The sequence below is a fragment of the Drosophila montana genome, unplaced genomic scaffold (genome assembly GCF_035044405.1).
Source record: "Drosophila montana isolate Dmon_TW-CO22-7 unplaced genomic scaffold, ASM3504440v1 contig_2491_1, whole genome shotgun sequence".
Lineage (NCBI taxonomy): Eukaryota > Metazoa > Arthropoda > Insecta > Diptera > Drosophilidae > Drosophila > Drosophila montana.
Genome location: NW_026997361.1, coordinates 6,866 through 78,954, shown reverse-complemented (window position 1 = coordinate 78,954; position 72,089 = coordinate 6,866). Strand labels below are relative to the sequence as shown.

At 39.0% G+C, this 72,089-nt stretch overlaps 2 protein-coding genes and 1 long non-coding RNA gene across 3 annotated transcripts; 2 read left to right on the top strand and 1 right to left on the bottom strand.

The window, feature by feature from the left end:
* Nucleotides 1–22,083: 22,083 nt before the first annotated feature.
* Nucleotides 22,084–22,985, bottom strand: LOC135428647 (uncharacterized). Its single transcript, XM_064682723.1, has 2 exons — nucleotides 22,512–22,985; nucleotides 22,084–22,254 (listed from the first exon to the last, which is right to left on the bottom strand). The coding sequence occupies exons 1-2, from the start codon at nucleotides 22,983–22,985 to the stop codon at nucleotides 22,084–22,086; spliced, it is 645 nt and encodes a 214-aa protein (XP_064538793.1).
* A 22,122-nt stretch (nucleotides 22,986–45,107) lies between these two features.
* Nucleotides 45,108–68,626, top strand: LOC135428644 (ubiquitin-conjugating enzyme E2 G1). The gene is made up of 3 exons (XM_064682721.1): nucleotides 45,108–45,282; nucleotides 56,704–56,806; nucleotides 68,186–68,626. The coding sequence occupies exons 1-3, from the start codon at nucleotides 45,237–45,239 to the stop codon at nucleotides 68,541–68,543; spliced, it is 507 nt and encodes a 168-aa protein (XP_064538791.1). The 5' UTR covers nucleotides 45,108–45,236; the 3' UTR covers nucleotides 68,544–68,626.
* Nucleotides 56,851–58,117, top strand: LOC135428646 (uncharacterized). Its single transcript, XR_010436287.1, has 3 exons — nucleotides 56,851–57,454; nucleotides 57,518–57,626; nucleotides 57,686–58,117. It is a non-coding gene; the product is annotated as an uncharacterized LOC135428646 (long non-coding RNA).
* Nucleotides 68,627–72,089: the final 3,463 nt, after the last annotated feature.

Here is a 72,089-nt window from a genome sequence, read left to right as displayed (position 1 = left end):
TTTAATATATGTGCATATATCCTTTTTTCCCAATTGGATAAAGAATGTATTATAAAATAAAATTTTGGTAACGATAGTTTTTTTTTTTTTTTTTAATATATTTTTGCAATTATATATTAATAGTTATTTTGTGGCTGATAAGGCCTAAAAATTTAAAATGTTCTATGCTTGAGCTAAGTTAAGTTTTGAATAATTTTAACCTGTTCTTATTTACTACTTGGGGTTTCTTTTTTCCTACATCTACTTTTATGTTGTTTCTATCTTCTATGCTTATAACTTTATAAGGGCCTAAATATTTACTTTCTAACTTATGCCACTAACCAAATAACTTATGGACTGGTCAAACCGTACTTTTGTTGGTGACATTCGTTTTTTTTGCGGCTGGTCCAAACTCGCCTTCGTTTTTGTTCGGGTTCGAGACATGCCCGCATGCTCTCACAGCAAGAGAGTAAGAATACATATGGCCTGTGTCGTGGAACAGCAACGCTGTCTTTTTACTCGCTCACTCTACAGGAAACTGCTTTGGCTTACTCTCATCCATATGATTTGTGCGATAGAACGGCATCGCTGTTTTTTATCTCGCTCCCACTACAGGAAACTGCTTTGGCTTACTCTCAGTGCTCTTTCAATTTGTCTATGTACCGTTTAAATGTTTGTGTGTGTATGTGCCCGCACAAGCAAAAATGCCAACTAATTCAATTGTTCTCAAAAGTCGGTGGCATTTCTTCCCTTTTGGGGGACGAGTAATATTAAATAATGAAAGGGTTTGCCCCGTCGATGCGAAATTCTTTCATTTAAGCTCGTTCTTCTTCGAAAGGGTACCTAAGCGTTGGCATGTGTGCATTTAAAAGTTTTTGGACTTGCTATTCACGCATACTTGCGTATTTTGTATATGAATAGAAGCATTTATGCGCATGTGTGCCTGTTGGTCCCTGCCTGCCTGTCCCAATGCAAATTTGACAATATTTTGTGATTTCTGAATTTCGAGCTCTACACACGAACGCACAGAGACACAAATGTGTGTGAATGGGCTGATCATGGGCGAAAAATGTAAAAATATTATTATTGGCACGCGTCTCACGCGCGCCCTTCTTTTTATGATTTAGGGTTTGAATTGAATAGCTTGAATATGATAAGTCAATAAAATCAATAATACAATAAATATATACATAATTGAAGATTTTAATTGTTGCACAAATATCCGCTGGTCATAAAATTATTTAAGTGATCAGTCACTTGACCTATGTACATATGCAAGTGCAGGTGCTTGCCAAAAGTTTACCCTTTCGGCCCAACGGCCTGCTGTAGGTAAAAAGGGGTCAACATTCATTCATCAATTCAAACCCTAAATCATAAAAAGAAGGGCGCGCGTCAGACGCGTGCTAATAATAACACAACATAATACATTGCGCCCATGATCACCCCATTCACACACATTTGTGTCTCTGTGTGTGTGTGTAGAGCTCGAAATTCAGAAATCACAGAATATTGTCAAATTTGCATCGGGACAGGCAGGCAGGGACCAACTCTATTCATACCAACTTCTATTCATATACAAAATACGCAAGTATGCGTGAATAGCAAGTCCAAAAACTTTTAAATGCACACATGCCAACGCGTAGGTACCCTTTCGAAGAAGAACGAGCTTAAATGAAAGAATTTCGCATCGACGGGGCAAACCCTTTCATTATTTAATATTACTCGTCCCCCAAAAGGGAAGAAATGCCACCGACTTTTGAGAACAATTGAATTAGTTGGCATTTTTGCTTGTGCGGGCACATACACACACAAACATTTAAACGGTACATAGACAAATTGAAAGAGCACTGAGAGTAAGCCAAAGCAGTTTCCTGTAGAGTGAGCGAGTAAAAAGACAGCGTTGCCGTTCCACGACACAGGCCATATGTATTCTTATTCTTTTGCTATGAGAGTATGCGGGCATGTCTCGAACCCGAACAAAAACGAAGGCGAGTTTGGACCAGCCGCAAAAAAAAACGAATGTCACCAACAAAAGTACGGTTTGACCAGTCTATATGTTATTTGGTTAGTGCTTAAGCGCTGTATCGTTCTTTAGTAAAACTAACTTTCCTATTTCTAGTTCTATGTCATTTAGTTTTTTATCGTATTCTATCTTTCGTTTTTCTTTTTCTAAATCTACTAGTGTTTTTACTTTATTATAAGCTATTTCTTACCTAAACTTAAGTTCTTTTGCGTAGTCGTCTATGTTATATGTATATAGGGTCAATTCTAGTTTGGTTATTAAATTCTATGAACTGTCTTGGTAATCTACCATAAACAAGTTCGTATGGACAGTTTTCATGTACTGTCGATGGTGTAGTGTTGAAACAATGTGTGAAATAATTCAACCATATGTCCCAATCGTCTTTGTCAATCGAAATATATGAACGAATAAATTCGTTAAATGTTCGATGACTTCTTTCTACTGTTCCTAATGTCTGGTGATGATGTGCTGTTGATTGTACATTACTTATATTCATATACTTGCACAGGTCATTTATTAGCGAATTTTTGTATTCAGTACCCATGTCCGTTCTGAACGTCTTCATAGGACCGTACTTTAGTACAAAAGATTCAAATATTGCTTTACCTACTGTTTTTGCACTTTTATCTGTTACTGGTATTGTAGCTAGATATTTAGTGAGATCGCATATTATAGTAATTACGTACTCGTTGCCATTCTCTGTACGAGGTAATGGACCGATTGTGTCTATTAAAACAGTATCAAATGCAGTATTTGGAGTATTCGTTTATATCATTGAAGCTTAAGTATGTGTTGTGGTTTTTGCTAATTGGCATTTCACACAAGTTTTCACATACTTTGTGATGGTCTTAGTCATTTGGGGCCAGTAATAGTATTTCTTAATTTTTAACAAGGTAAGCGTAATCCCTGTATTGCCTCGCTCTATAGGATCATCATAATATTTCGACAGTATTGCTTTTATTTGAATTTCGTCATTTTTGTCTAATTGTGTCACTTTTGTTAGTAGCTCTACTTTTAATGTATTTAAATATTTATTGCGCATATTTTTAAATTCATTTAATGATACAAATTCGAAAATTTGTTTATTTGGTAACAACTGTAAGTTAACAATTTAATGTATCCCGGCTTCTGAAAAAATTGACCAAGTCGAATTTTCCATTGGAGTAAAAATCATTAACTGAAAATTGTGAAATGATTCGTTTTCCTCTTTTAAGTAAACAATTTATTTTACCGAATTTTAGTTTCACAAATTTCTTTACGTCGTTATTACTATCGACTTCATAGACATTGGGCTCTTTTAGATGTTTTTGATCTTTTTGCAATTTTATTTTCTCATCTGCGCAAATGTTTTTCTGTCTTTTTGATGATCTTGTTTGAGCCATTAATATTTTCCTAATCATGTCAATTAGTGTCTCTATGTTTATGCGGGATAATGCATCCGCTACAAAGTTATCTTTCGCCGCAGCTATTTCCTGCTCTGTAGTTGATTTATTGCTTTCTCCCTGTGTGAAAGCTCGGGATGCGTATGCATCCAATGGCAATTGCACACCGTTGTACTCTTGGGATAGTTCAGCACCACATGCATGTTTGCTTCCATCTGTGGTTATGCAAAATTCTTTGCTGAAGTCAGGGTATTGCCATAATGTTGGTTCATTAATGCCTTTTTTAAATATTTAAATGCATCTTCGCATTCTTTTGCGATCTTCTTTCTTCGAATTGGAAATTCTTTCTGAACAATCTAGTCAAATGACGTGAGAGTTGCGCAAAGTTGTGTATAAATCTTCTGTAGTAATTACAGAACGCGACGAAACGTCGTGCACTATCCGCATCAGTAGGGGTTGGATAGTTTTTTATAACATCGTACTTTTTGTCATCTGGAAGGATGCCATGGTCTGTGCACTTATGCCCAAGGAATGTTACCTCGTGCATGAAAAACGCACATTTCTCTGGGTTTAATTTTAAATTATGTTTTCGACAAAGGTCAAAAATGCTTGTCAATTTTTTTAACATGTGCTGCTCTGGGAGAGATTTCTTGGGTACCAAGAGAAGTGGGCTATTGTATTCTGAGATAGATGGTTCTAATATACCATCTTTTATTAGTTTTTCGACCTGCCTGTTAATTTTTGTAGTTTTTAATATATACGGGTGTTTTATCTGCTAATCTTAATTTTTGTTTATAAAAATGATTCCTTGAAATTGCTTCTGTTTCTAGACCAAATATATCACTGAATTTGGTACATAATTCAGTAATCTTGTTTTTAAATTGGTCAGGGAATTTTAATTTATTTATGACTTCATCTGTTCTATTGCCGGTATTCATGTTATTTATTTTGATTTCATATTCTTGTAGTGACTCAAATTTTACTTTGGGATTTTGAATTTTTATATGTTTACTAGTTGTATTTAAAATACGGACTATTGCGCTATTACTTTTTACGATACTGTTTGCTATTATTACCTCAGGGTGTATTTCCTGGTTTGGTATATAATTTTTCCCATTGTGTATTTTGATGAGACTAATAAGACTTAGATTTATATGCAAAATTTTTATTATTCGTTGCTCAAGGGGGTTTGTTGGTTTTCCGAGTTGCCTTGTGTATCCCAGATCTGGTTTCGCTGTCTGGGTCCTCTGTTTGAGCCGCCTCTATATGAGCCGCCTCGAGGATTGCCTCTGTTATCGTTGTTTCTATTACCATTATTGTTGTTATTTCAGTAGCCGCCTTTGTTGTATATTTATAATTACCTCTCTCTATAATTACCTCTGCCGCGGTTTCCACCACGAGGAGAGTAATTTTGGTAATAAAGTACAGTATTAGTTTGTCCGGTTGTTTCTGTGCAACTATCGACAAATTTGGATATGGCATCATTCATGTTATTGAATGTGCCTGCCTGCATGATAAGTTTTAACTTATCTATAGCGCAGTTCTTGGTCATGGCCTTTACTGCTTGGGCTGTACTGTATTTATGGGCTAATTCTGGCGGTAAGCCATCGTTTATAAAAGCTCCTTCTAAAGCTTTTGTAAACTGCTCAATCTCTTGAGTGTAATGGTTGGCAGTTTTGCTTTTTTGTTGCAAGTTAAGTATTTTGGCTGACAATACTTCGACTGGTTCGCCTATTACTGTGCTTGATAATTTTGCAATGATTTGAGCGATAGTTTGCTCATTGCTTATCAAGTTTCTTGCATGGCCTTTTAGTTTTGTCTTTATAAGAATGACTTTTAGTGAGTCTATAAGACTCAAAGCATCTTTGAAGCTTTGTAAGTTTTCTGCCTTTCCATCAAACTCTGGTAAGAGCGATGAGGTTAATTTGAGAAAACTTATAGCTGTTTGGGCCATTGTATTGTCAATTGATTGGGTATTTACTTCAGAATCTGATGGCTTAGTATCAGCTGGCAATGAAAGTAATTTCTCGTCGAATGACGAGATGCTTAAAGCATCAACTGTCTGTGTTAAATGCAAATAATTTAGTTTTGTTGCATTGTCACATATAAGTTAACGGCTGATATTGTAGGAATCTACAAGAGTTTTAACGTGTTTTAACTTTGTCTCGTTTGAAACAGGTGCGTTCTTGTTAAGGCACTTGAAAGATTTGTTAAACTCACGTTGTTCCCTAAGAATGGTAACGATTTGCGTCCATTCCATTTATAGACATTTTTAATTTATCTGTGCAAACGCACAATAATAATGTCTGTAGGTCCTAAAATAGGGTGTTCTAATTGTTGTGTGTTTTTATACCCTTGCAGAGGGTATTATAATTTTGTCGTGAAATGTGTAACGCATAGAAGGAGACATCTCCGACCCCATAAAGTATATATATTCTTGATCAGTATCAACAGCCGAGTTGATATAGCCATGTCCGTCTGTCCGTCTGTCTGTTTCTATGCGAACTAGTCTCTCAGTTTTAAAGCTATCTTTATGAAACTTTGCAGAAGTCCCTCTTTCTGTTGCACGCAGCTCATATGTCAAATTCAGCTGGATCGGACCACTATATCATATAGCTGCCATAGGAACGATCGGTCGAAAAGTAGGTTCTTGTATGAAAAACATTTTTGTTTATAAAGTTATCTTTACTAAACTTGGTATTTATTAGTTTTACTACGTTCCCCATATATATGCAAAATTCTATTAAGATCGGACAACTATATCATATAGCTGCCATAGGAACGATCGGTCGAAAATTAAGTTTTTGTATGGAACATTTTTATGTTTTTCAAGATATCTTGACCAAACTCGGTACTTATTAGTTTTACTAAACTCCCCATATATATGCAAAATTCTATTCAGATCGGACAACTATATCATATAGCTGCCATAGGAACAATCGGTCGAAAATTAAGTTTTTGTATGGAAAATTTTTATGTTTTTCAAGATATCTTGACCAAACTCGGTATTTATTAGTTTTACTACGCTCCCCATATATATGCAAAATCCTATTAAGATCGGACAACTATATCATATAGCTGCCATAGGAACGATCGGTCGAAAATTATGCTGTTGTATGGAATTTTTTTTTGTTTTTCAAGATATCTTGACCAAACTCGGCGTTTAGTAGTTTTACTATGCTCCCTCCACTTATGCAAAATCTTATTCACATCGGGCTACTATATCATATAGCTGCCATAGGAACGATCGGTCGAAAATTAAGTTGTTGTACGGAAACATGTTTTGTTTTTCATGGTATATTAACCATACTCGGCATTAACTATTTTCCCTGTGCTTCTTAGATACGGGCAAAGCACTATAAGCATTTTGAAAAGGTTGGGTCTGCAAGGGTATTAAATCTTCGGTGTGCCGAAGATAGCACTTCTTTCTCGTTTTTTTTTGAATGCTACAAAATCTAACGTTCTGCCTAATATTGGGCGTTCTTTAATTACTGATTTCACTTGTATACCAGGAATACTACTTAATACTATTCCTTTTTGCGTTTTTGAGCAATGTATCAGAGGTGAGTGATCGAGATTGCAAGTATCCATATATAGAAACATAAGTTCGTGTATACTTATTGGAGTTGCAGTTACTAATTGCTGAACTCATTCCCTAAAATATGGGTCTCGTAAATATACTTCAGGAGAGATCAAAAGTAAAAAGAAAATATCGTTTTTTTTTTTTTTAATATTTTATCTAAGTCGTTTGCACGACCCATATATTTTTTCTTTAAACACCTATTGTGCACTTTGTATAATTTGAAGAAAAGGTTAATGCACATTAGCACTACGATAATTACAAAGAGAACGGTTATTATTCTTAAATCTGGTGTTTCCACCTCAACTTTATTAATAACGTTGGCGGTGGAATCCACCGTCTTTGTGTCTATTAATCCCATGGTGGACCAAGGAGTGTGAACAATACCTCCGTTTTAAAGGGTTGAAATATAGAAATTTGAATAATTGACTTGGTATTTAAAAAATTTGAATAATTAAACTTTATCTTTTTTTATTTTTAAATTAATTTTAATAAAATTATTTTTTTTGAGGGCGATGGGATTTTTGTTAGTTTCTCGATTTTCCTACTTCGATCAATGCAGTGATCTCCTCTCTAATGTTTCGTTTAACTTATTAGGTTGTACTCTGCCTGGACGCACACAACATAGTAGGCTGTCATTACATTTATATAAAAGTTTTATAATAACTTAATTAATTCTTGTTGTTTTCTGCCTCTTCTTTATCTTTAGCTACCTTGGTGCGGTTAGCGGTGCCAGTGCAGGTCATCGCACAGGCCGGCGTGAAAAGTGGTCCAGCGCAGTCAGCAGGACATCTCTTAGTCAATTTTGGCAGCGCCTTCTTTTCTGATTGAGGAGGGTTGAATTTTCGTTACATATTGAGTGGAAGGTGTTTTCGTTTGTGTTTTGTCTCTTTTTGATTCTTCTTCAAGAAAGTCTAGCTCATCGGCTGGCCTCTTGGCATCGTTCCAAATCGGGGGCTTGCAGCTGTTATATAATAACTAGCATATTTCAGCTTCGCGTTTCTTTATACGCAGCTGAATACCACCTCGATTTCTCTTTTTTTTTGTTTCTTTATTTTCAGCCTGTTCACTGGCTGCTTTTTGTTTTGCCCTATACTCATCAAGCGTGATGCGTATGGACATTTAGACAATTTTCACATACGAAATACACCTTTCTCACTCAGAACTTTTAATCCGTTGTTGTTGCTGATAGATGCAGCCTTCCCTGTCCCGCGCCGCTCAGGTTTTCCCTCATCATGGCTGCTGTAGTCGGGTCTTCCCGCGGCGTTGTAGAATCAATATTGCTGTTGCTGCCGCCGCTCTTGTTTTTTATATATTGTTGATGTTGTCGCTATGTTTTATTTTATTTAGTATTTCCCACGTTGCGTGAAACTTGTCACGGTCGCCATGTAGACAAAAAGTTCAAGCTGCACGTCAGTGCTGGTTTATAGTCATTTTTGGAATGTTCTTTATTCTGGACTCTGTCCGTTTCAATACCTAAGATATAGGTATTATTATATGTAAAGCTCTGTCGCAGCAGAAAATAATTGAAAGAGAGACCATTTTAGTGTGCCCAGACCGCGTAAGGCACAAATGTGTGAACAGGCAACGAAAACAGGTGAACCGCACTTGCCGTTCGTTTGCACTTTGATATGGAAAAAATGCAAGTGATCTTTTAATGTATTTTTCGACATTGTTAACATTTTGGGTTAAAGGATGTTATGGCAGGCAATAAACGATCAGAACGTCCAGCATGCGTCTGCATCCATTTGTCCATTTGTTCCCACATTTGTGCCTTACGCGGCCGCAAGCCCACCGTCGCCCAAATTTACGCACCCATTGATGAAAATACTATCTCTGTCTCACGACAAACCCTTGATCGGCTCATTCGCACACATTTTTGTGTGTGTGTGTGTCTGTGTGTAGAGCTCGAAATTCAGATATGCCAAAAACTTCAAATTTGGTCAAATTTGCATCGGGCAGGCAGGCAGGCAACCTACACGCACACAAACGCATAAATGCTTCTATCCATATAGAAAAGTGTGTAAGTGTGTGTGCTTGGCAGGCCCAAAGAGCTATCATGCACACATGCCAACGTTCAGGTACCCTTACCCTTACAACATGCATGGAAAATAGGAGTTTTGCACATGAACAGGCCAAACCCTTTAATAATGTCACCCAACTGCTTACTCGAAAGAATGTGCGTGTGCACAAGTAGCAAGTCAAAAAAATTGAAAATTTTCAATTTTTGGTCTTTTCTTAAATTATTCGACAAGCCGACGAAGAATTACCCTTGCAGAAATACGACTTAGTTTTTTTTTAATTTTAAGCAAAATTGGTCCCCACAGTAAACAAAAAAATTAAAATATAATATATAAATATATCATTTAGCTCATTTAAGTTTTTAATAAATATAAATATATCAGATTCTTCTCATTATGCCTGACTGGACGAAGAAATACATGATAGAGCATTTGAATATGTGTGCCACAGTCACAAAGGGCACACAATTGCAGAAAAAATCTCTGGCTCGCGACTAACGCCGCGATCTACTTGTGCGCACATCCACACAACACAAACATATGTGTGCTTTCAGATCTAGGGGTTTTTGAGAAGCTATGCAGGGAGAAGGAGATGCACACAAGTGCGCAAATCAATAAGTGTGAGCGAGGCACACTCTGCACACGCATATACACATATGTATGTATTTGGGCTGAATAGATTTAATACTAACATACATATATTACGAAACAGCATCAGCCGCAGCAACGTTGTGCGCTGAGCGAGATGCGGCTTCATACTGAACGTTCGGCTTTCGAGGCCGGTGTTCGGCTGCCGCTCTCAGCAGTCTTACTTTGTCTGGGCACACTAAAATGATCGCGGACACCCATGGGGCTCAGTCGTTGACGATTTATCGGTATCCGATTATTCCGCTGTTTGACAAGTCTATGCATTGTATGGTTAGTGCCTGAACCCATTAAAAATGGGTCCGTCTGTCTGTCCGTATGTATGAACGCAAAAATCTCAAAACCTATAAGAGTTACAGACTTAAAATTTTAGCTGTAGGTCCTCCTAGTGCCCGCGCAGATCGAGTTTGTTTCCGATATTCAACAACTTTTTCCGTTTCCAAATAATCGATAAAAATCTATATCGAAATACAGTTTTCTGAACAAGTTGTGTAAATAATAAGAGCTAGAGTCACCAAGCTTTATATGTTGCTTCCAGAATAGTATATATATATCAGTATCTTTCATTTCATACCCATCACCAACTCCCCGCTACCACCAAAAGCTATAAATCAAGTAAATAAACCAATTTACATATGCTGCCCACCAATATAAGCCACAATTTAAATGCAATTGTGAGCATACACGAATATTTTAAAGTACAATAAGATCTACTGATGAAAATTACATCAAGATCGGGTGAGAAACACAAAAGAAAATATGTTTTGGCTGCCCACCTGTTTGCGGCAGCTAGCGCAAATTGCAAGAATTTCTGCATACACACATTCATGCGAGTCTTCTTCGAATTCTATCAACAGCATTGCAATTGCGATTGTATTGTTTTCTGTGCTGCTATTTTAATTTGTTTTATTTTCATTAAGACTTAAGTATTGCTGTGGTTGTTGGGCCGAGGCGGCGGAAGGCAGTGCGGTTAGTTGCGAGTTCGAACCCTGCCAAGAAAACGTTTATACCATGAACCCATTAAAAATGGGTAAAAAGGATATAACGTATTTGTGCAAATGTATGTAACAGACAGAAGGAAGGATCTCCGACCCCATACAGTATATATATTCTTGATCAGCATCAATAGCCGAGTCAATCTAGTCATGTCCGTCTGTCCATCCGTCGGTCTGTCCGTCCATCCGTCCGTATGTATGAACTAAAGGAGCTCAGAAGCTTTAAGAGCTAGAGACTTAAATTAAAAAATTTAGCTGTAGGCCCTCTCCTAGTGCCCGCACAGATGGAATTTGTTTCCCATATTCGATAGCTCGCCCCGTTTCCAAGTAATCGATAAATATAGATATCGAAATCCAGAGCTAGAGTCACCAAACTTGGCATGTAGCTTCTAGCTTCTAGTGTATATATATCAAGTATCTTTCATTTTATAGTAACCACCACCTCGCCGCTTCTACCTCATAGCTATAAATCTAGTAAAAATACCAATTTATGCTGCCGACCAATATAAGCCACAATTAAAATGCAATTTACTTTTTGAGAACACACAAATATTCTATGGTACAATAAGATGTAGAAAATTTAATCAAGGTCGGTTAAGAAACACAGAAGTTATTAAATAATGCATTGTTGGCCTCGAGTTTAGGGCAGCAAGCGCAAATTCCAAGAATTTGTGTATACATGTACACACACACATTCATGCGCGTCTTCTTTGAATTTTAGCAACATCATTTCAATTGCGATTGTATTGTGTTCTGTGCTGCTATTTTAATACGTTTTTTTCTCATTAAGACTTAATTATTGGTGTGGCTGTTGAGTAGAGGCGGCGGAAAGTAGCGCAGTCCGTTACGAGTTCGAACCCTACCGAATAAACTATTATTTTTTTTTTGGCTGGTGTGGCTGCATTTGGTGTATATAAGAATTAGAGGGTTCAGGGTCTCCCCTAGCCGGGAGCTCCCGACTAGAACCTCTTACTTGTTTTTTCCATTATAACTGATTATAAAACTCTAATTGGGAGTTATTTAGTATACGCATTATTCGGACCTCGGCTGTAGTTTTATTCTTTTATTTATTATTTATTAAACCCATTCGGGCAGTAACCAAAAACAAATTAGGTGGGTTTACATGAAATATATCACTTACAGTTTTTTTGTCTCCATCGGCGAAAGATCTTTATCCGAGATTCTGCGGCTAAATTAGAGATTCTATAATCATATTAGGATTAAATTTTTGATAATAAAAATTCTCATTTCGTTTGCTTTGCTCTAAATCTTTTTATACCCTGAACTCATTGAAAACGGAAAAAGGGTATAATGTTTTTGTGCAAATGTATGTAACAGGCAGAAGGAAGCAGCTCCGACCTAATAAAGTATATATATTCTTGATCAGCATCAATAGCCGATCTAGCCATGTCCGTCTGTCTGTCTGTCCGTCCGTATGTATGAACGCCAGGATCTCAGAACCTATAGGAGCTAGAGACTTGGAATTTTAGCTGTAGGTCCTCCTGCGCCTGCGCAGATTGAGTTTGTTTCGAAATCCTGTTTTTTTTTTTAGCAATTTCGGTAAATAATAAGAGCTAGAGTCACCAAACTTGACATTTAGCTTCTAGAATAGTATATATATATCAAGTATCTTTTATTTTATAAATCAAGTGAAAACACCATCTATTATTATTATTTATTAATTTTTTATTTTTATTATTTATGCTGCCCACTAATATAAGCCACAATTTAAATGCAATTGTCATTTTGAGAATACACGAATATTTTATGGTATAATAAGATCTTCTGAAAATTTCATTAAGATCGGTTAAGAAACACAAAAGCTATGTGTTTCGGCTGCCCACGTGTTTGCGGCAGCTAGCGCAAATTGCAAGAATTTCTGCATACAAACATTCATGCTAGTCTACTTTGAATTCTACCAACAGCATGGAAATTGCGATTGTATTTTTTTCTGTGCTGCTATTTTAATTCGCTTTTTTCTCATCAAACCTCAATTATTGGTGTGGCTATTGAGTTGGGGAAGTGGCCAGTAGTCCGGTAAGTTACGAGTTCCCACACAATCGAGGAAACTCTTTTTTTTTTTGTTGGCTGGTGTGACTATTGAGGAGAAGCGGCAGAAATTAATGCGGTCAGTTGTGAGTTCGAAACCTACCGGGGAAATTGGTTTTTTTTTGGGGTGATGTGGCTGTTGGGTAGAGGCGACGACAAGTAGTGCGGTTAGTTGCGAGTTAGAACCCTGCCAAGGGAACTTTTTTTTTTGGTTTTAATTATCTTTATAACTACTAAAGCAAACGAGCGCGTAACCTGAGCTGCATTTAGTGCTGGAATAAGAGGGTTCAGGGTATCCCCTAGTCGCGAGGTCCCGACAGGAACCTCTAACTCAAACTCTGCGCATGGACTAGGACCACCTACAGCTAAAATTTCAATTCTCTAGCTCTTAAAGGTTCTGAGATCCTTGCGTTCATACATACGGACAAACGGACGGACGGACGGACAGACACACGGTCATGGCTAAATCGACTCGGCTGTTGATGCTGATCAAAAATATATATACTTAATGGGGTCGGAGATGCTTCCCTCTGCATGTTACAAACATTTGCACACATACATTATACCCTTTTTACCCATTTCAATGGGTTCAGGGTATAAAAAAAAAGTAATTTAAGAATACGGGCGATTGGGTCGCTTAGGTCGTAGCAGGTATTTTTGGGCCATTGTTCACCAAAATAAATTTATAACATTATTTGTTTTTCACTTTGGAAAATAATTAGTTTTTTATATTAATTTTTTTTGTGAGTAACTATAGCATTTAAGGCATCTGTAGCCAATTTTATTTATTAAGTTTGGTAAATTATTATTTATTTTTTTTTCTTGGTTGTGAGACCATTTTCGGAGACTATCGTGGGTTTGTTTGGTGGACGATTGAATTCGTGGATACTACTAATGTAGTTGACTTGCTTAACACGTAGACTTATTAGTACATGGTAATTTTAGTTGACACTCAGCAGTTGCTAGGCCCTCACTCCTGGGTGCACGTGGTGGACGCGTTAATGTGGGTACTGCGCTAGGCACCGTCAGGTGGGTGCACAGGCACTCAAATCTACACAATACTTGGTGCCAGATCTACATGAGTAGCAATGAGGAGGTAAGCAATAAATATTTGGCTCAACCATCATTTTTCCGTAGTCTTATTGTGACTCTGGAATTTTTTTTATCTAACTTTGTTGAGATAAAAATAATTGTTTTTCTAGCACTGACTAGAAACACTTCTAGCGACCAAATAACTTGTGTTCTCATTAGCTGGCACGTCTGTTCGATTCTAAGGTGACTTCAGAAAAGAACGTTGTCAGCCTTTGAATCTATTAAACAGCAGGTGCGTGGCAGATAGGCTTATATTTCTTATTGGATCGAATATATGAGGCCACTTTAATTTATTCTTGAATGCTAGAGGGCTACTGCTACAGTAAATACAACCATGTAAGACTGAAATTAATACAAACATAACCTTTTATGTTAGCTTTATCCGGGTCTTTTCCCTAGTTTGTTTTATTTTATTTCTTTGGTGTTTTAAGTTTAATAAAAAATAATTAAATAAAATAATACATGATTATACGCTTATTGATTCGATGGGGTGAATTCTACTAGTAAAAGGGTCGATCTACTACTAAAACTAAAACGAAGGGTTGACGAAAGTCATGACCTACTTTTAGGCATAGCGGAAATTCAAGTGACAAGCACCACTACAAGTCCCCCCGGCCTAAATCACGCTTCTAGTAACAACAAGCGGGATCAACGCATGGAACTAAAGTTATCTATTGTTTTATATCCTTTGCGTGATATTTTCCTACTAGTTTGCCCTGAAGGTCGTCTACTGTTTCCTAACTTACGCCTGATTTGGACTTTCACAAAAGTGGGCGCTAAATTAGCAATAAATCCTTTAGCAAAACTGCTGTGCTGGAAATCTCGGCGGAATACTTCCTGATTTACTGCAAAGGTCACCTGTCGACTTCGTACATTATACACTTTTTCGTTGTGCGCATGCGGATGTCGCATGCTTTTGACGGCCCGATTTCTCATAAGGTCAAAAGAGTCGCCCCTGCTAAAACAAACAGAACGGTCTTCTAACAAATTCAAGGCTAGTAGCAGATATCATTAGATATCATATTCTGACCAAAAGCAAATCGATAAGGGGTATTGTTGACGGCGGTGGAAAAACTGGATCGTAACGAACAGAATATCTTGCTGAAATTCTCATCCCAGATTGACTGACTATCACTAATATATGCTTTAATCGCAGAAATCACCGACCGATTCACACGCTCTGAGGCATTTGCTTGTAGAGCATACACCGCTGTATATGTGTGATGTAACTTTAACAACAAGTTGGTAAACGTATGTGACTTGAACTGTACACCATGATCGGATACTATGGTTTCTGGTACCCCAAGAACTGCATGATTGCGTCAACACTGAACTTTTTAACTGCTTCAAAAAATGGAAGCTTTGTAAAAAGGTCAACTAATATAAATATACCGATGTGTCCGGACTTGGACCTTGGGTAGGGGCCCAAATAATCAATGTATAGTTTCTGAAAGAAACGGTAACTTTCGCCGGTTTTCGCCAACGGTGGTCCAATCACTTTATTGGGACTTTTGGTGCTTTTGCAAATCGCGCATTGGTTGACATATTCTCGTCCATCAGTCAATCAATAAAAATAGCGGCGAATTCTTTTAAGTGTTTTGTTAATACCGCCATGCGAGGAGGTCGTTATGGGACATTTTTGATGTTTTTGGAACTAGTTCTCATGGAAGCCACAATTTCCAAACACAATCATCTGCTATTTTGTCTATGGTTGCATGTTCGGCTCGTCGGTAGACAAACCCATCAAGAACTTTGACATCGGGCATTCGAGCTTAGTTGTCTTCAACGTTAGCCTTCAAATCTTGATAAGCCAAGGTTTGAAAGTGAGGCGACTGTAGATCCACTACTTGATACATTTCTAGTCCTGACAAGTCGTCAGTATGGGTTCTGGAAAGTGCATGTGGAACAATGTTTTTATTGCCTTTGCGATGCTGGGTGGGAAATGTGTAACCCTGCAACTTTAAGGCCCATCTGGCTAATCGGCTACTGAGGTCAGTCTGCGCCGTGAGGTCAGTCTGCGCCGTGCTTCCTTAACACAAAACTTTAGTTAAGCTTAAGGCGATCTCGCACCCATACTTGGCGTTCAAAGGAGTCGGATATTATCAAAAGGTCATCTAAATAAATAAAGACTTCGTTTTTTTAAACAACAGTAATTATTCAGTCCATCAACTTGGACATTGTTGAGGGAGCATATGTAAGACCAAACGGCATTACCGTAAACTGATAGAGTGCTCTACCTGGGACAGTAAAGGTGGTCTTACCACGTGAGCTTGGCTCAAGTGGTATTTGCCAATTGGCATCTTTCAAGTCTATACTGGTAATATAAGGATGCCATCTATTAATGGCATTAGATAAGCGTCCTTTCGAGTGAGCTCGTTAACTTTTCGGCTATCTAAACAAAGCCGCACCTTGCCAGGCTTTTGCACAAGCACCACCGGTGTTGACCAGGCGCTTTCCGATTCTTCAATCACTCCGAGCGACAGCATGCGATCGAGTTCCTCAAACATAATTTTCTCGATCGCGGGTGACACTGGGGAATGACGTTGGCTTATAGGCTTCGAATTACCAACGTCAATCAAATGCGCAAGTAGGGTAGTCTTGCCTAAGACTTTTTTGGTGCAAGAGGGGAAGCATTGGATGGTTTCATCCAGCTGAAAGCGTAGGGTATTCGACAATGGTCAGTAGTCATCAGTGTCTATATCTGCAACTCGGACCACCTGATCTTGCCAGGGCAAGAGTTGAAATTCTATCCAAAAATCAATGCCTAAATACAGAGACTAGTTCAATGAAGGGACAATATAAAACATTATGGAATTCTTTTTTCCATTGTACTGCACTTCAGTCAGTATTTTTTAACAATACTTTGTGCATCTTATTACTTCTTTGGCGAAATGGCCACCTATACAACTTATAGATGCACCTGTATCTAGTAAGCCCGAAATTGATCGGCCTAAGATCATTACATCTTCATATGGTCGAATATCAGACGCGACGATCGCAGATATTAATGTCTTTTGCTCGAGTTGGCGGCTCTTGTAATACTGTTTTAATCGCAATGCAGAACGTTCTTTTGTCATTCATGCATTCGATTGAATATGGCTTGGATATGGTAGGCATTCTTGCAAGAGTAAGTCAGGTACACGTGAAGCGTCTGGTATATGTGACGAATCTGGTAAAGTTAAAGCGTCTGGTACATTAGAGGGCAGATTTCTTTCTAATCGGTATTGGTCGCTTTGGAAGCAACTCGTTTCCGTGCACATTGTGGTGCGCGGGCTAAAACTTTTTATGGCTTTTCGTAGCAACGAGAATAGGATGGCTTGTATGTATTCGCTTGCCCACAACCGTAGCATAACACACGTCGTTTGGCCTCGCATTTTGATACACATGACCGCTTTTATTGCAATTCCAACATGTCAAGTTGACCGCTGAAATATCATTTTCGCTATCTGCTATTTCGCATTCTGGTTCGACATCTATTGCCTGAACTAACGACGAGGTGCCGGCCGTGGTTTTGTGCCCGGTGTACACTCTTGTGGTACCGCCAATACCAATCACTGTTTATACGTGGAAGGACTGGCATTGTATTTAAATATATTTCCGTAGTCTTATTGTGACTCGGGAATTTCTTAATCTAACTTTGTTGAGATAAAAATAATTGTTTTTCTAGCACTGACTAGAAACACTTCTAGCGACCAAATAACTTGTATTTTCATTAGCTGGCACGTCTGTTCGACTTTAAGGTGACTTCAGAAAAGAAGGTGGTCAGATATCGAATCTATTAAACCGCAGGCAGTTAGGCTTGCATTTTTTATTGGATTGAATATATGAGGCCACTGATGCCCTTTAATATATTCTAGAACGCTAGAGGGATACTGTTAGAGTAAATACAACCATGTAAGACTGAAATTAATACAAACATTACCTTTTATGTTAGCTTTATCAGGGTCTTTTCCTTAGTTTGTTTTATTTTATTTCTTTGGTGTCTTAAGTTTAATATAATAAAATATAATAAAACATGATCATACGCTTATTGATTCGATGGGGTGAATTCTACTAGTAAAAGGGTCGATCTACTACTAAAACTAAAACGAAGGGTTGACGAAAGTCATGACCTACTTTTAGGCATAGCGGAAATTCAAGTGACAAGCGCCATTACAGCCCTTTGGACTGACAAATGCACAATTTACTTTTCAAAAATTCATAAATAAAGTATATAAACTAAAGTAAAAATTTATCTAGACGATATAAAGATTGCAAACGAAGGTTATGATGAACATATGCTGATATTGGAAAATGTATTTAATCGACTGGTGGAAAATAAGCTAGAGTTAAGACTTAATAAATGTAGTTTCCTACAAAGCGAAGTTAAGTACTTGGGATATGTTATTTCAGAAGAAGACTTTCGTGGCGGGGAAAAAGGTATTGAAGCAATAAAAGATTTCCCAGTGCTACGTTAAGAACATGCCCTTCGAAATTTTCTGGGAATGTGCTCGCACTTTCGAAGGTTTATTAAAGATTTCTTAATTATATCAAAACCACTCCATGACTTAACAAAGGTTGACAAGAATTTTGATTAATTTGGCAATGAACAGCTACAAAGCATTTAATAAGTTTAAAAAAAATTCAAGTTACTGGAAACGCCGACGTTAGCTACATACAAGCCAAAGGATGAAACTGAACTGCATTGTGACAATGAAAGTGCGATAGTATTTGGGGCAATACTGTTACAACGGAAGAGCGATGGTTTGTTTAACCCCTTTTTTTATTTGTCAAATCGAACAACGGAAGCTAGAAACGTTAGCTGTTGTATGCGCATTAAAAAGATTCAGGATATACTTATAACGAATTTCATTCAAAATTGTGACGGATAAATACTCATTGCCGTTAACATTACATAAAATAGATCTTAACACCGAAAAGAATGTATGTTAGAAAATTGGTCAGTTACAAAGGGCGGAGTATGAATTCTTTAAGCAGATGTAATAATATACTAGTTATAAAGGAATACATTCAAAGATAAATTATGCTTTTTTCTAAAATAAAGCCGAAAAAATAAAGAAGATAAAAGGGTTTATTAGTTTACTAAGTAAACTGGAACATGTTTTATATAAGGTACGGAATGCTGTAGCATAAAACAATTAGGGAAATTTAACGGTTTGATGTTCCAAAATTGATGGAATATTATGTTCTTTTTAGATACCACAACAACATGGATACTGTTATGATCTGTCTTGATCCTTCACATTCCTTTTATCGATTTGCCGGCTAGACATAGATCAACCAGGGGTGAGCAAGACCTGTATAAATGGAAGAGTCAGTTAACAAAATAATTTATATTTAAAATCGGACTTACGAATTTAGGTTGCTTTTCGAGCACACAATCGGACAACCTGAAGACATGCATATGGTGAAAAGATGTTAAGGTCCACCCTTACGGAGCCCTCCCCACCATGCCAACTCCCTAAGCCTGACGTGCACCCGCCTTATACCCTCATCTCACACTCCATTAAATTCCTACTCGGTCATGTTATGTGTAACATACACAAATACATTAAAAAAAAAAAAAATTACACTTAATATTATTAACAACTTTCATAAAACATTTGTTGCAGGGCGAACGCGAAAACGGCTTGACGGAAATGATATAGACGACAAATAAATAAATTAAGTTTGATTCCAAATAATAAATTCAAGAAAAAAATATGTTTAAATCATCGCTTGCGCGTAGCCGTTACTTATAAATAATGCAACTAATTATATTTAGTATTAAATAGAAAAAATAATTAGAATAATAATATTATATTATATACTAGCGGGTATAACCCGGCCTTCCCGTGGCACGTATGTTATAAAATCAATGTTCTCAAAAAAATTTGAAATGATTTTGAAACTGATCGGACGGTAAACAAATAACTTTCATACAAACGTTTTCCGCCAATTTACCACTGTTGCGAGTGGAATTTCCCAAATCGCTGAAAGACGCATTCATTACATTCTTATGCAGCGCTTTGAAAATATGTTTGAAGCAAATCGGACACAATTTAAAACTTCGCACAAAAAATCTTTGAGTCGCATTCCACCCGAAAAAGTTTGGATTCTGCGAAAAGTGTGAAACACGTCTCAAATGATTTTTCTTATAGATCTCTGGAAATTAATTTGAGCGCGAAACGTCACCCACCAAATCTTTGACCTCCATTTCCACCAAGGAGGAACGTATTTTTCGAAAAGTGTAAAGCACCCCTCAAATGAATTTGAACAAAGATCTTTGAAAATAAGTTTGGGGCCGATCGGATGATAAACAAAAAACTTTCATACAACCGTTTTCCGCCAATTTACCACTGTTGCGGGTGGAATTTCCCAAATCGCTGAAATACGTATCTATTAAGTTCTTATGTAGAGCTTTGAAAATAAGTTTGAAGCAAATCGGACACAACTTAAAACTTCGCCCAAAAAATCTTTAAATCGCATTCCCCCCGAAGCAGTTTGAATTCTGCGAAAAGTGTGAAACACATATCAAATGATTTTTCTTATAGATCTCTGGAAATGAATTTGAGCGCGAAACGTCACCCACAAAATCTTTGACCTCCATTTCCACCAAGGAGGAATTGATTTTCCTAAAAGTTTGAAACACCCCTCAAATGAATTTGAACAAAGATCTTTGAAAATAAGCTTGGGGCCGATCGGATGGTAAACAGAAAACTTTCATACAACCGTTTTCCGCCAATTTACCACTGTTGCGGGTGGAATTTCCCAAATCGCTGAAATACGTATTCATTACATTCTTATGTAGAGCTTTGAAAATAAGTTTGAAGCAAATCGGACACAATTTAAAACTTCGCACAAAAAATCTTTGAGTCGCAATCCACCCGAAAAAGCTTGGATTCTCAAATGATTTTTCTTTTAGATCTCTGGAAATGAATTTGAGCGCGAAACGTCACCCACCAAATCTTTGACCTCCATTTCCACCAAGGAGGAACGTATTTTTCGAAAAGTGTGAAACACCCCTCAAATGAATTTGAACAAAGATCTTTGAAAATAAGTTTAAGGCCGATCGGATGGTAAACAAAAAAGTTACATACAAACGTTTTTCGCGATTTTGCCACACTTGCGGGTGGAATTTCCCGAAACCCCGTCTTAACGTGTACCTACATCACATAAGGTAGCTACAGTAAAAATTTCAGCTTCCTAGCTCTTACGGTTTGGGCTGTGCGTTGATCACCAATCAGTCAGTCAGTCAGTCAGTCAGTCAGTCAGTCAGTCAGTCAGTTAGTCAGGACAAACAGTTTTATATATAGAGATTGTATTATAGTATTTGTTTAATTGTTTAATTCTATGTAAAACCTGAGACCACCCAGAGGTGGCGGCCAATCCACTCCTCTGGTGACCTGATTTTCGCATGTCTTCTCTGCAGCACTTCCCGTATAGTGGCACTACGGTTTCGGCAAAAAATTAAATTTAATCGATTGTATATATTTTTATACCCTTGCAGAGGGTATTTTAATGATGTGAAATGTGAAATGTGTACCGCATAGAGGGAGACATCTCCGACCCCATAAAGTATATATTGTAAAGTTGTTTCTCATCCTGGGTAATAAACTCAGTCTTACCAAGTCCACTCTACAAGAAATTTTTTAGTGTGCCGAGGGATAGCTCCGCCACAGAGTGATTGATAATTTTAGTAAGGAGAGGGAGCCGCTGGGATCGCTCCGCCGCGTTTGGGTTATGGTAGGTCAGCGTGATGGGTGCTGCTGGGATCGCTCCGCCGCAGAACGAAAGGCCTAAAAACGCACAATCTCTATTCGGCATATACCGCCGAATCGTGATAGGAAGCAATATGTAAACACTGATGCACTTTATGTATAATCGTTGCTGTTTTATTTTGCTAAACTTCCCTGGCCCTGCTTCACCGTCAATTCTTGACTTCTATTCTTTAAACTCTTAGCTAACTCGCGGCCCCTCTAAGTCTCCTTTTTGTCGTTACGTTCATACGTCCGATACTCACTCTCGCTGATTCCAAAGTGAAGCTGCTGATCAGCTTCAGCAGCTCACGACCCTTTTTCGCCCTTTTTCGTTCTGCGGCGAATACTCTCTCTCTCTAACAGTTGCATGTGATTCGATTTCATTTGCAATTGGCCTCTCTTAACTTAATAAATGTTTGCTTAAATGATAATGCCCTTATCCTATGATTGTTTATATATTATAATTTTGCGAGTTTATTTTGACTCCGCGTCACACCCTCCCCCTTTCTTGACGGCGTGTGATCGTCACCTTGCGGCCATCGGTGATGGTCATCTTGAAAAATGCAAACTCGATCCCCTCAAATGGATCCTCCAGTTCCTCCCAGAACGGGTAAGGCTTGGTAGACGGGTCCCGCCTTATGTCCGGGATAACCCCTGCGATTGACGGTGTTCTCGGTATCAGTGGTCTTAGCTCGAGTAGCTGCTCCGCTCCCACTCCATCTCGAAACTATAATCTCGTTCCATTTTACCTGTGGAGATACCAATAGTTATAAATAATTTATTAAACTCCTCTACCATTCCGTTCTCTTCGGCCTGTCTATTGTTCTAATATGTTTCTATGGTGCAGCTTGCAACGACTTTTCTTATAAATAGTTAAACATATTGGTTATTACAAATTGTTCTGAGTCTATTGTTCGTCTGGCCGGTCGTCTCTCGGCCCTCTGCTCCCAGTGGGGTCTTCTTCGTGTGGTCCGTGGGAGATCTTTAGTTGGGTAATGTTAGCTACCCGCCTTTTCCATTCGCCATCGCGCGCCAAGCGCACGATATTGAGCAACACGAATTTCACGACCCAGTAGAGGCCGTCGAACTTCGGCGCTATCTTTGCCGCGAATCTGTCGGCGGTCTTTGACAGCTGATGCTGGTGCAGCCACACCTGCTCGTTCACTCTTAGCCGCCACTCTCTTCGACACAAGTTGTAGTGCCTCCCCTGGTCCTGGGAAGCACGCTGCAGGTTGTGACGGACGATGTCAAACACCTCCCTCAGACGCCCGGCCTTTTCCCCTGGCGTTTGCTGAACAGTGGCGGACCCAGGCGTAACATCGTCGTATAAGGCAGCGGGAAGACGAGGCTCGCGACCTTGCACCAAGAAGGCGGGCGAGAATCCGGTCGTGTCGGCCACGCTCGTGTTCACCGCTAACGCTATTTCGTGGAGCATCTCGTCCCACGGGCTCTGATGTTCTTCGATGAACTGGGCGATCATCGTCTTGACCGTCCGGTTCGTCCGCTCGGTGGGGTTTTCTTGAAGGCAATACGGCGCAGTGTATTGTACCTCTATGCCAATGGAAGTCAAGAAAGCCTTGAATGTCCGGCTTGTGAACTGCACTCCGATGTCGCATACAAACTTCCGAGGGACTCCGAATCGACAGAGTATCCGTTCTCAGAACGCCCTCTGTAAGTGTTCTGCCGGCGCCCTTCTCAAGGGGACTAGTTCCATCCACTTGCTAAACGCATCGTGAAATACCAGCAACATAGTGTTCCCGTGCTTCCCGGGCCCACGAAGTCGGCGCGTAGGATGAACAACGGTCCTGCCGGCCTCACCTGTTCCACTTTAAACTTTTGAAACACCTCGCAGCACTTCACATATCGTGCGGCATCCCGGAATATTCCTGGTCAATAATAACTCTGCGCTAGTCGAGATGTTGTCTTCCTCACCATTTGATGCCCGCCGTCGGGGCATTGTGACACTCCCGCAGGACTCTCTGCCTCTGATTGCCAGCGACGCACAATTTCCACGGTACGTAGTCCTCGTCGTCGGCTCTGAGTCCGAGGTGGCGGTAGATTTGGCCGTTCTCGACAACGTAGTCCGGGTACTCCTCTGTCTCCTTAGTGAGTTTTTCCAGCATGCATGCGGTCCATCCGCATGGCCTGACGGCATGCCTCTAATAGCTGTCGGGATACCACGTTCAACTTCAAAACTGGAACTGCTGTAAGTCTAAGGCCCATCGAGCGATCCTTCCAGATGGACTCTCTATTGAGTTGAGCCATTTGAGTGCTATGTGGTCGGTATTGACGTCGAACCTGTAACCCTCCAAATAGCACCTCAACTTGCGGATTGACCAAAATATATCCAGACATTCTTTCTCCGTGGCTGAATAGTTGATCTCCGCGTTCAGGAGCTTTCTACTGGCGTACGCAATGACTCGCTCCTCCTCGTCGATGGTTTGTGTAAGGACGGCGCCGAGGCCATGATCGCTAAGGTCCGTTTGCAGCACGAACTTCTTGCTGAAATCTGTCCTTGTGCTGTTCCAACGCATCCTGCTGCTCTACGCCCCACGACCATGCCTTCCCCTTTTTCAGGAGAGCGTTCATCGGCTGCACCACGTCGATACCGTGAGGCAATCCCCAGGCATTGCCGTAGCTGCTTGCAATTCGTTGAGGCCGTCGGCCTTTGAATCGCGAGCAGCTTTGAGGGATCCGTGCGGATTCCTCGGCTACTGAGCCGGTCGTCTACAACATTCCTGGCTGCTCACCCCTCTAGTACCGCATTGCGCACAAAAAACTACCTGATGGTTGGGACACTCCCTCCTAAAATGCCCCTCTTGCCCACACCGAAAACATATCGGGCGTCGCCTAGCTGTTCCTCCAGACTCTTGACCAATCATCCTGTTGTCGGCCTCTTCCCTTGGTACCGGTAGTGCCCCTGGGACTACTCCACCGAGAGCCATCCCGCCGACTGGCGATGAAGCTACCCTGAACCGGTTGCTTAGGCCAGTTGTTATCTGCGCTTGCCCATCGCCGAGATACGTGCTCATGCTACCCCCTAATCGAGATCGCGAACCAGGCGGGTACTGCAGACCCTGCTGTTTTACACCCTCGTACTCAACGGCTAACTGTATGAGCTTCGGCAGCGACGAGAAATCTTGTCTCCGCACATACAATTTGTACTCTGGGGCTGCGTTGTCATATATTCTAGTTAGTTATCTCTCAGGGCTATAGCCAGCATGGTGCATTAACGCCCTTTTGTCCACCACATACTGTTTGAATCCTTCCCCATCTCGTTGACGGCGAACCCGGATTTCGTCTTCCAACAATTCGAAGTATCGCGGGTGCAAAAAGAAATCTAAGAACTCATTCCATGACACATCTCTTAGCCCACTTGCCATGAACCAATGAGCGGCTTCGCCGATCATGACCTCGTTCATTTCCCTAGGAACCTAGGTAACCTATGTGTCGACATAGGACAGGGCCCGATCCTCGATGGCTTCCACGAAGGACAGTGGATCCGCCTGACCATCAAATCGTATACCCCACTTCCTGACTTGTTCAGGTACGATGCAGTGTCCCCTCAACTCCATTGCTAGGCGCGCCGGTGTTAATGGGACGCCCTCAGCAACACGAGGCGTCCCAGAATCCTTTATCCTATCGCATCGCAGGCTTTATAGCTCGGGATCATCGGAACCTCGAGTAAGGGTGTTCGACCGTGGACCCGCCCTAGCTCGCTCAGCCCGAACTCGCGAGTAATCGCCTCCAGCTCCTCCCTTTGTCGCAAGTGGATCCACCGTATGCCCATCCCTGGATTCTGACACTCACCCGTATCCATCCGTACGTCACCTCTTGATATCCTCGTTTCATTGCCTTCTTCTTGGGTTGCGCTTTTATTACCGTCGACTCGATTGCTCGCCTTGTTTTAATTACTTTATTTTGGATTTAATTTTAATTATTTTATTTTTAGTTATTTTATTTACAATTGTTTTATTTTGGTTTTAATTTTAATTATTTTATTTTTAGTAATTATATTTATAATTATTTTATTTTGATTTTTATTTTATTTATTTTATTTATAATAATTTTATTTTGATTTTAATTTATTCCGTTTTTAATTCTTTTAATGTTAATTTTGTTGTGCGACTAATTTTTGTGTTGTGTCGGTTGTCGGTGAAAATAATTAAAATTATAATAACTAAAAGCGAATTAAATTAAAATATTTTTAAATTTAATATTGCTACCGGCCTCACACTACGGTACATTTTGCTGCACCCGTCTACTCTTTGACCGTGGTACTATGTTCACGCTGGTAAGCCACTCTCACTTAGATATTAGTTAGTTATTGCCCTTAATTACTAAAACGTCTAGGTCCTTCTCTTTTTGTATTGCACGAGTGATCACAAAAAATATATTAAATAAACTTTCAACGTAATCGTCTGGTTGTTGCTCACTTTTGTATAAATATTCACCTTTTTTTTACAGTTTTATTTGTTTAATAAAAAAATTATTCGCCACAATAACCCCAGTGGAACTTTCGATGTTTTCCCTTTTTCCTTTGCCGCGGGCAGCTAACTCTGCCTTTTTAGCCCTAAGCTCTTTTTGGTAGCACTTTCATGGGCTTTTAGGCCACGTTAATGCCAAGCTTCTTCACACCTAGGGTCCCTGCTCGAGCGCCATTTGTAAAGTAGTTTCTCAGCCAGGATAATAAACTCAATCTTACCAAGTCCACTCTACAAGAAATTTGTAGTTTGCGGAGGGATAGCTCCGCCACAGAGTGATTGATAATTTTAGTAAGGAGAGGGAGCCGCTGGGATCGCTCCGCCGCGTTTGGGTTATGGTAGGTCAGCGTGATGGGTGCTGCTGGGATCGCTCCGCCGCAGAACGAAAGGCCTAAAAACGCACAATCTCTATTCGGCATATACCGCCGAATCGTGATAGGAAGCAATATGTAAACACTGATGCACTTTATGTATAATCGTTGCTGTTTTATTTTGCTAAACTTCCCTGGCCCTGCTTCACCGTCAATTCTTGACTTCTATTCTTTAAACTCTTAGCTAACTCGCGGCCCCTCTAAGTCTCCTTTTTGTCGTTACGTTCATACGTCCGATACTCACTCTCGCTGATTCCAAAGTGAAGCTGCTGATCAGCTTCAGCAGCTCACGACCCTTTTTCGCCCTTTTTCGTTCTGCGGCGAAAACTCTCTCTCTAACATTTGCTCTCTTCTACTCCTACTTTTAACGTCGTTAGGAGTCAGAGTTGCATTTGATTCGATTTCATTTGTAATCGGCCTCTCTTAACTTAATAAATGTTCTCTAAAATGATAAGTATTTTTATTTTCATGTTTCATTTTACTCCATTTGTTTGCCCTTGTCCTATAATTATTTATATATTATAATTTTGTGAGTTTATTGTGACTCCGCGTCACAATATATTCATGATCAGTAACAACAGCCGCGTCGATATAGCCATGTCCGTCTGTCTGTTTCTATGCGAACTAGTCTCTAAATTTTAAAGCTATCTTTATGAAACTTTGCAGAAGTCCCTCTTTCTGCCGCACGCAGTACATACCTCGGAACCAGATGGATCGGACCATTATAACATATAGCTGCCATAGGAACGATCTGTTGAAATGTAGGTTCTTGTATGAAAAACATTTTTGTTTATCAAGATATCTTGACCAAACTCGGCATTTTTTAGTTTTACCATGCTCCTCATATATGTGCAAAGTTCTATCAACGTCGGACCACTATATCATATAGCTACCATAGGAACGATCGATCAAAAATTAAGTTGTACGGAAAATTGTTTTGTTTTTCACGATATCTTGGCCAAACCGGCATTTATTAGATTTATTACGCTCCTCATATATAGGCAAAATCATATAGCTGCCATAGGAACGATTGGTCTAAAATTAAGTTGTTGTATGAAAATTATTTTGTTTTTTCAAGATATCTTGACCAAGCTCGGCATTTCTTAGTTTTACTATGCTGCCTACATTTATGCAAAATCTTATTTACATCGGCCTACTATCACTTACTATACAATGCATAGATATGTCAAACAGCACCCATTTTAGTGTGCCCAGATAGAGTAAGACTGCTGAGAGTGGCATCCGAACGCTGGCCTCAAAAGCCGAACGTTCAGTATGAAGCCGCATCTCGCTCAGCGCACGACGTCGCTGTGGCTGATAACTATTCTTAATATTTGTATGTAAGTTTTAAATCCGTACAGCCCCAAAACATATGTGTGTATGCATGTGCAGAGTTTGCCTCGCTCTCACTAATTGCTTTGCGCGCTTATGTGCATCTCTTTCTCCCTGCATAGCTTCTCAAAAGCCCCGAGATCTACAAACATACATACATATGTTTGTGTTGTGTGGATGTGCGCACAAGTAGATCAAGGCGTTTGTTGCGAGCCAGATATTTTCTTCAATTGTATGCCCTTTGTACCTGTGTTAGCAAAGACACACACATTCGAATGCTCTATCTTGTATTTCTTCGTCCAGTAAGGCATAATGAGAAGAATATGATTTATTTTTATTTACTAAAAAACGTAAATGATCCAAATGAAATATTTATATTTTATATCCTAATATTTTTGTTTACAGTGGGGACCTATTTTGCTTAAAATAAAAAAAAAAACTAATTCGTATTTCTGCAAGGGTAATTCATCGTCGGCTTGTCGAAGAATTCTAAAAAAGGACAAAAATTGAAAATGTTTAATTTTTGCGTCGTGCTACTTGTGCACACGCACACTCTTTCAAGGGAGCAGTTGCGTGATATTATTTAAGGGGATTGACCTGTTCATGGGGAAAACTCCTATTCTCCATGCTTGTTGTAAGAGTAAGGGTACCTGAACGTTGGCATAAGTGCATGATAACTTTTTGGGCCTGCCAAGCACACACGAATGAGAAGATGAAGGCGCGCACGCACCCAGGGGGCTCACTCGTTGCGATTGGTCGTGTTTCGCCATACTCGGCATTAACTATTTTCCTTGTGCTTCTTAGATATTGGCAAAGCACTATGAGCATTATGAAAATGTTGGATCTGCAAGGGTATTAAATCTTCGGCGTGCTGAAGATAGCCCTTCTTTCCCTTTTTGTGCTCTCTTTTTTGCACTTTTATTTAATATTATTGTATTTTTCAAATTACCAAAAATCAAATCAAAATACCAAAAAATAATTTTAATATATTTTTGCATGTGGCCGACTAGATTTTTTCTTTTTAGGCTTAAGGCTACTCCCAACAACAATAACCGCTCTCCCTTTCAAAAATTCACTCTTTTTATCCATTGATATATAAGCCTATCCATCGATTTCCATCTTTAATTTTGTTTAAAAAAACATGAAATTGTTTTGTTGTTATTTTTTTATACCCTGAACCTATCAAAAATGGGTAAAAAGGGTATAATGTATCTGTGCAAATGAATGTCCGTCTGTCTTTCCATCCGTCCGATGTACTGTAAAAAATGTCATCAAGATCGGTTAAGAATCACAGAAATGATTAAAGAAAACGTGTTTTGACTTTTCTCCTATCAGGGGCAATAAGCGCAAATTCTAAGAATTTTTGTAAACATGTACATACACACATTCACGCGCGTCTTCTTTGAATTCTATCAACAACATTGCAATTGCGATTGTATTGTGTTCTGTGCTGCTATTTGAATTCGTTTTTTCTCATTCAGACTCAATTATTGGTTTGGCCGGGGAGCCTGATACAACGCCGATGCCACCAAGACACATCGTGCCGGGACCGCCAACAGGCACCATCCCAAAAGAGCAAGAAGGTATCCAGCGCGAGGCATTTCCACCACCGGTGCCACCGAAGCCACACAGACTCCGCTCGCGAGGAGCGGAGTATTCATTCAGCAGGCCAGTATTCGTTGCAGATACTCAAGCGAGGAACTTGCGTCATCCGAATAATCGCCACTTCCGAGTAGAGGACCGGAAAAGGGATGACTTTCATCCGGAGGAAGCATATGCCAACGTGCGAGAAACGGCGAACCTGTAGGTCGAGAGTGGAACGTCAAGTTCGACGGTAAGGACGTCATGAATTATGTCGAGGACTTCGTGTTCCGTCTGGAGCTCCTGCAGAGGCAGTATCAATGCGGCATGCTCTCTTGGACAGGTTCCGGGGCTATCAGACGGAGCATGATATAATGCGTCAGTGGTGAAGATTATAAAGCGTGGTTTCAAGGAGAGTCTAGCAAAATATATCTATGCTATGGATGTACTCATCGTGGATGAGCTGCGCCAAGAGTGCATGGAAATGGAGAAGCACATTAGTCGCAGAAGCCGAACTAGGTACGTGCAGCCGTCGCGATACTCGCAAGGAATAAAGCCGACAGTTCATGAGGTTGCAGTACCACCACATCGTGCGGAAACCCCGCCTTGAGAACTGGGGGAGGCCTTCGTGCGAGGCAGGACGTCCTCCCGGCTAGTGTGCTGGAATTGAGAACTGGGGGAGGCCTTCGTGCGAGGCAGGACGTCCTCCCGGATAGTGTGCTGGAATTGTAGGCAGTTCGACCATGTTTTTAGAGACCGCCTATCTAAAGAGCGGAGGGTATTCTGCTATAGGTGCGAAAATTGTCCGTGAAACCCCAGAGGGAGCGCGATGATGGCGGGTCAGACGCGTTCGGGGACGGCGACTGCGGAAAGGCAGGAAAGGAACATCTACCAAAGCCAATAGTAGTTGAAAAGGAGATGATTATAGACCATAAGTATCAGAATAAGGCTATGTATAAGGATATGACTAAAGGAAGGACACTAAGGGGCTTACCTTATGAAGAACGTGTTTAGGCGAACATGTCGGTCCGAAATGTAATTTTTGGTGAGCGACAGCTAGATGGGAAGGCTCGTGCGCGTTTCCACAGACGCAGGATTACGAGGCGCCAGGCCATTGAAGCTGTGAAACGGGACGATAGCATAGACCCACGCGTATTCGCCGAAGCAGAGGTTGCTGGGATCAACATGTAAAGCTTGTTAGACACAGGAGCCTCTGTCAGTCTGCTGGGAGAAGGAAGTCCAGAGTTGGTCGAAGAATTAGAGGTTCCGGCGCAACCTTACGTTTCTGTAGTCTCAACCGCTGGAGGAGAGGATAAATTGAATATAGTTAGCGTTGAACTCCCAATCTCGTACGGGGAACAACATAAAAATATAACATTTTTTATCCGCCGCAACCTGAAACAGCTAGCCTATTTTGAGATTGATTTCTGGCGAGCATTTAACCTAGCCCCAGATATTTTGGGCCCCAAGAAGCTAATCTCCACGGAACGCCAAGGTGAAAGGCTCTTGGAGGTGTCGATGACGCATTATGAGGAATTAGAGGAAGAAGGGAGTTGTCTAGGGAAGAAACGATAGGTGAAGCGGAAGTTTTTGTGTTTTGAACGTAGCGGATCATGAACGACGGACTTAGAGAATCACCCTATCGACCTAATGGAAAGTGCCCAAATATTCAAAGATAGACCCTACCCGTTATCGCCGGCAACGCAGAAAGTATTGTGTGATGAAGTACACAAAATGTTGAGTTTTGGGGTTATAGAAGAGTGCAACAGCCCATGGAGTAACCACACAACATTAGTGCGAAGATCGGGTAAAAACCGTTTTTGTCTAAATGCACGCAAGCTCAACAATTTGACAGTGAAAGATGCGTATCCACTTCCCTGTATAGAAGGCATCCTATATAGGATAGACCAGACCTACTACATCTCCAGTGTAGATTTGAAGTTCGCGTATTAGCAAGTCGAACTAGACTACAAAAGCAAGCCCTATACCGCATTTACCGTACCAGGTAGGCCCCTATACTAGTTTCGATTCATGCCATTTGGTCGATGCAATGCAGCCCAACGTCTAGTTCGTCTGATGGACAAGGTGATTCCCACCGAGCTCCGACCAACGTCTTTGTGTTTTTGGACGATCTACTAGTTATTTACCCAGATTTTCAAACGAACTTAAGATATCTGCGGCGAGTGGGGCAATGCTTAAGAGAAGCGATTAAGATATCTAGGGATTATTATTGGTGGTGGCACGCTTCGCATGCCCCGATCGGGTTATAGCTATCAATCCCCGTGCCTCGGTCGCGCAAAGAAATTCGCTTATTTTTGGCACTTTATGCGAGTTTTCGCTACCGTGGCCGCACCACTGACCGAAATGTTAATAAAAGATAGCGGCGAGTTTGTGTTGAGTGACGAGGTAACACAAGCTTTTCTTTTCCAAGTCCTTCTTTGTGCAGTGCGATGCGTCTCAGTTCGGCGTGGGTGCAGTGTTGTTCCAAAAAGACACCGATGATCAGGAACGACACATAGCCTTCTTTTCAGCCAAGCTGAACAAACATCAACGGATCTTTTCCGTCACTGGAAAGGAGTGCTTAGCGTTGACACAGGCAATAAATAAGTTCAGACCGTACATAGAAGGGATGCCTTTTACATGCATCACTGACCACGCCAGCTTAAAATGAGTGATGTCCGTGAAGGACCTAAGCGGGAGACTAGGTCGTTGGTCATTGCAGTAGCAAGGCTACGACCTTACCATCGAGCATCGTAAAGGCAGTAAAAACGTGGCCGACACTCTATCGTGTAGTGTCGAAGCAGTGGACAAGGCTCCAGAAGGTCTTCTAGAATTTGAGACCCCCGAGATCGAGTCAACGGAATATAAGGCGTTGCTCGAACAGGTACATTCGAATCAAGTCAAACTACCAGCCCTGAAGGTTGTTGGAGGGTTGCTTTATAACGCATGGAATTCGTCCACCTAGAAGACGAGTTAGAAGGCACCGTGTAGAAGCTGTGGGTGCCAAGCTCTTTGAAAGCCGGCTCAATAGCGAAGGCTCATGTAAATGAGACGGCTGGTCATAGTGGTGCCGTAAAAAAAGACTAAAGACTGTACGTCGGCAGTTTTACTGGCCCGGCATGGCTAGTCAGGTAAGGGATTGGGTAAGATAGTGCGTGTCATGAAAGGAAATCAAGTCACCGAACTTCCGCATGCAAGTGGGTCTAGGAAAAGAGGTAGTGACCGGGCGACCAATCCAAAAACTGTATGTCGACTTTCTGGGTAAGAACCCACGTTCGAAGCAAGGGCACGCTTCGTGGTGGTCGACCATTTTTAAAAATTCACATTCTTAAACGCGATGCAAGAGGCTACGGCTCTTAACGTAGTCGACGTAGTCGACTTATTAGTCAAATTTTCAAAACACAATCGCAGCTTTCGGCATCTCGCATATGCGCACTGCAGTCTACGCGCCACAGAGCAATGCTAGCGAGCGAGTTAATCGTACCGTGTTATCGGCAATCAGGGCGTATCTGGAACAAGATCACCGCAGGTGGGACCTCTACCTTCCAGAAAATAAGTATTTATACGCTATGCCATACACACGGCGACAGGGTGACGCCATTCTTTGCCGTTTTCGGACATCACGTCGAACCCATTGTTCCCAATGCTCCCGTCAGTGGCATTGCGTCGTTGGGAATCCTTGGGTGATGTTGCATGGGGAGTCACTAGGAGGTATCGATATATCGGTAAGGGCCATAAGCACATTAGAGTGACCCTAATTTCGCAGGGGTGGCAACGCCTATCTCAATATCGATTGTGCGGACTGCGGGCCAGGGACGGGACTACACCCAGAGAACCGATGAGCCAGCCGGCGCGGCTCAAAGAGAAACAAGCAGTTTCGTAACACGGGGAATAATAATAGCTTATACGGCTTGCACCCTCTAAACGAATTAATAATTCAAATGCCTTAATAACAAAACAAAACTGAAAAACAAAACAGTCTAAGGCACATTGGGTTAAAAAAAAATATAATCAGAATACAGTTATATAGATTACACTTTTTAAGTATTAAAGTATTAAATAAAAATTGTATGCGCTTTACGCTGATACGTTTCGTTTAATTAGAAATGTTGGCGTTGTTCAACTATGAGAAAATATATGAGCTTAAATACATTTTTTGTTTCGGGCTTGAACGTTTCGGATAATTCGACAACAGACAAGTAAAAATTCGTAAGGCTTAATATATATTGTATATATATATGGTTTACTGTATTCATTACATTGTAAAAGTAAAGGGTATAGGCAACGATTCTATTGTAGTACATTACGAATTCTATGTAATATAAATGTTGAACAATATTGTTAGAGATATTGTTGCATGAAGTTATGGATAAATATCTGAATTATGACATGATCATTGGCCGCGAGATTCTAAGCTAGGACTTCGGGGTAGCGATGGATGTTGATAAATTTTATTTTTATAAAACAAAATGAGTAAATTTTATTTTTATAAAACAAAATGAGTAAATTTTATTTTTATAAAACAAAAAGAGTAAATTTTCTAAGTTTTACCAATTAAGAAGATGATATAAATATTGATAGTGATTTGAATGATTCTAACAAGGCGACCCTAATGATTAATTTAATATTTAATATTTTAAAATTTTGTTCCGAGAAGTTTACCCGATGGAATTCCATAGACTCGAGTGACAACAGGGGAGTTGGAAATAAGTTTAATAGATCCACAAAAGACAGTATAGCGTCGCCCTTATAGGCTTGGTGGAGATGAGAAATAGCACGTACGGTCTAAAATTAATAAACTTCTGAAATTAAATAATTTTCCCACCAGCTGTTCACCTTTCGCTAGTCGTGTGTTGTTGGTTAAAAAGAAATATGGTACCGATAGTCTTTGTGTAGACTACCGCGTTTCGATCAAGAATAAGTATCCGATGACTCTCATTTCAAACCAGGTTGCCAGGCTTCGTCGGTCAATATAATTCTCGTGTATTGATATGGATAGCGGCTTCTACCAAATCCCTTTACACCCAGATTCAAGTGAGCGAAAAGCTTTTAATACGCCAGAAGGACAGTACGAATTTTTACCATGCGCTTTGACCTTTGCCCTTTGTCCCTATTTGGTTTGCCTACACGAGTAATATCGGATCAAGGTCGTTGTTTTGCTAGCTTATGTTTTTGTGAATTTTTTTCTTCCCAAAGAAAAATTCACTTATATTTGATTGCTACGGGTGCAAGTAGGGCTAATACCCAAGTTGAATGAGAAATGAATACACTCAAAGAGTATGTTAACCACCGTGGAAACCAGTCATAGATTGTGGCAAGATGCGTTCATTGAAGTTAAGCAGAGTATCGAAGGTAATGCACGATATGAGAAACGTAGGTTCAACAAAAACAAAGCAAAAAATATAAATAATGACGTAGGTGATCACGTATTGTTTAAAAATTAAGAGCGTCATCAAACTAAGCTTGATCCAATAATGAAGACCCCAACATAATAGCAGTCTCGCATAAGCAAGAGGCGACAAGGACATACAGCAATGTTTGGTCAATGTACTCTAAGTTTGTGAATAATAGTGGTAAGAAAATGAATGAAGAAATAAATGGAAAAATAACGAAAAAGAGAAAATGAAGAAAACGAAAGACAAATTTTTCGGTGTGTGGAAGAAGAGGTGAAATGGTATGGTTTTAATAAAAATATTGTAGCTTATGGACAATACATGTGGACGTGTGATTTGTCAGGAAGGCCGTGTCGCAGATATATTACTGTATGTCCCTGTAGACGCGTAGATTTTTGTGGCGATATATAGGCGCGATACGTCCCGTTATACTTCGCTATGTCTGTACCGAGAATTTGCAATTGAGTGTAAACATAGTTGCAGAGACAGAGAGAGACACTGCTGCTGAGTGAGGTCTGATCGTAGAGCGCTGACTTAAGAAGAGTAACAGAGAGCACAAAAGTTAAACTATTTTGAGTGAATAATTGATTTGTGAAAGAAAACTAAAGAATGTTTTGAGAAGTCTCCTCGAGTCTGCGCGAGTCTCCTTGCGCTGTTGACACCAACAGAACTTGCTGTGCTGCCGAATTGCGAAAAAAATGGATACCTATCGCTATGCTCCGACATATACATATATATTTGAATAAACGCGTAATTCAGTTTTAATAAAAGTATAATTTTAATTAAACTAATCCCCTTTCTGTCACTTGACGAGTACCGACGTGTTTCATTGTGCTCCAGTGCCAATTAATAAAAGTAAGTTTTAAATAACGTTTAAGTGGTGCAAACTTATTAAAGGCATTATTGCCCCACATTTACAATGTCGCAGGCACGGTGTCGGTGTAAAATTAAGCCAAATAACAGCGGTAGTGTCGACTCCAAGTGGTGTTACGCTGAAGCGCACACATCTAACTAATTTGTCTTTTCGGAAATTCCAGATGTGAAGCTAATGTAAAAACAAAACTTAATTCGGCATAGACATAATTACCGCGCAAAAACAATCAATAGTGCATAAACCAAATACATAAAAAGTGACAAAAACAATAATTGTAAAAAAAAAATATATATATAGAAAATTATAATTGACGGGTGTCAAGTTAGAGTTGACAGCTCAGTGCGACTCCGGTTTTTATCAACAAGAAAAAAGAAAATACAAGCAAATTAATGGCCAACAAACATCAAGATGCGTCAAATGGCGTCAGCGAAATAGAAGAAGACATTGGCGACGAAATGATACCTGTCGGCCCAATCACCCTAAACACTTTTAACAACAATGCTCACAATTACGGAGCTCGCCAAATTGGAGGCTTCTCAGCCCCCTCAACCGATAATCCTAACTATAAAGTTATGACCACAATTGCTAATGCCAATCTATCTTTCAATTGTATCCACACGGATATCTATAGAACGAATACCACAATATGCACAACTTAAAGCACCATTACCAGCCCCTGCACCACGAACTCCACTTTTGGGATTTCTGCTCACTCTCCTGGACTACCATATCCCTTAAGCTGCATCCCAGGCGGAAGTCCACCCAAAGTCAACCCAATGCCTAGTAATAATATTAGAAGCAATTCTGCGTTCACCAAAGCAGGCCCTCGCTGGCAAACTATTCCATCCAGGGTCAAACCCATCAAAAAAAATTAAAGGAGCAATTAAACGGAACCACCAAGCAGGTTCCCCTGTTCCATTTTTTAAGCGCACTGCCAACTCATCTCTAACAGATGCTCCAACATACACAAATCCTTTTGATCTACTCCAAGTTCAAGACGAAAACATAGAAGAAGGTTCCAGCAGAAGAAAAATCTAACAACCCTTCACCGGCAAAAACAAGCCACCGTCCAACCAGGATCATAATCCTACACGTAAACAACCTAGACGCTTTCTGGGAAGACATAGATCTCGCCATCGGCCCAGAGAATTTCTCGGCGCACACAAATATGAGGGGTGATATATTCATCCAATGTAAGTATACTTAGTCTAACAGAAAGACGACTAATATGCTGCTTCAATTCGGTACCGAATTCCTTCACTACCAATTGCGCGAAGACAGACCATTTAGATTCGTCATAAAGAAAATCCACCCAGAACTATCAATGGAAAAGATAGCTGCTGGTCTGACCAGCTACAACCACCACGTAGTAAACAAAAACAAGAAAATGAATATGCGCTTTGTTGATATTGCCAAAGCCACAAATAAAAAAGATGTATTTAATATTAACCAGCTTTGCAGAATAAAGTTTTACCCGGAACATGCCCGGAAAAGCAATCTGCCTGCGCAGTGCCATCGCTGCCAAGCATTTGGGCATACCAAAGCATACTGCAACAAAAGACCAATATGTGTTAAATGTGGCGACCAGCACGCATCAACAGAGTGCACTATAACAGATAAAGATATTTGCACATGCGCTAACTGCGGCGAAGAACACTCAGCCAACCATCTGGGATGCAAAGTCTATAAAAAACAGCTAATCAGACGGCAGCGTAAAGAAGTCCTCCCAGTCATTGCCCCAATCGATTACTCGACCTTTAACCCACAAATAACTACCGGCACTACTTTTGCAGATGCAGTCAGAGGTCGTGTCCCTCAAAAAAACAACGGCAATGTAAGCCAAAGACAACGTTCCCGCTCAACGCATTCTCACCAAAGGCATCAAAGCATCCCTCTATTGCCTCTCCAACAAAGTCGGCCACCGCCGCAGAATACCCTGCTACAGCCAACAAATGGCACATCAACGGACTTGCAGCTAGTGATTAGCGTGATCTCAATGCTGACCAAATCCTTCACAGAAATTTCTCAAATGATGGAAACATCAAACCAGCGTCTCCCAGAGGGGATTAGAGGTATGGTCATGGATGTTAGGAGCCTGACCTTGCCTCCAAAAACACACGGTTTTAAACATGGCCTGAAAATAGTGTTTTGGAACGCCTGTTCGGTATGGAACAGAGCGCTTGAAATAACAGCATTCATTAAACAACGAAACCCAGATGCCCTACTGATTAATGAAACACACTTCTGTTCCATACGAGTTCCTCGATACACTCTCCATAAAGCTAACCATCCCAATGACAGCCCACAGGGAGGCGCCACCATACTGATAATTAGTAATCTTAAACACTATTCTATTAACCCAATCACACTTAGTTACGTGCAAGTAGCAACGATCGGACTAGAATCACCACAAGGCGATCTAGTGCTGGCGTCAATCTATTGTCCTCCCAATTCCATCGGACCAACTCGAATCGTTGGTTAACAAATACATAATCGCCTTAGACTGGAATGCTCATGGGGCAACGTCAGAGACTGCAGCAGGGGTAACGCCCTGCACCCAGTTATGCTCTCCAAACAAATTAACTTACTGGCAACTGGTAGCGCTACCCACTTCCCAAATCAACAGGGCTGGGCTCCAGCAGCAATAGACTTTGCGGTATATAAAGGAATATGCCATGCAACTATTCGCATTGAGTCACTATACGAACTATCGTCGGATCATCTGCCTCTACACGTTGGACTTACCAGAATATCACCCTCCAGCGGTAAGACTTCTTACCAGGGGTGCAGATACAGCCACTTTCCAAGCCAAGCTTACCCAACGGATCAACCTCGGCTTACAACTATCAACTAAAGAGCAGCTAGAAGACTCTATAGAAAACTTAAACCTTTTAATTTACGAGGCTGCTGCAGGGCCTGCTCTTATTTCTCATCAACGGCGCCGGGACAATCCCCACCTCCACAACACTGTCATGTAAGCACACAGATCCTAAGTTCTGAGGCCGCTTCCTTTGGGAACTTAAAAAAACTTACCAAAAACTCTACATCCCAACTAGAGATATCGCCTATAAGGCTCAGTGCAATCGCATTGGTTCTTCGAAGGCTGCCGCGAAAAACACAGAGCGAGCGAATAAGCCACAAACTATCTAGGGCAGAGCCTGAGAACAACGCAGAATTCAAACTCCGGAGTCTCACACGCAATATAAAAAGACAGCCGCCCACGTCTCATCCCATTAAGGACGCCAATGGTAACTGGCAGAAAAAAGATATAGAGAAGGCGCATGCGTTTGCGAATCATCTAGTGGAAAGATTCACGCCTTTTAACACCACTAGCGCTGAACATGATAACAATGTAACCAGCTTTCTGACAGTACCACTCCAAATGGCAGCCCCCATCAGGCCTATAGAAGCAGCAGAAATTGTCAACTGTATAAAACGTACTCGATTAAAAAAATCGCCAGGATATGACATAATAGACTCAGCAACTCTGAAATCGCTCCCGTTTAAAGCAGTCCAAGCAATTGAAGAAATCTTTAACGGAGTTTTACGATTAGGCCATTTTCCTAGCCAATAGAAATGCGCCAAAATCACTATGATACCTAAGCCCGGAAAGAACCACAAGTGTATCAATGCATATCGCCCAATCAGCCTGCTACCAGCACTTTCCAAAATTTTCGAAAGGCTGCTTTTGGACAGGTTGAAGAGGTCGCGCACGCGCTTCCTTCGCACCAAATCGGCTTTCGTCGACATCATGGATGTCCAGAACAGGTACACAGAGTATTGCATTTTTTTCAAGAAGCCTTTGAGGCCAAGATGTACTGTGTCGCCACTTTTATCGACGTTCAGCAGGCATTCGACAGGCATTCAAGTTAAAACACCAGCTTCCAGCGCCGTATTACCGAATACTAGAATCATTCCTTTCTAATAGAACCTTCTTTGTCTCCTGCAAGAGTAATTTTGCAGAAAGGAAGCGCATAAAAGCTGGTGTTCCACAAGGAAGTGTGCTAGGACCAGTGCTATACACTCTTTATACATCCGACATGCCAAGTCAGATTTGGCACAACACCGAAGCACCTCCAAATATGCTCACTGCAACATATGCCGATGACACAGCAGTTCTAGCTGCAAATCAATGCAAGTATGCAGCCACAGACGACCTGCAAGAACACCTCATTCTAGTTCAGGATTGGTCAAAACTGTGGAACACTAAAATCAATGGGGCAAAGTCTTCCAGTGTCTTGTTCACCCTACGGCGCATCACCTGTCCAGGCGTATTTTTCGACGACTAGCTCATATCACAAACTACAAGCCACAGATATCTTGGCATTTCTCTGGACAAAAGATTAACCTGGGCTGCATACTTATCCAGCCTGGCAATCAAGGCTAAGTCAAAACTTGCAAAACTTGACTGGCTCATTGGACCCAAAAGCTCACTTCGATTGCATTGCAAATGCATAATATTCAAAACCATTCTGGCGCCCATATGGAACTATGGCATTCAAATCTGGGGAATTGTTTCAAAAAGACAGCTGACCAAAACCAGGAAGGTTCAGTCGATGGCAGCGAGACGCATCAGTGGCCTCCCATGTTACGTCAAAAATTCGGTGATCGAAAATGAGCTGAAACTCACCAAAATAGTTGATGAAATTAACCACCACTCTAGTAGGTACAACGACCGCCTAGCCATCACCCCAACGCAGCTGCAAGACAACTGCTACAAACACCATCCACAAGAAGACTGAAAAGATTCATAGCCGCCGACCTACATACAAAATAGAATAGTAAAAATTAAATTAATAAATTAACTCCCACACAATCTATCTCTGACCTGGCCAACATTAACACACACATTACATAAGATCTCAATACGCTGATCAAAAATAAAAAATGACACACAAAAAAAAACAAAAAAAAAAAATTGAGCTAATCGAAACTATAGAAGTACTTATAACAGTTATATTCACTTTGAGCTCCAAAATAATGCTGTTATCACTTATCATACCTCGACTGAAAGCTTTTTGAAAACTTAAATTTAAGCTTTTTCTCTTAGCATAAATTTCTCTGAGCATAAGGTCTAGATCAAGCTTGCTTTGTTTATTTGAGCATATCGCCTCAGCCTGCATTTGAGCTGCGTTAGATAATTTTCTGACTGTGAAATGATATCAGGTGGATGCTTATGTTGCGATTTCCATAATCGTTAAAGGGGTGTTCGACATGTTTATGCTTCTTATTTATGTATTCTTTTATGTTTAAGGCATTCCTAAGTTGTATATAAAGTAAGCTGATATATGTATGCAAAGGCGTAAGGGGTATATAAAGTATGTATATATGTATGATCTCGGTCGTAGTGCATATGTCACTTTATATATATAAATATATTAAATAAGCATCGCATCTGACTTGCTGGTGAAATTTAAAACAATCTATGACAGCTTGTTGGATGTGAGTCATGCCAGCATTTAGGGGGATGTTCAGTCAAGTTTTAGGTTAACTATTAGGCGTCCCTTCAACGCGAGCGCGGCAATCGAAGTAAGGCTCAGCAGATTCCGCATTGTTCTCCTTTCAATTCATAAGCATCTTATTTTTCAGGAACACATCGCTAATGTGTGTGGAAAGGTGGATAAGCGTTCACCGACACAACTGCGGAAATTCTCAGATTACGGCAACTCTCATTTACGTGTGGTAAAATCGATGGGCAGTGTGGAACATAACGCCGGTTGCATCCTAGCACACGTTGCTGCATAAGCTTGATAGCGGTACGCAAGCTTGCTGGGAGGATGACGCGCCGTTGGGCGTCATTTCGTCATGTGAGTGGTTTACAGCCTTCATCAAGAAGCGTTGCCAGAGGCTAGATAATGCGGCTCAAGCTACGACAATGTACACGCCTAGCTCCCAGGTGGGCCAGAAGAACAGTACTAGATGAACCCTTGCAGTGACTAAGAGTGAATCGAGTGCATATGAATTTTGTGACGTCGCAGGCCATTCTATTTACAAATGTTCCCAGTTTGCTAATTTATCACCCACGTTGCGCCTTTACGATACCAAGAGGCTTTCTCTTTGCCTAAATTGCTTGAAAAGGGGACATCAGCTGAGACTCTGCGGCTCAAGTGCTTGCAGAATTTGTGGAAGCAACCATCATAGCCTGTTGCATCTTGGCAACCCAAGCGCTACATCGGTGGTTCTAGCCCACACAATGCTCAAGATACTCAAACTTCCAGTCCCAAAACACGACCGCCCAGCATCTCAAGCACGATGTTGTCCTACTTGCCATTGCCATCATCAATGCAGAAAATCGCGCTGGCTCCTTGGCCGTGCTGTGTATTGCTCGACTCTGGGTCGCAGTTGCATATTATCACCTCTCGTCTTGCTCATCAGATCCAGCTGCACAAATTTAATCAACAGCAGTCGTCTCTGGCATTGGTGATGCAGTATTTACAATTGAAGAGCGCGATCGTAAAGCGCATTCCCAGGCCAATTGTAAGCGTCTGTCGACTGGCGACTATTCAGTTTGCGTAACGCGCCGACTAGGCATGGATCAGCTGTTTTGAGAACAGATATCTACTTTCAATATATCCTGTGGCGTTAACCAGCCATAGATGCGCAGAAAATAAACTTAATTGGCGCTGACATTGTTAAAAGAAACTTCTACGTGGATGATCCCATGGCTGGCGGTAACTTTGCTCAAGAAGCATTTGAGTTATTAAAGCAGACGTATTGACTTCTCGTCAAGGACAACTTGAAGCTACCGGAAGAGGAAAGAGAATCGTTGCTTAAGTTCGACGATGTCAACAACATGACGAAAACGTGAGGCCTCGTTTGGGATCCTGCCTCAGAATGTTTCTTTATTCCTCTTCGCCACTGAAGCTGCTTCCAAGGCTGATATCAATACCGTATGCAATTGCTTGCTTTTACGACACCCTTGGTCTTGTTGGTCCGATAATAGCAACATTTTAAATTTTGTTGCGGTATCTCTGAAGAAAACAACTGGACTAAGATGAGAGACTGCCTGCGCATTTAACCACAGCATAGGTCAACTTCAGCGCTGATTTTGAGCATACTCAGCAGTTACACTGTTACACTGTCGTGCACTCTCATCAGACAGTACAATGGAGTTTCACGGATTTTGTGATGCCAGCCTCAGCGCTTATTGGGCATGCGTCCATTAGGTTTCAAAGTGCCATGGCACCACCAGCGTACGTCCATTTTGCTCCAAGTCCCGTGTGGAGCCCTAGAAATCCATCACTGACCAAAGCTGGAATTCTACGGTGCTGCATTATTGGCTCAACTTCTCAGCGAAATATGCCAAATGAAAATGTTCGTCTATCGGTATTACTGTTGGGCAGAAGCTGCCGTGGTTTTGGCTTGGATTCGCAATGATGCTTCGAAATTCAATATTTTCGTTGCCGATCGGGTCGCAGCCATCCAAGAGCTCGCCACTGGCATGGAATTACATCATATTCCCACTGAATTAAACCCGGCGGATTTAATTTTACGAGGAGCGCTGCCTAGTTATCTCTCCCGGTCTTCATTATGGGCCCATGGCCCGAATTTTCTCTGGTCTCTCTTGCGCCAATCTTTGGCGAGTTCTCCTTACTTCGCATCTTTGAATGGCTGAAAAACTCGTCGTTGGACTTCTCAGGGCGACATCCGATTATCCGAGCAATCATAGTTCACTTTCATAAATGGAACATCATAAATGGAGCGTCTCGAGACATCGTATCCTTTTATGGTCACTGGCATCGATTACTGTGGGCCATTTTTCAGTAAGACCGAAGTACGCAACAGGCCACCAGTGAAATGCTATATCAGCCTGTTCATATGCTTCGCTACAAAGGCGGTGCACTTAGAGTTTGTGAAGGATTTGTATACAACATAGTTTCTCAACGCCCTAAAACGATTCATCCTGACTCGGTCTCGAACTTCAAGGATCTGGTTTGACAATGTGAAAAACTTGGTAGGCGCCAAGAATGAGCTGGCAGATCTGAGCCGCCTGTTCCTGAGTGACGAGCATATCAAGGCTGTTCACGAGTTTTGCCTATCCGACTAAATTGAGTGGTTGTTCATTCCTCGCTCTCCGCACTTTGGCAGACTATGGGAAACTGCTTTGAAGACTGCAAATCACCACTTTTATCGCTCTGTTGGGCCTTCCATCTTGGATTTCGATTCGTTTCACAAAAATTATTAATTCTCTACCATTACTTCCTTTTTCAGAGCATCCAGGTTGTTTTGACATCTTGACACCCGCACACTTCCTGGGTACACCACCATCTTCGTCATACATTGAGCTTGAGCTAAGACAGCTTAACTTCAATCGGTTTAACTATTTTCAGCGCAAGTATTCTGGGCCAACAGTGCTCCAAATGGCGCACTCTTTGGCCAGGACTCTCTATTTACGATGTCGTCCTAATAAAGGACGAGAATCTACCGCTGCAGAAGTGCCCACTAGCTAGAGTGCTAGAGCTGATCTCGGGATCAGATGGGATACACAGACTGCTACTGGAGTCAAAAGCAGAGCCGTGTGAAAGCTGTGATTGCCGCCTAAACGGATGATGATGAAAGCCTGCCAACTGGGGGAGAATGTTTATTCAAGAAACCAACAGAGACATCATAGACGGCTGCGTGCAGTATGAAAATGAGTTTGAGACCGATCGGATGGCAAACAAAAAAGTGTCACACAAACGTTTTTCGCTAAATAACCACAGTTTTGGGTGGAATTCCCCAAATCGCTTAAACACGTATACATTGAGTTCCTATGTAAAGCTTTGAAAATAAGTTTAAATCAAATCGGAAAAAACTTAAGACTTCACCGAGGAAGCTTTGATTTTGCGAAAAATGTGAAAAACGTCTCAAATGATTTTTCATATAGATTCTTGGATATGAATTTGAGGGCGAAACGTCACCCGCCAAATCTTTGACCTCCATTTCCACCAAGGAGGAAAGGATTTTCCTAAAAGTGTGAAACCCCGCTCAAATGAATTAGAACAAAAATTTTTGAAATTGAGTTTAAGGCATATCGGATGGTAAACAAAAAAGTTTCATACAAACGTTTATCGCGATTTGCCAGACTTGCGGGTGGAATTTCCCGAAGAGTACGAAGTTTTATATACAGAGGTTATATATACAGAGATAATATATAACATTTTAAATTGTGATATTGTTTAGTTTAGAATAAGGTTTAATAGATCAAAACATATAATTTTATTTAGTTCAATATCTTATTTAAAATGGTCAGTCCCTAATGCAGTAATTTAAATCGTGTATCGGTAAAAATTTATAAACCTATAAAAAATAATTATATAAAACAAAATAATAAGCTTTCCTGTTCCTACATTCAAAGATGCTGACCTGCTACTGCTATGTCATACATAAGGCAGTGATTTTTGCCAAAATATTGTTGCATGTACATCTTAAACAGGTAGTAATTTACAGAATGAAGTGCGTGGAAACTTATGCATAATTGAAAACATATTTCATTTCCACCGTTTCCTGAACTAGTTCATATAACATCTTTTGGTTCTAAATACATTTAATTTTGCCCTAGTTAAATACTTTGCTTGGTTTGTGAAGAATGAGTAAAAGTGTATTATCAGCGTTCGTATCAAATAAATAAAATATTCTTAAAATTTAGCCGCGGTTAGTAAATTGTGTAACCTAAGTGTGAATTATATTAATAAAATAATTCAGACAACGTAAAAAATGTCTGAACTTCAATCATCATTGCTATTGAAGAAACAATTGGCAGGTACGTTTAACATGCCTAACTATACATGTATATACGAATTTATGTGTATACATATGGAAGAACATCAGTGATATTAGCGCCATTTGCAAGTATTTATACATATGTATGTGCATGTTTAAACACATGTATGGGAGAAAATTTGTATAAATACATGTCTACTTAAATACATTGTACAAATCTATTATATATATGTATATAAATATATATATAGTTCAGGTCTTGTCTTGGCTGTAGCATCCATTTTTTTATGTACTTAGTATTTTTGTTATTGTTGGTGGTGAAAATTATTACCTGAACCACCAGTGCTAATACACGAGCACATGTAAATATGAATGGATTCATCAGTAGCTCCGATGTATTTATTAGGTTGGTTGATGAACAATGAAATTTTACGTTTTGTGTCTAATATTAATGTATTCCAGTATATATACGTATGTACTTAGTTTCCTATACATATATACATATATATATATATATAGTTTGGGCATATATTTACATTTTTGAAGGGTTTTAATTGGTGACGATTTGTATACATACATACGTACACATGAATAAGCCAACACGTATTTATCTCGTTTTTGGCAGTGTGTTTTAATATAATTATACCCTGAACCTATTAAAAATGGGTAAAAAGGGTATAATGTTTTTGTGTAAATGTATTTAACAGGCAGAAGGAAGCATCTGCGACTCTATAAAGTGTATATATTCTTGATCAGAATCAACAGCCGAGTCGATTTCGCCATGTCCGTCTATCTGTCCGTATGTATGAACGCAAGGATCTCAGAACCTATAAGAACTAGAGACTTGAAATTTTAGCTGTAGGTCCTCCTAGTCCATGCGTAGATCGAGTTTGTTTCCGATATTCAATAATAGTATATAGAATAGTATATATATATATCAAGCGTCTTTAATTTTATATCTATCGCCACCTCCCCGCTACCACCACAAAGCTATAAATCATGTTAGTAAGCCAACTTGTATTACCTACCTAATTAAGCCACAATTTAAATGCAATTGTCATTTTGAGAATACACGAATATTTTATAGTACAATAAGATCTACTACTGAAAATTTCATCAAGATCGGTTAAGAAACACGAAAGAAAATGTGTTTTGGCCTGCCAACACGTGCAACAGCATGCGCAAATTCCAAGAATTTCTGTATACATGTACACACATACATTCATGCGCCTCTGCTTTGAATTCTATCAACATCATTGCAATTGCGATTGTATTGTTTTGTGTGCTGCTATTTTAAATTCATTTTTTTCTCATTAAGACTTAATTATTGGTGTGGCTGGTGAGTAGAGGCGGCTTCAAGTGGTGCGGTTAGTGGCGAGTTCGAGCCCTGCCAAGAGAACGTTTTTTTTTAAATTTATCTTTATTACTACTAAGCTGCATTTGCTGTTGGAATAAGAGGGTTCAGGGTATTTCCTAGTCGGGAGATCCCGAATAGAACCTTTTACTTGTTTTTACATGCATATGTAATAGGCAAAAGGGATATCTTTGATCACATAAGAAATACATATGCTTCGACCAAATAAAATTAGAAGCATATTGTTATATGTAATATATGATATATATATGATACTTACGGTTTCGTCTACCGTCACAACAACAAGCTGACAAGATATAGCCATGTACGGCTGTGTGTATGCGTCGACCTGAGACATTAGTGCTTTTCTGCTGCCACTGCAGTTGGCGTTTGCATCCACAATCGATAAATCCAAACACGTTTTTTAAATATAACTGGTTTTGGCGACCATTCCATTTTTATACCATAAACCCATTAACAAAGGTTAGAAGAAGGAAGCATCTCCAAGTTCATAATGTATATATACTCTTGGTCAGTATCAATAACCGAGTCGATCTAGTAATGTCCGTCTGTCTGTCCCAGAACCTTTATTAGCTGGAGACTTGAAATTTGGAATGTAAATCCTCCTAGTGCCCGCGCAGTTTGTTTCCGATATTCGATAATTTGCTCCGTTATCGACAATCAATCAAAATCGATATCGGAATTCTGTTTTTGAGCAAATCCCGTAGTTTTTTAGAGCTTAAGTCACCAAACTTAACGTAGCTTCTAGAATAGTATATACATATATACAATTTATAACTATCGCCACCTCCCCGCTACCACCACATAGCTATAAATCAAGATAATAAACCAACTTGTATTGCCCATTTTTGAGACTATACAAATATTCTATGGCACGATAAGATCTAAGTTTGAAAAAAGATCGGTAAAGAAACACAGAAGTTATTAAAGAAAACGTGTTTTGGCTGGCCACAAGTTTGGGGCAGTTACCGCAAATTGCATGAATTTTTGTATACATTTACACACACTTATTAATGCGCCTGTTTATTTAATTCTATCAACAGCATTGCAATTGCGATTGTATTGTTTTCTGTGCTGATATTTCAATCCGTTGTGTGGTCTGTTGCGAGTTCGACCCCTACCAAGGGAACTATTGTTTTTTTTTTAATTTATCTTTATTACTGCTAAAAGAAACGAGCGCGTAGCGCGAGCTGCATTTGGTATTGGTAGAAGAGGGTGCATGGTATCCCCTAGTCGGGAATACCCGACTAGAGCATCTTGTAGAAATATTTGTTTGGTTGGCTTGACGTACGGGAGTTTTTATTTAAAACGAAAAAGGAACACAATTTTGTTTGAATTTCATCGGTATATTTCGGCTGCGCATCGGCAACGGTCTTCGGGGCATTACCACCAAGAGACAAAAACAATTAACATTGAAGTATAGTATATTAATCAATTAATTAAACATTTAGAAAACATGCATCCAGGCAGTTAGCCTTTTTGTTTAATTTTTTTTTTTTTTGTTTATCAATTCTGTTATTTAAAAAAGAAATATGATGCCGGAGAATTTTGGTCTTGTAGTAATGAAGGTTACAGCTTCATTTATAAAAAAAATGTGTACTCAGCATATGCAGTTAAGACAATTACATCAAAGTGAATTGCGTACAGTTGATACGTGCGGTACGAGGAAAATGCCTCACATCTTTAACACTTCTAAGGCGACGGTTTACCAAATATCAAACCCTCCATGCCCATACCTCCCAAAAAGTAACCAAATTTATTAGCTCAACATAAAAAAAAACATTCAATTGTTTACATGTGTATAAATATAATTTGTAGTATAAAATATATGTATAGTATATACAGTAGCCATGGCAAGTTTTATGCTTAAAATTCTTAATATACATAACTTTTTTATCCGGTATCAGACCGTCAATAGTTTTAATCTGCCCGTTCTATCTTGAACCAATGTTGTCCGCCCATGGGAGTCTTTTCACAACAGAAGCAGAAAAAAAACTTTCGTTCAATAAAGCTTTGACCCGTACTTTCCATCCAAGAACGGTGATTTTGCGAACCAATATAAATTAAATTTTTACAAAGATCATTGAAAATAAGTTTAAAGTATAGTTTAGTTTCCATAGTTTCGGGTGATAATTCCAAAAAAGCTGAAACACGTATTAATTTAATTTTTATGTAGTGCTGTGAAAATAAGTTTGAAGCATATCGCACACAACTTAAAAATTCCCCCTATAATATTTTACCCGCATTTATCATCCAAGAGGGGGATTTTGCAAAAATTGTTAAACACGTTTGTAATTAATTTTCACCTAGATCCTCGAAAATGATCTTAAAGCCAATCGGAGGGTAAACAAAAACCCTCTGTTTTCAGCCACAGGTGCACATGGAATTTTCGAATATGCTGAAATGCCGATCGGACGAAACTAAGTCTTTGAATCGTATTTTCCACCGAGGAAATGCGTTTAAGGCAATTGGATGGTAAACCAAACAATTTCCCACAAAAGTTTTTTCCACACTTACGGTTGGAATTTCCCAAAACCGTGTATTAGTGTGCACCTCAATTACATAAGATAACTTAAGTAGAAATTTCTGCTTCCTAGTTCTTATGGTTTGGGCTGCGAGTTGATCACTAATCAGTCAGTCAGGGCAAACAATTTTACACATAGGGATTTTTGTTGCTACTTGAGCACATTGCAGAAATCAATAAGCTTAAATCTACGTTCATTTTAAACTAAATGGATGCAAACGCCCTTGGTAGGTGCGTACTATAAAATTGTGTTACTCTGTTTTCGTATGTTATATTTGTAGTACTCATTAATTTCTATTAATAATTAAGGTTTCCCGACATATAATGTTTTATATAATATACACTGCCACCTCCTTTAAAATCGGCTTAAAGCCTTGTAATTTGTGTACGGTTCTATAGGGTATTAAACCCTTTTCTCTGTTTTTATTTTATATTGACTGTGTAAACTTTAAAATAATTCAATGCACTTTATTAAATAAGACCTTTAAGAGTTATAACTTACATAGGTTGACAAGTGAGTATAATTGAAAAATTAATGTTTACTGAACAATCCACTGAACGGTGACCAACTGACAGCCTAAATTGTAAAAGCTGGCAAACAAAGTTTTTACTGAAAAAGTCAAATATAATGTAGCCATAAAAGCGTGTACAGACGTGACATCATAAGCCTTTGTGACTAAAGCTTCCACAAGCGAGAGTTCGCGGGCTCAAATGCAACAGCAATTATCAATATTTATATTTGGTTATTTAATTTTTTATTATTCACAAAGACAAATTCAGTTATCTCTATATATAAAACTGTTTGTCCTGACTGACTGACTGACTGACTGATTGGTGATCAACGCACAGCCCAAACCGTAAGAGCTAGGAAGCTGAAATTTTCACTGTAGCTACCTTATGTGATGTAGGTGCACGTTAAGACGGGGTTTCGGGAAATTCCACCCGAAAGTGTGGAAAAATCGCGAAAAACGTTTGTATGTAACTTTTTTGTTTACCATCCGATCGGCCTCAAACTTAATTTCAAAGATCTTTGTTCAAATTCATTTGAGGGGTGTTTCACACTTTTCGAAAAATCCGTTCCTCCTTGGTGGAAATGGAGGTCAAAGATTTGGTGGGTGACGTTTCGCGCTTAAATTCATTTCGAGAGATCTATAAGAAAAATCATTTGATACGTGTTTCACACTTTTCGCAGAATTCAAACTTCTTCGGGGGGAATGCGATTTAAAGATTTTTTGGGCGATGTTTTAAGTTGTGTCCGATTTGCTTCAAACTTATTTTCAAAGCCCTACATAAGAATGTAATGAGTACGTGTTTCAGCGATTAGGGAAATTCCACTCACAACAGTAGTAAATTGGCGGAAAACGTTATTTGTTTACCGTCCGATCAGTTTCAAAATCATTTCAAATTTGTTTGAGAACATTGATTTTATAACATACGTGACACGGGCAAGGCCGGGTTATACCCGCTAGTAAAGATATAAACGAGAAAGAAGTGCTATCTTCGGCACGCCGAAGATTTAATACCCTTGCCCAACCTTTTCAAAATGCTCATAGTGCTTTGCCCGTATCTAAGAAGCACAGGGAAAATAGTTAATGCCGAGTATGGTTAAGATATCTTGAAAAACAAAACAGGTTTCCATACAACAACTTAATTTTCGACCGATCGTTCCTATGGCAGCTATATGATATAGTAGCCCGATGTGAATAAGATTTTGCATAAGTGGAGGGAGCATAGTAAAACTAATAAATGCCGAGATTGGTCAAGATATCTTGAAAAACAAAATAAAATTCCATACAACAGCATAATTTTCGACCGATCGTACCTATGGCAACTATATGATATAGTTGTCCGATCTTAATAGGATTTTGCATATATATGGGGAGCGTAGTAAAACTAATAAATACCGAGTTTGGTCAAGATATCTTGAAACACATAACAATGTTCCATACAAAAACTTAATTTTCGACCTATGGCAGCTATATGATATAGTTGTCCGATCTTAATAGGATTTTGCATATATATGGGGAGCTTAGTAAAACTAATAAATAACGAGTTTGGTCAAGATATCTTGAAAATCATAAAAATTTTCCATACAACAGCATAATTTTCGACCGATCGTTCCTATGGCAGCTATATGATATAGTTGTCCGATCTTAATAGGATTTTGCATAAATATGGGGAGCGTAGTAAAACTAATAAACACCGAGTTTAGTCAAGATAACTTTATAAACAAAAATGTTTTTCATACAAGAACCTACTTTTCGACCGATTGTTCCTATGGCAGCTATATGATATAGTGGTCCGATTCAGCTGGTTTTGACATATGAACTGCGTGCAACAGAAAGAGGGAATTCTGCAAAGTTTCATAAAGATAGCTTTAAAACTGAGAGACTAGTTCGCATAGAAACAGACAGACGGACAGACGGATATGGCTATATCAACTCGGCTGTTGATACTGATCAAGAATATATATACTTTATGGGGTCGGAGATGTCTCCTTCTATGCCTTACACATTTCACGACAAAATTATAATACCCTCTGCAAGGGTATAAAAACATAGTTTCTAATTGGGCTGCAACTATGACAATTGACCGGGCGAATACATAGGTCTTGTATTGTCCAGAAATTGGAATAAATTTTGTCTAACAGTTTCAGTATCAGCTGCATAACCGTATCGATATGATTCGGGAAACACCTGTAATTTTTCCAAATATATTAAAATGTGGCCGTTTTTGGTCTTTATTATTACTTTTTTAAACTCAAATATATTAGCGATGCACGGCAGAGCGCTCGACGAAGCGCACTCGGACGAAGTTATTAAATTTTTAGCCCCCCCCCCCTTAAAGTCGTCTATGAACAAAGCTCATTAAATTTAAAGGGATGTTTGAGGGTGTCTCGTTTGAAAGAGAAGTGACTTTGGATTGATAGTTTCTTGATTGGTTTATGTCAAATAAGAGACCACACTTTCGATAACTTTTAAGTTCGGTGTTTTTTTTTGTTTTTGGATATCATTAATTTTTTGTAATGATTCGCAAGTCGTCGAGAAACAAAAGCATTATTATTGAGGGTCATCAAATATTGTCCTTGGTTTATCGAGCCGGTAATTGGAACCATTTCACCCAACTCATTGTACGCATTGCATCCTCAAAAAATGGTGGAGCCTTCAGCATTTCTTCCAAGGAATGATCGATCGATAATTGATTTCTTGTATGAAAGCCTGGTTTGCCTTAGATATCGTGGTCAAACCGATTCATATGATCAAAATTGTGTTAGGAACATCGGAAACAAACACTCTAGCTCTTATAGGTTCTGAGATCGATGCGTTCATATATACGGATGGACAGAAAGACAGACGGACATTGCTCGATCGACTGGACTATTGATGCTAATCAAGAATATTTATTCTTTATGGGGTCAGATATGCTGCTTTCTGCCTGTTACATTTATTTGCACAAAATCATTATAATCTTATTAACCAACACCATTACGAAACAGTAGAAGTATCATATCTATGTACTAGCGGGTATAACCCGGCCTTGCCCGTGGCACGTATGTTATAAAATCAATGTTCTCAAAAAAATTTGAAATGATTTTGAAACTGAGCGGACGGTAAACAAATAACTTTCATACAAACGTTTTCCACCAATTTACCACTGTTGCAAGTGGAATTTCCCAAATCGCTGAAAGACCAAGGAGGAACGTATTTTTCGAAAAGTGTGAAACACCCCTTAAATGAATTTGAACAAAGATCTTTGAAAATAAGTTTGGGGCCGATCGGATGGTAAACAAAAAACTTTCATACAACCGTTTTCCGCCAATTTACCACTATTGCGGGTGGAATTTCCCAAATCGCTGAAATACGTATCTATTAAGTTCTTTTTGAGAGCTTTGAAAATAAGTTTGAAGCAAATCGGATGGTAAACAAAAAAGTTACATACAAACGTTTTTCGCGATTTTGCCACACTTGCGGGTGGAATTTCCCGAAACCCCGTCTTAGCGTGCACCTACGTCACATAAGGTAGCTACAGTGAAAATTTCAGCTTCCTAGCTCTTACGGTTTGGGCTGTGCGTTGATCACCAATCAGTCAGTCAGTCAGTCAGGACAAACAGTTTTATATATAGAGATATATGTTGCTTTCAATCGGGTCTGATCACTATTAGGTCTATTATGTCAAGGAACGCGTCGAAAATTTGCAAATTTATAGTACAAATTGTGTGTTGCAACTCTTAGCATTGCAACTCTGTTCAATCAACTGTTTTAATACATTGAATCCATTAAACTGGAAAGGAAGCATCTCTGACCCCATAAAGTGTATCTATTTTTGATTAGGATTGCAAGATGAGTCGAGCCTTGTGAGATGAACGAATCGATCTCAAAACCTATAAAAATAGTTAGAGGCTTGCAATTGAATTCTCTTATACCATCCATTAACATAGTTTTTCTTTTACGAAAATATCGATACAAATCTATTTTCACACTTGGGATTTTTTTGGCTTAACTGTAAAGTTATAAGATATAGTATGAAGGTGCGCGTATAATATATAATATATGATAAAGGGGGTGGGTGGGGGTTGGCGGTTGAGTTAAAGCGGATGTTCAAAGTTATTTGCTTCGACCTTTCCTTCTATCTAATCTATATCGCTGTTTGGACAGGGCCTTTTTCTCTTTAACGACACTCAGTAGTCGGTTGTACACGATCCTCTCCAGGACCTTTTCCGCCGTGCCCAGTAGGCAGATTGGCTTGTATCCCGAGGGTTCCTGGATTGGCCACCTGTAGGAAGGTGCTCCTTTTCTTTTTGGCTTCCTTCTGGGCATGGATAAGTCGCTCGCATCCGAGCTGACTTCGTGATCCATGTCCATTGAGCATGGGAATCCGTATAGGTTTCCTCGTCTAGGCAGTTTTCCTTCCATTTGGGGCCTGTTGTTTTGGGCTGCTGTTTCTTCGTACACTCTTCGGCACTTCGTAATGTATTGCTTAAAAAAAAAGAGCAAGTCTTTGCTGAGCACTGTGGCAGCATTTGAATTTGTGACCTCATTCGACTTTCTTTTTGTTGATGTGGGCTGTTATAAGTCGGTTTGGATGGTCTTATTATACTACTCGCTAGAAGTTGTTTAACTTTTGCGTTGACACATTCAGATACATCTTGGAGTATACCGGTTGGCCATATGTCTGGATAGTAGTAATATTATTTATATTATAGACTGAAGACTAATTACGTCCTCAATTGCCTCAACCATCAAATTCTAATTGTATTAATGTAGTTTGAATGAAATTCACATATCACGATTAGTGAATTGATCGGATCTAAAGCTTGATTGTTTAATTTTGCGTTTACTCGCTTCAATCATTCTGGGCCAATTATGCCGTCAAATTCTTAATGGGCTTTCGAAAGTAAAAAAGTTTCTACGTGTAATAAGAGAATCGAGTATCGGTCCATTTGGAATGGGTTGTCAACATGCACAAAGTCTTCCAGTACCAAAAGTAGTTCAACATAATTTTTGGAGGCGCTTGTATCTATCATAAGCCAAGGCAAACGAGTACTTTACTGATGCTGTTGGTGGCTGGCGCGGTGTGTGGCTTTAGTAGTAGTTTTTTTTATTTATTAGTTGCTTGCTTGTTTTTAAGTTGCTTAGGTTTTTCAAGGCCTTCTTTTTTATTATAGCGCTGGCATGCCGGTGTCAGGTTCCGTAGGCAAATCGGTTGCAATAGTTTCCCGTTTAATAGCCATATTTCAGCTATAGAAAATTTTACTTTAGCCTCGTCTCAAGCTACATTTTACATTGATGTCTAAAAATAAGTTTGATATAGGTATCAAATGAGTTGTTACAAAAATATTTGATTTTGAAGCCGATTTGATGGGAAATAAAAAACAACTGTTTTGTGCCGATTTTCCACACTCATTAAATTTGAATTTTATCGGACAAAATTAAAACTGCGAATTATATGAAACACGTCTAAAATCAATTTTCCTTGGATATGAGTTTGAATCCAAAACATCTGTATTCAAGGCCTGCATCCCTATTTCCACTAAAGTGTGGTTTTTAGAAATAATGTGCAATACTTGAACGAATTTGAATAAAAAGTTTTGAAAATAAGTTTGATATTAACAATACCGTGTCTTAGAACAGTTCTTCGCGATTTTTCCATACCTGCGGGTTGATTTTCCCAAACCCCCGTCTTAACACGTACCTTCATCCCGTGCATTCAAAATATCAGCTTCCACTTACAATTTGGCCGTTCGAGAGACTTTAACAGAGATACATATAGTGATTACTGAAGGATATAAACAACTTTTAAATTACTCCCGACAAGAGGATACCCTGAACCCTCTTCTTCCAACACCAAGTGCAGCTCGCGTTACGTGCTTGTTTGCTTTAGTAATGGAGATAAATTAAAAAAAAACGTTTTCTTGGCAGGGTTAAAACTCGCAACTAACCGCACTACCTGCCGCCGCATCTACTCAACAGCTATACCAGCCTAAAAAAAAAAAAAATTCCATCGGTAGGTCTCGAACTCGAAGCAGACCGCACTACCGCCGACGCCTCTACCCAACAGCCACACCAATAATTGAGTCTTAATGAGAAAAAAAAAAATGAAAATAGCAGCATTGAAAACAATGCAATCGCAATTGCGATGCTGTTGATAGAATTCAAAGAAGACGCGCATGAATGTGTGTATGCAGAAATTCTTGCAATTTGCGCTAGCTGCCGCAAACACGTGGGAAGCCGAAACACATTTTTTTTTGTGTTTCTTACCCGATCTTGATGTAATTTTCATCAGTAGATCTTATTGTATTTAAAAATATTAGTGTATTCTCATAATTGAATTTTAATTGTGGCTTATATTGGTGGGCAGCATATGTAAATTGGTTTATTTACTTGATTTAGTATCTTTTGGTGCGAGCGGGGAGGTGGTGATGGGTATAAAATGAAAGATTCTGATATATGTATACTATTCTAGAAGCAACATATCAAGTTTGGTGACTCTAGCTCTTATTATTTACCAAAATTGCTCAAAAAACAGGATTTCGATATCGATTCCTATCGATTACTTGAAATCGGGGCGAGTTTTCGAATATCGGAAACAAACTCGATCTGCGCGGGCACTAGGAGGACCTACAGCTAAAATTTTCTAGCTCATAGGTTCTAAGATTCCTGCGTTCATACATACGGACGGACAGACAGACGGACATGGCTAGATCGACTCGGCTATTGATGCTGTTCAAGAATATATATACTTTCTTAGGTCGGAGATGCTTCCTTTTGCTTGTTACATGCATTTGCACCAATACATTATACCCCTTTTACCCATTTGCCCATTCAGGGCATAAAAATGAAGTTATTTTTTTTTGCTTTGTCTGTATGTTTTTTTAAACTTATATACCGAATTATCTTATATATCAATCTTAAATTATTTATCATTATCCAAAGTATATTTCCTTAACAAAAAGCAAAAAAAAATAACTTCATTTTTATGCCCTGAATGGGAGAGAGACTTTATTTAATTATTAAATGAGACTTTATTTAATATACAAAATTCTTACCATTTCTTTATTTCAGAACTAAATAAAAACCCTGTAGAAGGTTTCTCAGCTGGATTAATTGATGAAAATGATATATTCCGTTGGGAAGTCCTCATAATTGGACCACCAGACACACTTTAGTAGGTTTATTACAGTCAACATATTTATATTACATACATTAAAATAAAAGCATTTCACTTCCAAGGAGAGCATTGATTTTTTGTTTGCAATCACCTTTAGTGGCCTTAGCTTCACCTTCAGCAAAAATTGTAATTAATGTTTATTTAAATTTGACTATAATTCTTAATTTGATCATAAAATATAAAAAAAAAACATCCAACTCCAGCACATCAAAATGGCATGCTGCCCTTTCAAATCAATAGATTTTTTTTCATTTGCTTACTTTTTTTCTGATTCGTTCTGTTTGGAAATTTGGATATAATTATATTTTGAAAAATATTAAAAAGGTCCAAGGCAAAATTCGAGGCCTGTCAATAATGTACTCAAACCGTTAAAGCGCTATATCATCAATCCTTTACCCAAAGCGTTAAAGCGCTACATCATTCACTACTCTGTATAAGCCATAAAGAAGTGATTACATAATATAATCATTATTTACATTAGTAATGGATTAATTTTAAAAAATCTTAAATTTCAAGCGTTCTTTATTCCAGGTAATTCTGTGAAAATATTTTCAGTTTTAACTTCGTGAGAGAAAATTGGGCAACATACTTATTGTCGTGTTTACACATTAAATAATAATTTCGTAATTTCAAAACAAAAAAAATGTATACAATCATGGACCTGAGCTTAAAACTTAAACTAATCATTATTTTTTTTTTTTGAGGAAGTCAGCCTCAGCCCTGTTTGGGTCCTACCTTTTAAATAAGAAGAAATCCAAAGAAGCCAAAGAGACGGAGGGAAACTTAAACGGTCAAGCTTGTGGAGTAAAAGATTATGGTGCACAGAATCAAACGCCTTACTTAAGTCAGTGTAAATGACATCAGTTTGCATTTTAGAAAGTAATGCATAATTTACCAAGGAAGTTAATTCAAGCAGATTGGCCGTAGTTGACAGATCCTTTACGAATCCATGTTGAACAGGGGAGACAACATGATTGCAGAAGTAAGCAAAGTTATTATTTTTTCAAATAATATCCACAATTCCGACAGTTTTGCAATGCCCCTGTAATTTTTTATATTAGACTTTCCACCTTTCTTGTGGAGAGGAATTATTATTCCATAAGATTCTCACCAAAAAGTTGTAGACAGAAGATTTAAGGAATAGATTAAAAAGCTTAAGCAATAGACGAAGAAAGGGAGAACTGCACTCCTTGAGTTGTCAACTAGGCATATTGTCAGGAACAGGAGAGTAAGATTTTAAAGAATTTATAGCAGAAAGGAGAGAGGATTGGGAAATAATTGGAGCAAGTATAGAACCAAAGGAAGAATATTATAAGGGTAAGAATTATTATTAGGACAGACAGAAGAGTAAGTCGATTGGAAAAAATTGGCAAAGGGGTTAGCAGAGTCAGAATCATTGCTAGCTTTACCCATTCCGAGAAAAAAGGAAGATGGCAACCTTGAAGATGTACGCTTTAATGTTAAAAAATTATAAAACCGTCTCGGATTTTGGGAAAATTGTCTTTTGCAACGAGTAAGATAATTCTCATAGCTCTGAGAATTCAGGAAAAATAAGTTCGACTTGACTATGGAATATTTAGCCAAGTCGATACTCGAAACAGGCTTATTAAACTTTTTAAAATATTTAGTCATAATTTTTAAGGTTTGACAGTCTGGAAGGGGTGGCTTTGAAGAAGTAATTGATTTTGGAATACAAACATCTAAGTGGGAGTTCAGGGTGTGATTAATGTAAGTCAACTGAGTTATATAAAAAGAGACTAACCGGTTGCATGAATACGTTGATTAAGACAGGAATAGTTTCCTTTGCGAAAGCAACGCGGGGCTTGTTGGTAGCTGGTGAATGAGAAATAAGAGGATTCCAATTGAGCATTGCAACCTCTAAAGTACATACATCTTCAGAAGAGGTAAAGGAGGATACTTGGAAGAATTATATGAACCCAATAGAAAACTGATTGAATTTGTTTATCATCCTACTTTAGAAATTTTAGCTGTAGGTCCTCCTAGTGCACGCGCAGATCGAGTTTGTTTCCGATATTCGATAACTTGCTCAGTTTCCAAGTAATCGATAAAAATCGATATCGAAATCCTGTTTTTTGAGCAATATCGGCAAATAATATGAGCTAGAGTCAAACTTGACATGTAACTTCTAGAATAGTATACATATATCAAGTATCTTTCATTTTATACCAATCGACACCTCCCCACCACCACCACAAAGCTACAAATCAAGTTAATTATCCAACTTGAATTGCCCATCAATTTAAGACACGATTTATATGCAATTGACTTTTTGAAACAAATATTCTATTCTACAATAAGATGTACTGTCGAAAATTTCAATAAGATCGGTTAAGAAACACAAAAGTTATGTGCGCACGTGTTAGCAGCACCTAGCACAAATTCCAAGAATTTCTGTATACATGTACACACACGCATTCATGCGCGTTTGCTTTGAATTCTATCAACAGCATTGCAATTGCGATTGTATTGTTTTCTGTGCTGCTATTTTAATTGGTTATTTTCCCATTAAAACTCAATTATTGGTGTGGCTCTTGAGTAGTGGCGGCGGCAAGTGGTGCTGTTAGTTGCGAGTTCGAACCCTGCCAAGGGAACAATTTTTTTTTTTTAATTTTTTTTTATTACTTGTAGTTGATATGAATATTGCTATTAATATTTTTTTAACACCCTGAACTCCCACTTAGATTTTGTAGAGTTTGTACTTAGAGTTTGTATTCCAAACTCACTTGCTTACTAACTTACCCATACTGTCAAACCTTAAAAATTAAGTCTTAATATTTTAAAAAGTTTAATAAGCCTGTTTCGAGTATCGACTTGGCTAAATATTCCATAGTCAAGTCGAACTTATTTTTCCTGAATTCTCAGAGCTATGAGAATTATCTTACTCGTTGCAAAAGACAATTTTCCCAAAATCCGAGACGGTTTTATAATTTTTTAACATTAAAGCGTACATCTTCAAGGTTGCCATCTTCCTTTTTTCTCGGAATGGGTAAAGCTAGCAATGATTCTGACTCTGCTAACCCCTTTGCCAATTTTTTCCAATCAACTTACTCTTCTGTCTGTCCTAATAATAATTCTTACCCTTATAATATTACATCCTTTGGTTCTATACTTGCTCCTGTTATTTCCCAATCCTCTCTCCTTTCTGCTATAAATTCTTTAAAATCCTACTCTCCTGGGCCCGACAATATGATTAGTTGTCTACTCAAGGAGTGTAGTTCTCCAATTTTTCGTCCATTGCTAAAGCTTTTTAATCTATCCCTTGAATTTTCTGTCTTTCCATCTCTTTGGAAAGAATCTTATATCACTCCTCTCCACAAGAATGGTGAAAAGTCTAATATAAAATATTACAGGGGCATTGCAAAACTGATAGCGGAAATTATTTGATAAAATAATAACTTCGAATTTGCCTATTTCTGCAAATCAGTTGTCTCCTCTGTTCTACATGGATTCGAATAGAATCGGTCAACTACGACCAATCTGCTTGAATTTACTACCTTGGTAAATTATACATTACTTTCTAAAATGCAAACTGATGTCATTTACAGTGACTTAAGTAAGGCGTTTGACTCTGTGCACCATGATCCATTACTATTTAAACTTGATCGAGTAAGTTTCGCCCCGTCTCGTTTGCATTGCATTTCCTCTTATTTAAAAGGTAGGACCCAAAGAGTAATGCTGAGGCTGACTACCTCAAAACAGGTTCACGTTACTTCTGGTTTTCCTCAAGCTAGTCATCTTGGACCTTTACTCTTTACTCTTTTTATAAATGATCTTCCCTCTGTTATATAAGATGCCCGGGAACTTATGTATGCGGACGATGTTCAACTTTTATACTAATCCCCTACATCATTCTCGTCTAGAAGATGAATTGAGCACTATGCAACTTTGGTGTTTGGCCAATCAATTGCATCTAAATTGTTAAAATTGTATCCTTATGACCTTTAATCGTACTACACCTTATCTTGTTAGTTATACAGTTGACAATACTCCATCTGCATATAGATACCATCGTTAATGAGGCAAAAGGTGTACTTGGTTTCATTAAACGTTGGTCTAAGGAGTTTAACGATCCTTTATAGCCAAACCTCTCTACATGTTTCTTGTTCGCCCTATCCTTGAACAGTGGTCTTGCATCTGGTCTCCGCATTATAACAATAGCTAGAATCGTATTGAATCAGTTCAGAAGACATTTCTGCTTTTTCCGTACGAGGTTTAAATTGGGACCCCAATCTTCGGTTGCCATCTTACTCCAGCGGGCTTCTTCTTGATCTTCCGTCTTTAACCAACCGTAGAACAATCTGCGGTGTTGTCTTCCTACATAAAATAATTGTTGGTGACATAGATTCTTCTTTTCTGTTAGGGCGTCTTCAATTCTTTGGTCCGTCTACACCTACCAGGAATTATCGTACCCTTTTCCTACCTACATGTATAACAGATTACGCTATGCACAAATCTTTAGCGTGCGATGATGTCCCAACACTATCTCATATACTAAACACTAGTATTTTAAATTCTTTCCTTATTTTATACCCTAAACCCATTGAAAATGGGTAGAAAGGGTATAATGTATTTGTGCATATGTATGTAACAGGCAGAAGGCAGCATCTCCGACCCCATAAAGTATATATATTCGTGATCAGCATCAATAGCCGAGTGGATCTAGCCATGTCCGTCCGTATGTATGAACGCAAGGATGTTACAACCTATAAGAGCTAGAGACTTCACATTTTAGCTTTAGGTTCAATTTCATCAAGATCCGTTAAGAAACACAGAAGTTATTAAAGAAAAGGTGCTTTGGCTGGTAGCAAGCGCAAATTCCACGAATTTCTGTATACATGTACACACACACATTCATGCGCGTCTTTGAATTCTATCAGCAGCATTGCAATTGCGATTGTATTGTTTTCTGAGCTGCTATTTTAATTCGTTTTTTTCTCATTAAGACTTAGTTATTGTTGTGGCTGTTGAATAGATGCGGCAGCAAGTATTGCCGTCAGTTGTAAGTTCGAACCCTGCCAAGGGAACTTATTTTTTTTAATTTTTCTTTATTACTAAAGCAATCGTGCGCGTTGCGCGAGATGCATTTGGTGTTGGAATGAGAGGGTTCAGGGTATCCCCTAGTCGGGAACTCCCGACTAGAACCTCTTACTTGTTTCCTATTGTATTTTCTGAAATAATATAGTAATTTAAGATTATTTTAAATTTGTACTTAAGAACATTATTTTCTCCAATAACTTATTAGCTGTAGGCTCTAATATCATCTATGACAAAATTAGCTATGAAAAGGGGCATAGCTGGCCGGAGGGGCAAATAAAACACCTCTATCGATCGGTGATGTTTTTAGAAATTTGGTTATTCCAATTAGGCTTTTAGCATTTAATTTTCCTAATTTAGGAAGACACTTGTTTTTATCGTCCATTAATAAATAAATAAAAATAAATATATGGAGAACATGCATGCCATGACAAAACAGTTACAAACAGCAACCATCAGCACAGAAAGCATCCGAGACCATTAGGGAACCGCCTCCAAAGTTTATTTTTGGGAAATCCCTTCCTTTCTCAAATCCCTCTAGTACACCTTGTATCCGGCAGGGCCATTTAAATTAAATTTGTTCTCAATCGAAAATAGATTTCGCAATGCGTAAGATCCGATTATTTGTTTCTAATAAAAGATTTGGGAAAACATAAACAATTAAAAAGAAGCTGCATTGTAGTTTAATACTTAATGCAAACGATTGTTTAAACGAGTCTGCACCAGCCGAAATCGAATTAGTAATTAAAAAGAAACGGTGAAGACAATATTTTTGTTTTACACTTTTTATGTTTTATTTTTTATTATCTTTCATTCCTCATTTCTACTTTTTCACTCGTCCGATTCTTAAGAATTGTACACTGCAAAAAGTGGATGCAATAATATTTGTGCACCAGTGTGTATGTGCTATCATTCATTGCAGTGGCTTTGGCTGACGAAGAAATTAATTTCTTAAGTTTTGTTGAGTTGACCATAAGCAATCGCAAATTTTGTATTCACATATGTATGTTGTGTGCTGTGTATTCACATATGTATGTTGTGTGCTGGGTATTCACATATGCATGTTGTGGGGGTTTGCAGATTATCAATATCTTTGAAGCCGATGCTATCACTGAGATTGTATGGCGAATTGACATCCCTAATTATGATGCTTATTGCACCGTGACTGGCCAATTGGAACAAATACATGCTGAATTCCGTAGCTACGAGCTTAGGAAAGATAAAACCATATCGTGTGGTTCGCTTACTTCTCAATCCCCAATCGCATTCGGTTCTCAACCTCCATATTCCCTAAGAATATGATCCCTAAATAACCAATAAATCTTTTTATAAGCATAGTGCCGGCCATAGAAAGTGCGTAACCTGTGTCTGCCTTTCAGGCAGCTGGAAACAATTCTCAAACTATGAATAGGAACATGCGTTAAATGTGTTGAACCACAAAAATCGGTGGACTACGTTATAGCTAACACCCCTTGCATTTGTTTGGGAACCAACTACAAACTTAAGCTTACTAGGTGTGCAGCTTGTCTTCAAGCGACAAAAGAAAAAGTCCCTTGAACCTCAGATCGATTATGCAAACCAGAGCACTTTCAACATTCAGGGGCGTGAGCCACTATACTCAAAATTGATAAGTTAACAACCGCGGACAGCCTAATCATATCGAATGCAAATGGCGTTCGAAAAAAAATACAAGAGCAGGAGCGTTTTGATCACAAGGTGCCGGAGATCTTTCTGGTCGCCTGCAAGCTGTTTGGATATTTCTACTATCCTAGCTACCACAATTCTAAATGTCCTTATCGTTCTCTTACACATGGCCAACAATATTAGCAATCAGCTGCAGCTGTCAGCCGATAGGCTCTTCTAAGAAAAAATTGATTAAGCAGCCATCAGAACACCTAGCTCTTGATCCTTCGCTGATCGCAAGGCCACAGGACTCGTGACTGTTGGTGGTATCCTGTGGGTACAGCACTATTTAGCAGGTGCACAGCGTTGTTAACCCCATTTTAGCAGCCCACAATGCATGAAGTGCAATTACGAAGGCAAAATTGAGACTATTGACTAAGACTACTTGCTAAATAGTTTAGAATAGAAGGCTTAATATTATGACTAGAATACCCTGTACTGCAAGTTGTAATCATCACAGAGGACCCAGAGGCATAGTTCGTTGGACATAATATATCGACAAAGGTGAATAATTAGGTGTTAGTCTAGTAGGGACAGACAAGTTTATTTGGCTAGTCAACCTAGTAACTTATGAATAAATATTACACCTATCGTAATTATACGAATTATTAAAGAATAAAGATTAATCATCAGAAATCTACTGGAGTACGATGGCCAACGAACACCAGGATCCCATTTTATTCCACGAAAGTCAAATAATAAGAATTGTTTCTGTCCATTTTTTATTCAGTCTTGATTAATTTAATATTATCAGCACCACGCACAAGAGCCAAACTCAGGAATAGGACGTAAAAGAGATATAAAGAGGGTGTTTGTTGTGTACAGATAGACAAACTTATTGACCCATCGCTTGATTAAAACTGATTAAACAAATTACCTTCGTCGATCCTAAGATAGAAGTCGAATTTAAGTTAATGATCTAGAATGACACATAAGCCATTAACTTCGATACCGGTGCGTTAAGCTGCCGTGTTTGAAAAAACATTTGGGAAAAGTTTCCATAGAAAGTTATTACCTTGCATTTAAAACAGTTAAGCTATAAAAGGATATTCTGACAACAGGACTGAAAGCTGTATTATTTTATGAAATGCACAATTTCACATCATCACATACGCAGTGAACAATCTTGACTTCTGAGGTCTGTTTTGCTAAATATTTATTGATACACTAGCGGGTATAACCCGGCCTTGCCCGTGGCACGTATGTTATAAAATCAATGTTATAAAAAAAAAAAAAAAAGACCTCCATTTCCACCAAGAAGGAATGGATTTTTCAAAAAGTGTGAAAAACCCCTTAAATGAATTTAAACATAGATCTTTAAATATGAATTTGGGGCCGATCGGATGGTAAACAAAAAACTTTCATACAACCTTTTCCCGCCAATTTACCACTGTTGCGGGTGGAATTTTCCAAACCGCTGAAATACGTACTTATTAAGTTCTTATGAAGATCTTTAAAAATAAGTTTGAAGCAAAACGGACACAACTTGAAACGCTGCCCAAAAAATCTTTAAATCGCATTACCCCCGAAGAAGTTTGAATTCTGCGAAAAGTGAGAAGCACGTCTCAAATGATTTTTCATATAAATCACTGGAAATGAATTTGAGCGCGAAACGTCCTCCACCAAATCTTTGACCTCCATTTCCACCAAGGAGGAATGGGTTTTCCGAAAAGTGTGAAACACACCTCAAATGAATTTGAACAAAGATCTTTGAAAATAAGTTTGGGGCCGATCGGATGGTAAACGAAAAAGTTACATACAAACGTTTTTCGCGATTTTTCCACACTTGCGAGTGGAATTTCCCGAAACCCCGTCTTAACGTGCACCTACATCACATAAGGTAGCTACAGTGACAATTTCAGCTTCCTAGCTCTTACGGTTTAGGCTGTGCGTTGATCACCAATCAGTCAGTCAGTCAGGACAAACAGTTTTACATATATAGAGATTAAGCCAAACGCTATATAATGGCAAACTTCACGGAGCGTGCACCCCGTTTTCAGGCCGATATTGTGTGTTACTTATGGAATATCACCCTCTAAGTCCAGTAACAACAAAACTATTAGAAGTATAATAAACATGTTGGTACCATTTTAAATTGCAAGGCGTTTAGTTATTACAGAACTTTATTATCAATATTTACTAATCGGTAATTTCGATTCACTGGTAGTTGGAATATAGACGACTTTACTTAGTATGTTAATAATAATATTTTTATACCCTTGAATAAGGTATTCCAATTTTGACATGAAATTTTGATCTTAAAATATATATATATTCTAGATCAGCATTAACAGTCGAGTTGATATAGCAATGTCCATCTATTTGTTTCTATCTAACTAGTCTCTCGATTTATAGACATCGTGTTGACTGATACCAGCACATATATCGGAACAGGCCGGATCGAACCACTATGTCATATAGATGCCATAAGAACAATCAGTCGAAAAGGAATTTCTTGTATGAAAAACTTTTTTGCTTGTCAAGATATTTACCCAAACGCGGCATTTATTAATTTCACTATACTCCCCAAAAAATATGTGCAAATTATTTTCAACATAGGAGCAATCGGTTGAAAGTTGTGTTCTTGTATAGAAACGTTTTTGTTTATCACCCACTCAAACTCGAAATTTATAAGTTTCGTTATGCTCCCTACATATGTGCAATATGTGATCGACATCGGACCACTATATCATACAGCTGCCATAGGAACAACGAACGAAAATTTAGTTTTTGTATAAAAAACATTTTTCTTTATCAATATATCTTGACCAAACTCGGCATTTATAAGTTTCGCCTTTTTGCCACATATATTTAAAATCTTATCAACATGGTACCACCATATCATATAGTAGCCATAAAAATGATCGGTCGAAAATTAAGCTCTCGTGTAGACAATTGCGACCATCTAAAACACTACAAGATCTAAGGATTTTGAATTTAAGTCTTGCCCGCCCACTAGGAGCTTGTGTAGATCACCGTTTCCAAGCAATGGATAAAAATCGCTATAAAAATTCGGTTTTTTCAAATATCTTTTGACTTAAAAAATAAAGACACCAAATTTGACAAGTAACTTCTATAATAGTATATACAAATCTAGTATCTTTAATTTTATAGTTACTTTTATGGCTAAATTCTGGGTGTGGGGAGTATAGAGCCATGGTACGTAGTTTGGTCTCTTGAAGGTAGTTCGACACCGGCAATTGGATTAGGGCATCCGCTAGCCAAGCACTCCCTACTAGAAAACTTTATCTTGTTATACCCTTGCATAGGTTATTGTAATGTTGTCGGGAAATGTGTAACGCATAGAAGGAGACATCTCCGATACATCTAGTTTTACTATGCTCCCCATATATATACAAAATCCTATCAACATCGGACACTATATCATATAGCTGCCATAGGAACGATCAGTCGAAAACTAAGTTGTTGTATGCAACATTTTTTGTTTTTCTAGATATCTTGACCAAACTCGGCATTTATTAGTTTTACAATGCTCCCTTCATTTATGCAAAATCATATTTACATCGGACTACTATGTCTATAGCTGCCATAGGAACGATCGGTCGAAAATTAATTTGTTATATGGAAAACTTTTTTGTTTTTTAAGATATCTTAACCATACTCGGCATTAACTACTTTTCCCGTGCTTCTTAGATACGGGCAAAGCACTATGAGCATTATGAAAAGGTTAGGTCTGCAAGGGTATTAAATCTTCGGAATGCCGAAGATAGCCCATCTTTCTCGTTTTTAAACTAGCTTGGTTTTAATTTAATTTTAATATTTTTCAACTTAAACATACTAAATAAGATAGTATATAACTAAAGAAAACCTTATTTTGTAATTCACACACCTATTTATCAGTGAAAGAATAATAGGTGTACCCTGGCTACCATATTCCGAGACTAATATAATTTATGGACATTTATCATGACTATAACTCAAAAACGCATTACGATTGATATATGGCATATTTCAAACTGTGTAACATGGACATGCTTAAAAGGCAACGACTATTCCGAAACCTCAATCCTGAACTAAAACAATTTACCAATAAACAGTTAATGAAAAATAATAAATATAATTGTAAGATAATGCTCTTGTGCAAACTGCTCGCAAGTTACACCGTCTATGCCTGGAAGAATAGAAAAAATCATCAAGAGTAATACATATTAAATGCTTTCGAACTCATTCAATTCAATAGGGGCCCACAACTAACTAATTTTCAAACATCGTTGTCAAACGTTGAGACATGGGGAAAATTCACCGAAAGTTTACTTTTTGGCTCCAAGCTCACACCACGGACGGAAAACTTTGAATCCAACTTCAATAGCATATGCAGCTACTTATAAATTCATTTATTCACAATACCCAAATTTATCTGCACCTGCGCCGCCACACTTTTAAATATAATATTGAATAACGTGTGTTTGTTGTTCGATATGAAATAAATATAACATTAAAATTGGACGAGATAGCGTTAATCACAAAGACTAACATTACTTGACTCAGCTTGTCGTACGGGAAATATGTGGAAAATTCGTTTCTAAATTTTATGCAAAAAGCTTGAACCGGGCATAGCCGGTAAATATTATTTGTATATACCTATTGATTAGCTTTTTTTTTGTTCTTTATCAACAGCGAAGGAGGATTCTTCAAAGCGCATTTATACTTTCCAAAGGAGTACCCTCTGCGCCCACCTCGAATGAAGTTTGTTACGGAAATTTGGCATCCAAATATTGAAAAAAATGGGGATGTGTGCATTTCGATTTTGCACGAACCAGGAGATGACAAATGGGGCTACGAAAAAGCATCAGAGCGTTGGTTGCCGGTGCACACAGTGGAAACTATTTTGATATCCGTGATATCAATGTTAGCGGATCCCAACGACGAATCCCCAGCAAATGTTGATGCTGCCAAGGAATGGAGAGAATCCTACACTGATTTCAAGCGCAAAGTGGCACGTTGTGTCCGAAAAAGCCAAGAGGAGTGTTCGTAGAAACCGGATTTGCTCTATATTTGTATATTTATATTAAAAATTTGATACATTAAAATGAATAACTGAATTAATAGATATATAAACTTAGACTTCTATTTTTTTTGCATGTCTTAAATAATTAATTACACTTGAATACATCTTAGGGAATATAGGCTTTTCATGCATTTCTTACTAGTATGGGTGTATCTTAAGACTATTTAAATCTGTATTGCTAGTAAGAAAGCGGCTGGTAATCACGTCAGTTGCTAAAATATTTCTATACCCTGTACCCATTGAAAATGGGTAAAACTAAACTTAAACTACATCTCAAAATCAATTGTCTTTTTAAGAATATACAAATATTCTATAGCACAATAAGCTCTACTGAAAATTTCATCAAGATCGGTTAAAAAACACAATTGGAACGTGTTTTGGATGGTCTCGTGTTTGCGGCAGCTAGGGAAAATTGCAAGAATTTCTATATACATGAACAAACACTCACATTCATACGCGTCTTTACCGAATTCTATCAACAGCATGGCAATTGCGGTTGTATTGTTTTTTAGGCTGCAATTTAAATCCGTTTTATTCGCATTAAGACTAAATAACTGGTGTGGCTGTTGGGTGTAGGCGGCGGCAATTAGTGAGGTCTGTAGCAAGTTCAAACCATACCAAAGAAATAATTTTTTTTTTTGGCTGGTGTGGCTTTTGATTAAAGGCGTTTGCAAATAGTGAGGTCGGTTACGAGTTTTTTATTACTGCTGAAGCAAACGAGCGCATAGCGCGAGCTGAATTTGGTGTTGGTAGAAGAGGGTTCAGGGTATTCCCTAGTCGGGAGCTCCTGACTAGAGCCCCTTGTTATACCCTAAACCCATTGAAAATGGGTATAAAGGGTATAATGTAATTGTGCTAATGTATGTAACAGGTAAAAGGAATCATCTCCGACCCCCTAAAGTATGTATATTCTTAATCAGCATCAATAGCCGAGTTGTCCAAGCCATGTCCGTCTGTCTGTCCGTCCGTATGTATGAACGCAAGGATCTCAGAACCTATAAGAGCTAGAGCTATAATTGCTAGAGACTTGAAGCTTGCAGGACTTTGCTTTAAGTCCTCCTAGTCCATGCGCAGATCGAGATTGTTATTCGATAACTTGCCCCGTTTCCAAGTAATCGATAAAAATCTATATCGAAACCGGTTTTTTGAGCAGTTTTGGTAAATAATAGGAGCTAGAGTCACCAAACTTGACATGTAGCTTCTAGAATAGTATATATATATCAGTATCTATCATTTTATACCTATCGCCACCTCCCCGCCACTACCTCATAGCTATAAATCAAGTAAATAAACTTTTTGAAAATACACGAATATATTATAGTACAATAAGATGTAGAAATTTCATCAACATCGGTTAAGAAACACAGAAGTTATTAAATAAAGCAAGGGCAGCAAGCGCAAATTCCAAGAATTTCTGTATACATGTACACACACACATTCATGCGCGTCTGCTTTGAATTCTATCAACAGCATGGCAATTGCGATTGTATTGTTTTCTGTGCTGCTATTTTAATCGTTTTTTTTTTCATTAAGACTTAGTTATTGGTGTGGCTATTGAGTAGAGGCGGCCTAGGAAAATGTTTTTATATTTTTGGCTGGTGTGGCTGTTGAGTAGAGTCGACTGAAAGTAATGCGGCCAGTTACGAGTTCGAACCCAGCCAAGGTAACTTTTTTTTTGTTTTAATTTATATTTATTGATACTAAAGCAAACGAGCGCGTAGCGCGAGCTGCATTTGATGTTGGAATAAGAGGGTTCAGGGTATCCCTCTAGACTAGAACCTGTTACTTGTTTATCATCAGGTACCAACTCTTGATATTGCTGCAGGTCATAAAGGGATGGGAAGCGGTTCGTTTCGTTGGTCGCGGGTTCAATTCCAGCAGAGAGAATATATTTGTTTTGCATTATTTATTTTTTCAATAATGCTAATTGTATCCCTTCAACCATTAAAAAAAGTAAATTAGTAAAAAAAAATGCATATTTTGGCTAAATCCTAAGAAAGCGAGCGCGTAGCGCGAGCTATTTCTAATTAGTATTTGTGTTTTTATGAGTATGTTCGTATCATTGAACATTATTATGTAAGTTAACGAGTGCTCCTCTTGCGCAACAATTTGACTCTTTGTTGTCAACCAGAACATTGGCCAACAGTTGCGCGCATGATGCTGACAAAGCGGATTCTATGTGAGCAGTGCTCTGATCGAAATGGACAGCGTCGGCAACTTTAGCCCTTGCCTGTGTCGCAAGAGCAGCGTTATTACGTATGCTTAGTCGGCTTGCCGACTGCTGTTGCAAATGTTACATTATGATTAGTTTTATGCACCAGCCGCTGTGGCTTCTAGTTAAGTTCAGTTCTGTTCACTCATTCAACAAACGCACTGCTTCTGAAATACATTACTCCGGCTTTGCCGCATTTTATATAATATTCTTTTATTGCTGAGCCACAAGGCCAGCGATTAGGAGCTTCAAGCCACCAACTTATACTCCAGTAATCCTGCATTTGGAATAACCCTGGAGGACTAAATCTTCAGAGATTCGGCCACTAGACTGTCTCTGAACTCTTGCAACCCTCCGCTGGCGGACGACGACACCTCGAGGAAGTGACGGCGCCCAATTGTTAAGAGCTCACTAAAAAACATAATTCCTGTCGACAACGAGGCATTAGCTTTTAACACCTCAGTCGTCGCCACAGTTCGTACGGTAGACAACGAACCATTGAACTCGCAATTGTACCCACATCATATGGGAGTGGCAGATTTCGTAAGTAACGAAATCTAACAATTATTGAAAGATGATATATTAGGCCATCAAGGTCCCCTTATAACAGCCCAACATGAGTTGTAGACAAAAAAGTCACGGACGCCAACGGCAATAAAAACAAACGCTTGGTAATCGACTTTAGGAAGCTAAATGAGCGAACTATTGCCGATCGATATCCAATGCCATGCATCCCCATGATTTTAGATTTAAAATCAGGGTACCATCAAATTTATATAGCGGAACAAGACTGCGAAAAAACGTCATTTTCGGTAAACGTCGGAAAATATGAATTCTGTCGCTTGCCATCCGGTTTCAAAAATGCCGGAAGCATTTTTAAGAGAGCCATAGACGACGTGCTAGGAGAGCAGATCAGTAAAATATGTTACGTCTATGTAGACGACGGAATAATTTTCTCTGAAAATTAAACCGATCATGATAGGCACATCGACACAGTACTCGAAAATGGTCCAGTCAGCAAGCACAGGTCCCGAAAGGTTGCAGTTGAGTTTAATAAAATTCAACGCGATGCATTTGAACGCATACGAAATATTTTGGCACCAAAAGATGTCATTCTCATGTACCCAGATTGCCAACAGCCTTTTGAGTTAACCACCGATGCCTCCGCAAATGGCATTGAAGCGGTTTTATCCCAAGGAGGCCGACCAATAACCATGATTTCCCGAACTCTTAAACAATGCGAGCTAAACTATTCCACAAATGAAAGGGAACTACTTGCCATAGTTTGGGCTATAGGTAAG

Coding starts and splice junctions, on each gene's coding strand:
- LOC135428647 (XM_064682723.1), bottom strand. CDS start 22,985: ATGATCGCCCAGTTCATCGAAGAACATCAGAGCCCGTGGGACGAGATG. Junction 22,255..22,511: donor ATGGCGAATGGAAAAGGCGG/GTAGCTAACATT, acceptor GTATCTCCACAG/GTAAAATGGAACGAGATTAT.
- LOC135428644 (XM_064682721.1), top strand. CDS start 45,237: ATGTCTGAACTTCAATCATCATTGCTATTGAAGAAACAATTGGCAG. Junction 45,283..56,703: donor ATTGAAGAAACAATTGGCAG/GTACGTTTAACA, acceptor TCTTTATTTCAG/AACTAAATAAAAACCCTGTA. Junction 56,807..68,185: donor GGACCACCAGACACACTTTA/GTAGGTTTATTA, acceptor CTTTATCAACAG/CGAAGGAGGATTCTTCAAAG.